The sequence below is a fragment of the Punica granatum genome, chromosome 1, assembly GCF_007655135.1.
Source record: "Punica granatum isolate Tunisia-2019 chromosome 1, ASM765513v2, whole genome shotgun sequence".
NCBI lineage: Eukaryota > Viridiplantae > Streptophyta > Magnoliopsida > Myrtales > Lythraceae > Punica > Punica granatum.
Window position 1 is genome coordinate 15,241,692 of NC_045127.1, and position 72,089 is coordinate 15,313,780.

At 37.8% G+C, this 72,089-nt stretch overlaps 3 protein-coding genes across 3 annotated transcripts; all 3 read right to left on the reverse strand.

The window, feature by feature from the left end:
* Window positions 1-24,223: 24,223 nt before the first annotated feature.
* Window positions 24,224-29,323, reverse strand: LOC116192601 (serine/threonine-protein kinase STY46-like). Its single transcript, XM_031521193.1, has 5 exons — window positions 29,018-29,323; window positions 28,366-28,680; window positions 27,099-27,621; window positions 24,597-24,739; window positions 24,224-24,492 (listed from the first exon to the last, which is right to left on the reverse strand). Exons 1-5 carry the CDS (start codon window positions 29,258-29,260, stop codon window positions 24,301-24,303), a joined length of 1,416 nt encoding a protein of 471 aa, XP_031377053.1. The 5' UTR covers window positions 29,261-29,323; the 3' UTR covers window positions 24,224-24,300.
* A 9,127-nt stretch (window positions 29,324-38,450) lies between these two features.
* LOC116203764 (protein BIG GRAIN 1-like A) lies at window positions 38,451-39,764 on the reverse strand. The gene has a single exon (XM_031535680.1). The coding sequence runs from the start codon at window positions 39,762-39,764 to the stop codon at window positions 38,451-38,453; it is 1,314 nt and encodes a 437-aa protein (XP_031391540.1).
* A 14,758-nt stretch (window positions 39,765-54,522) lies between these two features.
* On the reverse strand, window positions 54,523-61,088 carry LOC116192365 (omega-amidase, chloroplastic). Its single transcript, XM_031520901.1, has 10 exons — window positions 60,753-61,088; window positions 57,989-58,105; window positions 57,310-57,528; window positions 56,909-57,002; window positions 56,662-56,736; window positions 56,431-56,509; window positions 56,021-56,036; window positions 55,491-55,571; window positions 55,320-55,402; window positions 54,523-55,007 (listed from the first exon to the last, which is right to left on the reverse strand). Exons 1-10 carry the CDS (start codon window positions 61,047-61,049, stop codon window positions 54,929-54,931), a joined length of 1,140 nt encoding a protein of 379 aa, XP_031376761.1. The 5' UTR covers window positions 61,050-61,088; the 3' UTR covers window positions 54,523-54,928.
* Window positions 61,089-72,089: the final 11,001 nt, after the last annotated feature.

Consider the following 72,089-nt stretch of genomic DNA (forward strand, 5'->3'; position numbering starts at 1 on the left):
TAGTGGCGGAGCAAAACTTCATAGAAGATATTATTGACATATATATACAAATCATAAGTTAATTCCAACTCTTTTTTTCTAATTATTTACATTCTTCTAATTGGACTAGGCATTGCGACCTTAGGATTTTCCAATATTACTGAATGTATTTCAAACCGTACGTAAGAATCATTTCAAAAGGCTATATATATAAGATCGCCATTTCCCATTTTTTTTAAATATATTATATCCAAAGCAAGGGGAGAGAGAGGGTAGATGTGAGCAAGAAATGAGAAAATTAAATGGACTTTTTAAAGTCTAATTTTTCGGTTAGTGTCAATGCTATGGAATATCAATCTATACTATATATAAAGTTGAATACAACTACATTAAGTAGTGACCTAATTGTAAATATATACAATTAATTCACATTAAAAAAATATTCAAATAAATAAATAATAAAATAACTATATATGCTCTAGAAATATATACATACATATATATATTAATTTTCTCATACGGAAAGTTGTTTAATAATAATAGCTTTAAAGTTTTACTGATAAAGATTTTATTTTTATCGGATGAATTTTTAATTTGCTGATAACATTTAATTTTCTTATACGAATAAATTTCTATAATAATAGATTTAATGCTTGGATCGAGGACTGATTTTTTTAAGAAAAATTCTTTATATTGAGAGAGAATGATTTTTTGAAGTATACAAAATTCTTGAGAATTTCAAAAAAATGTGTAGCATAACTAGCATATTAACCTTCTTATGAGAATAGTTCTTTGTAATTATAGATTTAAGGGAAAACTATAGTTCTAGTCCTGTAAGTTTAAGCACTTTTCTATTTTTTATATTTTCCTTTTTTTTTTCAATTTTTGCCTTATACGTTTAGATGTTTTTCTGTTTGCATCCTTCATTTACTAACACCATTAACTATCGTTGAATTGGAGCCACAAGACCGCCACATAGGATGCCCATGCCACATCAATATTAGAAAAGGGCAAGTCAATGGGGAAACAATAAAATTAGTGGTAGAAAAAGAATTGGAGAAAAATCAATCAGCTATTGAAGATTTCATCTAGTAATGGCGAGTGAAGTGTTTAGAATGGACCTGGATGGGAGGCCGATCAAGTCGATGACAATTTTTATGATCAGCCCCAATGGGTGATTTGGCTCCAAGTCTTGCATTTTCTGGATCTTCTGATTCTAGCTTGATGATTTTGCATCTTTGTCTTCTCTTTTCTCTTTTCTTCAATTTGGAAATTCTATTTTTTCCATGTTGACCGTCCATTTTCTAATATTGACGTGGCATAGGCATCCTACGTAGCAGCTATGTGGCTCCAATTCAGGGATAGTTAATGGTGTTAGTAACGGAAAGACACAAATAGAAAAGCATCTAAACGTATAAGACGAAAACGGAAAAAAAATTAAGGAAAAGGACAAAAATAGAAAAGTTCACTAACCTATAGGACCAAAGCTGTAGTTTTCCCTAGATTTAATGAAAAGTAAGTTTTTTAGTTTTAATTTTCTCATTTTGAACTAAATATCTATTATTTTGTCAATAATAGATTTTTTTATATTTTTTATGAAATCCTATTTATGGGTGAAGCATGGGGCCAAAAACCTATTGTGAAATCCTTTTAATAAACAAAATATTTATCAAATAAATAAATAAATCATAAAATAAATATATATGTTCTAGAAATATATATATACATATATGAATATCTATTTTTATGAATATCTATTTTGGCAATTTTTAAAAATAATTATTGGTAAATAAGTGATCATATATTTGTTTAGACAAGTGAAGTAGCATACGTTAACCATATTTGTCCTATATTTAACCTATATTTAGGTGCATATATTTTGGATTTATTAACACTAGAAACAATTAAGTGATTACCGACAAGAAGGTGCAATAGATAATCGTTAATTACATTGGAAATCGAAACTTTTTCGTTGGAAAAATGTTGGTTTCAAAAGGCTTCCGACATTTTATTTATGAAATTGTTCATCAATAAAAATGTTGATAGTCTGATATAACCGAGGAAAGACTCCGTCAAACAATAAGAAGTTTGAAAATCCACCTTCAAAATGGAAACAACCACACGCTAACCGGACCATCCACACACAAGATTTAATACGTCCCTTGGGGTGGTTCAAACTCCTTACCTCCCCTTAAAATGTCCAGCACTTTTAAAATGCGTCAGAATTTTCTTTAATAAATAATTTCAACGAAATTAACTTTCAGACGGTAATTTCTAACAGAATATTTCGTCGACAATCAAATGGATATTTTTTTTAAAATACTAACGGAACTCCATGAATAAGTCCGCCAAAACTTACCGATGAAATTACTCAATAAACTCCATCGTTAAAATCGAAAATTTCTTTTAGTGTGTAATGCTTGTATGGAATAGATCTTTAATATATACAGAGCCAAATGATGCACATAATAACCTCAGCTGGAGATTACTTAGAACAACCTCTCTTTGAGACGACATCCCATTACTAAAATGTATTCTGTTATACTGACGTACTTATAAGCAGAGGTGCACACATCGGCCTAACTAAACTTGATGTTGTCTACTTATAAGCACCCCCAATAGTTTCAATAGGAGTGAAAAATGAAATATTTCAACAGCAGTGTAGTAACTTTGCAAGTGGAAAATTGCTTACATAGGTGCAAGTCCATGCAGCATTTGAAAACAGATAGAATGTTTATATTCCCAACGTGAATTCATCAAAGGGGAGGTAACTACTCACAATGCACTTGCATATTCATCATTGCAATGAATTTGGAAGAAACAACCAGCAAATCCCTGTCACGTTCGTTAGTAGATTCCTGGCAAGATTATGGAAAGCATAAGGCTTGAATATTCAGATAAAGTAACAAATAGAATATTAACCAATAAGCTTTTAAATTGCTATTCTAGCAAGGTTACCTCTTGGCAACTTATGAACATAACTAAATAACAAATACGCACCAAAATTCTACACTGCAATTTAACTAAGCTCCCCTCTCCGATACATTAACCAACAACAAAAGCCCCAAACAGTCAAACTTGTTTGCCTTCTTGTATTGCTATCAGTGTTTGAGTAATAATTGGCCAAAGAATATCAGGAATGAGGACGTAAATGTGAAAATCTATCCACATTATGAGCATAGGAGCATACATACACATATTACTAATCACTGCTTGCACCTTACGAGATGTTTTCACAAGTGGAAATTTCCAGCTTGGCTGATGCCTATAATAATCTTCTGAAGCAGTCTATAGAAAGGCTTAAACATGTATCACTAGGAAACCTTGTCCAAGAGATGTGTAAGTTCTTGCTCTGTAACTGAAATCTATGCCGTTTGGGACAATCCTATCAGAAACTACTGCAATTGAAGACCATGTCCTCACGAGAAAACTGCCATAGAAATATCTAATTGTTTCTAATGCAAGGGAGAGACTAACCTTGATCCCTTGATGTACGTGAAAGCAATTTCGGCCCACGCTGTTTGTTGGACGAAGAGGATCATTAATGTGAATAGGATCAATGCTGCAGAAAAGCATGAAGCAAGTTCATCATTGACTCCCAACGGCTAAATCAAACATTCATTTCACATATTGAACAAACAGAGCTGGTCTGATATTCCTTGAATAAGCAAAGATGCAGACAATAAACATTTCTCAAATCCAAAAGGAAACCAGCGAAAGCAGGAGGACAAGCAAACAGGAGGCAGAAGATTAGAAAACGTTCAATGCCGCCCACACCCCCCCCCCCCCCCCCCCCCCCCCCCCCCCCCCCCCAAAAAAAAAAAAGAAAGAGACAAACGCAGAGGGATGGGAGGGCTGGAACAGAGGAAAACGCAGAAAAGCTCTCCCCTCCCACGGGGAGCATCGGCAGTTTAAGCGGGCGGTTTGTAACGGTAAGGAAGAGTCACGTTGTTTGATTTTCCCGAAAAGTACATTCCTGTCTTTGGGCGGTAGGTAGTGTCCGAAGGGGGCGGAGTGGCATGGATGGACGGTTTACAGGCGGCGTCACAACGGAGCATAAGGCGTAGGGGGCAGGCGGGTCGGAGACGGAGGGCAGGGGTGATTGGTCTGAGCGCGGAAGGCCAGTGCTGTATCTAGGCGGGAGGTAACGGGTTGTGAGGAGAAAGGGAAGAAAGGGGGCCTGAGGGGCGCGAGCGATGTCAGACTCAGTGGGGTGGCAGACTAACGTTCTATTTCTTTTAATTGTATATACAGAGTGATATATAAAAATTTCTTTTTGTTATTTATTTGAATTATTGATATTATTATTGAAATATAATGCAATTTTTCGTTTTACATACTTCTACATATTTATGTAATTATAATTACTGAATAGATCCCCAGAAAAAAAAAGTTCACTCTTAGATTTAACTATATTCTCTTATTATAATATACTCAATATAGTAATCATAGGATTTAAAAGGATTCATATGGTCTATCTTTTAGAATAGAAATATCATCACATGTGTACAAAGTAAATATAATTTATTTGTACTACGTAAAAGTGAAAATAGTGAAGAATATGAATAAATTATGTATTTTCATTCTATATTAATTTATACAGTGTAAAACAAATTTTGTATGTTATATACATTTGTAACTATAAAATTCACATTAGCAAATATTATTGAATTCAATTCCTTATATTATAAATAAATTAAATTTTCTATTGCGAAATTCCGTTTATAGAGTGCGTGCAGTGTACAGGTCTAAAAACCTAATTATAATATATAAACTAAGATACGGAATGTGATTGCATCATGTAAGCCAAATCTAAAACTCTGAACTCCATGTTAGTTGACCTTTCAAATTCAATTATATTTTATTTGTGTCATATTCAATAAATTTTGAATACACATCCATTTTATTTGTATGAATTCATATATAATTATTTACCTTTCCAATTAAAGGAGAAGAATTGATATAACTAAAAAAGAAAAAAATTAAATGATAAGAAAACCTTCCAATTGTTTGGTTTTTTTGAGTTCAACTCAATTTATTCTACTCTACTTAACCTACTTGTCTTCAATTCAATAATACAATTATTATATTTCTCTTTTTCTTCAATTTTTTTTCTCGACTACCATTCGATTCAATTTTTAATATTAAATTCTCTCAACTATTCATTATTTTTTTCTTAATTCAACAACACAACCATTACTTTTTTTTTATTTTCTCCCTCTACCTTATTATTACATTCCAATTAAATATATATATATATATACATATCATTTCGACTAAGGGATAACCATAGAGTACTGAAAGAATAAGAATCTGATATAAAGGAATATCAACATAAATAGATGATCAACATGGAAGATTTATTTAGAAACTTAGCCCATGATGGGCTGAAGGGAGTACATGCGGATTATGAAAACAAAAGAAAACATGATAAAGAAAAGAAAAGGGAAGAGTCTAAAAGAACTCAACCCATGCTTCCACTGGAACTTACACACAGAATAGGAGGTAGAGGATCCGGGTTATGGGAGCCGGATGTTTGCATATGAGAGGAAGAAAGAAAGAGAGAAAGAGATTATTGTGGTGGATGAGTCCTTCCTCTGATGCTGGAGGAAGACGACTCTTATAGGCGATGGATGAATGCCTTGTAGCTGTGCAGCTTTGGACTGTGCACTCTCATGCGAGGTACTGTTGACTCCAGTGCGGAAGAACTGTAGCTACAGTGCCTTTTTTGTCGCAAATAGTGACAACTCGCTGCTTTATGTCGGTCACGCTCGCCGAAAGGTTTTTTGTCCATTATGGTACCACTTGGAGTAGTGGTGGGATGCTTCCGGAGATTGCGCTAAATGTGGGGCATAGCTTGTGAGCCGAAAGGTTTTTTGTCCGGTAATGATCCACGTGTTGAAACAGTGGGCAGACCCTCTCGGGTGCTGAGGCTAGCAAATCAATCTGAAGATATGTCGCTACCGTCATCTTCTCTGTGGGATTCTGATGCTGACGAGGCAGTGGTGTTCAGATCTTTGGGTTCCAGGAGAACCTGACTTAACCTTCCTATGTAATCCTCGTCAGTTTTTGCTGCTGAGAGGAAGGAGGAAGCCCTGGCCTTGACCTGGAGGAAACTTTGATGGTCCACTTTTGTTTTGTCTGAGACAATAGCATTTTTCCGGAACCAATCGAAAACAAATTGTGAGTCAAGATGGTCTACCTTCAGCTTAACCCACCATTTGCATTTGAAAATTCTGGTCAGTGTCTGCAGGCCTGTTTGTTGATCAGGCTTGCATCCGAAGGACCAATTATGAACCCATGATAATCCAAAAATTTGGTAGAATTGGAGAAGCACGGGGAAAATGGTTTGATTCCCCTGAGGCTTGAATCGAGAAGCAAACATGATGTACGCTTCATGAATTATGGGAGGTAGTATATCTGGAATTGGACCCCAGAGTGACCACCAATGGGCAAACCAATAAGGGAATATGGCTAGTGTTTTGGAATGGAAGAAGATCAGCCAGGTGTGTCTGAACTCATGGTTTTGGTACAAAAATGCATTGTACCATGCCTGTTGGTAATCCCAGTAGGAATACATGGCATTATGGGGGAGGTCGGAGGAGAATCTGGCTTGGAATTTATGGATTTGGTATGGTTTTCCCTCATTCCATTCTCTCGGGTGGATCACTCTCAGTATTTTAGCTGTAGAGTGGGATATGGTGTTTGAGGATCCAGGGACAAGGTGGTGTTTGAACTCAATTGAACCTGTATTACTCAAAATTTTCTCATAGTATTCCCGGGTTTTTGAAATGTCCATTGGCTGGAAATACTAGTTTTCAGGAAACAATTTTGATGCTGCGAAGAAGGGGTTTTTATGATAAAAACCTTCTTCCATAATCAAAACAGTTTAAAATAATGATTTTGGAAACCATGGTGCTGTTTTTGAAGAGCTGGTTTCCTTATCGGAAAATGTTGTGAGACTTTTTTCTGCTCTTTTGGCGATTTGCCTAGAGCTCTCTCCCTTGCTAGTCTCCAGCATAGGAGGAGATATCCCAGATAGCACTTGTGCTAATTCCGGTTTATCTTTTAATACAGTAATCCATTGTTGGACTACAGTATCATTTTCGAGATTTTGAGGAGATGCACTCTGTTTTTCAAGAGTTTGTTTCTCCTTTTTGGGTTTAGGAATTTTACCTGGCATTGCATGCAGCCCTGCTTATCGATCTCCTGTTAGAGAGTCTGTCGATAGGTTTTAATCTGGCTATCAACAGTGATCTGCCCAAAGGAGGGTTGGCTGGAAGCCACCTGTTTCGAGGATTTCTCCTCTTTTTTGGTCGACTGGCTGGGAGCCAGCTGTTTTGAGGCCGAGGCCTCTTTTTTGGAGGAACGAGTCCTCATACTCATGGTGGTACCTGCAGGAATTCTCTTGTCAAGAAGTTAGGGAGACTGTTAGCCTCACCTTTTATGAATTCGATGTCAAAATCAAATACACTCAAGATAGCTTGCCACCTGGCAAAAATCTGTTTTGATGCAATGTTTTGAACATCTTTTTGAAGAACCTCTTTTGCAGATTTACAATCAATCCGAAGTAAAAACCTTTGGTTTAAAAGATCAGATTGAAATTTCGAAATGCAAAGGACCACAGAAAGAATTTCTTTTTTAATGGTTGAGTAATTCTTCTGGGTTGGGTTCCAATGTTTTGAGGTGAACTGGACAATTTGTTCAGCTCCATTTTTGGATTGTTTCAAGATTCCTCTGTATCCTTCTTCAGAGGCATCCGTTTCAACAATCTTTTTTGCAGATGGGTCTGCCAAGTGTAAACAAGGCAGGTTTTTGATTTGAAGCTTGATTTGCTTCACAATGTTGGTTTGTTCATCCGTCCATGGTGGAGGAGAATTCTTTAACTTGTTATGGAGGGGTTTGCAGAGCCTACTTAGGCCAGGGAAGAAATCTACAACGTAGTTGAGACTTCCTAGGAACCTTTGTAGTTGCTTCTTATCAAGGATATGGTCAGGAAATTTATCAACAAACTGGATGGACCTGTTGATGGGGATTATGGTGCCCTTGCTGATGTTATGCCCTAAGAATCGAATTTTTGTTTGGAAGAGGCAGACTTTAGTCGGAGACACAGTCAAGCCATTTTTTGATGTGATTCTCATAAAATGTTTCACATGTTTAAAATGAGAATCAATGGTTTTGGAAAATATGAGGACATTATCGATGTATACAATTATGAAATCGGAGTATGCACCAAAGATGTCATTCATGATTTTCTGAAATTCTGATGGGGCATTTTTGAGCCCAAAAGGCATCACATTCCATTCGTACTGGCCAAACGAAACTGTGAATGCAATTTTGTATTTGTCCTTTTCGATGATTTGAATTTGCCAAAAACCTAACTTCATGTCGAATTTTGAAAATATTTTTGAATCATGAAGTTTTTGGAGCAAATCTTTTTTGTTAGGTATTGGGTACCTAATCCACCATAAGGCTTGGTTCAATGGTTTGTAATTGATTACTAACCTGGGGACCCCTCTCTCTAGTTCAGCGTTTTTGTTCACGTAGAAGGTTGAACAACTCCAGGGAGACTTGCTAGGTCTAATCAATTTTTTGTTCAAGAGTTCTTGAATTTCCACTTTACAGTGTTTTTCTAACTCTTGATTCATCTGAATGGGTCTGGCTTTTGTTGGGATATTTTTCTCATCGAAATCCTTTTCATAAGGTAAGTCAATGACATGTTGCTTCCTATCCCAGAAAGCATTTGGGGTTTCTCCGCAAACTGACTCCTGAATCAGTCTGGTGAGATTATCGATTTTTTGTTTCAAATCTGGTTTTTGGAGCAGATTTTCAACATTATGGTGTGAGATCTCATCTTTTATCTGGCCAATTTGCCTTTCAGTTGCCTGTATTATGTCCAGATTCCTGGTTACAGGTTTTGTGATGAAGGGAAAAATGGTTTTGCTTCCTAAATACACCGTCTTTATGCCAGAGTTGGTGAAGAGGAAGGGTTTGATGAGTTGGATAAATGGGGTTCCTAGTATGACTTCATTTTTTAAGTCTTTGACAACTAAGAATCCAGTTTTGTATGTGGAATCTTCATTTTTTACTTATGCTTCTGCAATTTTATGTGTGACTCGCAGTCTGTTATTGCTAGCAGATCGTAATGATTCCCGGGTTTTTTCACAGTATTTTAATGGGATTAATCCCTCCCTCACACAATTTGCGTCTACACCTGTGTCCAACAGAGCAGTTGCTTCCATTTGGAAGCTGTGCACACTTATTGTAGTTTTTAGGAGGTATTTCTGATGTGTGAATTCCTGGTTTTTACACTCAGGTTTGGGTTCAGCATTGTCCAAGGTCTGAACCAGCTTTTCATCGTTTTTTAGAGTTTTAACTTCTTTTTGCAACTCATGGAGTTTTTGGTAAGTTCTAACTCTATTAGTCTTCTTTCTCTTTCCCGGTTTTCATGCTCTAAGGCGCGGGTGTTTTTGATCATCATGTTGAGTAACTTAAGGTTTTTGGTCTGCTCAGGTTCTTTGGGCTCAACATATTTGGGAGGAGGTTTCGAGGAAACTATGGTTTTGTTGAATGGTAATTTCCAGGTTATGGTTTTCTCAGTGAATTTGATGGTCTTTTCTTCCATGTAGACTTGGTTGAACCAGTCCCAGAAAAGGATGTTTTTCTTGTTATTTTTCATGAATTTTATCCACTGATTTTGCATTATAGTCTCTACGTATTTCTTTGTAAAGACTTCATGCAACCAATTCCTCCTATTTTCATTTTCTTTGGAGCAGAAATCATTCCTAAGGATGGTGGATGCTAGTGTGAAAGGTTTCTCAATCACATAGATCTTAGGGTTAGGATTGATTCTGGTGGCATCAGTTATGGATGAAAATGTGGGTGAAGGGGGTGAAGACTCAATTTCATATGTGTTTGGGACAGAGTATACTGGCATAGGGATATCGGTGGCGACACTACTAATGCCTCTAGGTTGGCAGACCTAGGAGGGGTTTCAGTAGCTGTTTGGAAAGTGTTTGCCGATGGGGCAACACTAAATGATCTCCTTCTTCGCTCAGGGCTTCTAAAGGAAGAACTTATGGAAGGGTTCGAGGTCGTCTCTATGTCGACTAATCTCCTATGGCGAAAGCTTATGGAAACTCTCCCATCTTGGAACTGGCTCACTCGACTAGGTTCCTCATTTTGAATTTTTTCAGGGGCAACTGCGTCTTCTAAGACTCATTCGTCAGGAAGAGTTACCTCATTCCACCTAATTGGTATGGGGACAACAGTGTTTGACCTGGCAATGTCCGTTTGGAAAAGGAGGGTTTCTCCTTTGGGACTATGTTTGAAGGCTTTGGTTGCAAACGCTGAGACCATCATTTTGTAATGGACTCTGTATACAAGGGCTAAAGGGATGAAGCCTAAAGCTATCTTGTAATTGTGCGTTTTGATTTGCAATGTTAAGCCATGAGTTATGTCTTGGTCTTTGAGGGACATGGTGAAATTTGGGAAACAGTTGAAATGGACTGGTCCATCGCACAGACTAGTCTCGACTGTCCCAAAGATGGATTCATGGTATTTCAAAAGCCTAGCATCTCTAAGCACTAAGAGTACTGAGGTGTCTAAGCCTTCTCGGGTTAGGGGTTTTATGCCCACTTGGACAAGCCCTATATGGATGAAGTTATATTTTTCATTATGTTTTTTCAATGACTCTTGGTTCAAGAGTTTTATGGTTTGTGAAGAGTTTTTTAGGGGAATGTCCCGCTCTTCAGTGGTTATGGTGTAATCGGTTTTTGAAAATATTTGTTGGAATTTTGAGTTTTTATAAATTTGTTTTGAAGCGATTCTTGGGATCTCCCAATCATCGATAGATTTATCAAAACATTCCAAATTGACCTCTTCTCTGTTGAGAACAGAATCATTATCGAAAGAATTTTCAGAAGGACATGTACTCGAAGAGCTTGCTTTAAACCAATCCATATTCAAAAACAATATATTTATCAAGATATTCAAACAGCATATCAGTTCCTTACCTTTTCAGTACACTAATCTATACCTAGACAAAATTTCTAGAGATCTATAGACCAATAGCTAAGTGGTTTGAAGATGATAATCCGAACCTATTCTCTAACCCCAGCTTCTCTCAAGATCAAGATCTAAGACATACCTGGAAGATAGAAAAGAGGCCTCACACTGTGTTTCCCTGCATAATCTAGAACATACCTTACTCAACTGCTGTTCCTGGATTTAACAATAATAGTATACGGACAAACTCAGTATGACTCTCTTCGGATCTAAATCCTACCCCAACTGCTGTACCTAGACGAACGATAATGCACGAGGATAACTCTACTCTCGTCGATAACCTCCATCTACTTAGACAGTGTTCATAACACTACCGGGCCATTGTCCAATTTTCTCCCAAAAACTGCCCTAACCGTCGGGACTTACAAACGGGAATACCTTAGGACTCCCCCCGGGTTCCTATGAACGGTGAATGTGTAGGATCCATTAGAGCGACGAGATGGACATTAAAGCCTCTTACATTACTTCTTTACCTAGCGTCAGTTCATTGTGGTACTGGATCTAGACACTTAGATAGACCTACGCTATGATCGTGTATTACTACGTTTACCAGCTTCAGTTCATTGTATAGGTATCAACTAGACACTTAAGGAAAGAACACAAGATGAAGTTCTACCAGCCATGAAGGCAGTCCTAGATGACATGACATATACCGGCTCCCATAACCCGGATCCTCTACCCCCCCCATTCTGTGTGTAAGTTCCAGTGTAAGCATGGGTTGAGTTCTTTCAGACTCTTCCCCTTTTCTTTTCGTTTTCAATGTTTTCTTTCGTTTTTATAATCCGCATGTACTCCCTTCAGCCCATTATGGGCTAAGTTTCTGAATAAATCTTCATGTTGATCATCTATTTATATTGATATTCCCTTATATCAGATTCTTGTTCTTTCAGTACTCTATGGTTATCCCTCAGCCAATAGATCTTGGGTCGAAATGGTATCAGAGCCAAGTGGGGATAGGATGTATAGTTCGTTTAGATTCTCAGATCCAGTAGCTCGTATAGGTCATGTCATCTAGGACCGCCTTCATGGCTGGTAGAACTTCATCTTGTGCTCTTTCCTGTCTAGTTGATACCTATACAATGAACTGAAGCTGGTAAACGTAGTAATACACGGTCATAGCGTAGGTCTCTCTAAGTGTCTAGATCTAGTACCACAATGAACTGACGCTAGGTAAAGAAGTAACGTAAGAGGCTCTAATGTCCATCTCGTCGCTCTAATGGACCCTACACATTCACCGTTCATAGGAACCCGGGGGGAGTCCTAAGGTATTCCCGTTTGTAAGTCCCGATGGTTAGGGCAGTTTTCAGGGAGAAAATTGGACAATGGCCCGATAGTGTTATGAACACCGTCTAAGTAGATGGAGGTTATCGACGAGAGTAGAGTTATCCTCGTGCATTATTGTTCGTCTAAGTATAGCAGTTGGGGTAGGATTTAGATCCGAAGAGAGTCATACTAAGTTTATTCGTATACTATTATTGTTAAATCCGGGAACAACAGTTGGGCAAGGTATGTTCTAGATTCTGCAGGGAAACACAGTGTGAGGCCTCTTCCATCTTCCAGGTATGTCTTAGATCTTGATCTTGAGAGAAGCTGGGGTTAGAGAATAGGTTCGGATTATCATCTTCAAACCACTTAGCTATTGGTCTATAGATCTCTAAAAACTTCGTCTAGGTATAGATTAGTGTACTGAAAAGGTAAGGAACTGATATGCTGTTTGAATATCTTGATAAATATTTGAGAGACTGGAAGATTTATTGTTTTTGAAATATTGGTTTATTCAAATCTATTCCTCCATGCGATACAAAACCCTATTTTCAGCACATTAACTCCACTTTGAAAACCCGAGAGGATTATGAGTTGGTCATTGGGCACCTGACTTTACAAGCTCCTATGAGGGTAAATTTGAACATAAATCTGCATTAACATTTTCATGTTTACATATCAACATGAACTACATCTTGTAAAACCTCTCTGAAATCCTTAAAAGGCATGACAAAAGGCGAGCTCATAAAGCCTCGTTCGATGCCCAAAAGGAATTTGAGATTTTAAGGAATGAAGTTGATTGCCTCAAATTTGAGCAGCAGCAACATTCCTTGATAATCGGTCGATTAGAAATCCTATTTACTGAGGTTACAAAACCCTCAGCTAGCTCTGGTCCAAACCTCATGAACTAGGATAAAAACCCAGAGGACACTCTGGCTCTGAACCCAAAAGACAATGACCAGCATGAACCTTAACCATGATAGGAGAACCTTCTCCTAACAGATGGTTGATCAAAATCAGGCTAGTCATAAACCATAATCTGTTGTCGATGCAACTGCTCTGTTTGATACAGGTGCGGACGAAAACTGCATTAATGAACAATTCATTCCTGCCAGATTCTATGAAAAAACAAGTGAATCACTTTCTTCGGTTAGTGGTACCAAACTTGACATCAAATACAAGTTGAGTGAGGTTGAAGTTGAGCAAAATAGCGTCTGGTACAAAACATCATTCTTGCTAGTACGAAACCTTAGCCATAAGGTCATACTAGGAACCCCATTCATCCAGCTTTTAAAACCGTTTCTTGTCACCTCATCTAGCATAGAAACGCACAAGCATGGAAACAAAATAAAATTCCATTTCATCCCTGATAAATGTATTTACAAAACAGACTAATACATTTTGCGCAGGAAATGGCCGTGGAATATGCTCAAGAGTGGTTACACAATTGGCTATTAGAATTGTGGCAAGACGACAGTCTTGAGAAAATACAAAATGATATACAGGACGGAGAAACAGAAACAATGGATCGTATCTTCACTGCATACATCCACAATATCTGTGCCCTCATCGATCATCCTGTATCCAATGTGTTATGTGCTTTCTTCGACAGGCATTGCAAAGAGATCCCTCCATGCGATACAAAACCCTATTTTCAGCACATTAACTCCATTTTGAAAACCCGAGAGGACTATGAGTTGGTCATTGGACACCTGACTTTACAAGCTCCTGTGAGGGTAAATTTGAACATAAATCTGCATTAACATTTTCATGTATTGCAGGAAAATGGATTTCCCTTGGTTCGACCAGGATGCTAGCAACTCCTCTTTGGAGAAACAAAAAACAAGGAATCTGCCGCCAAAAAAGCGATTCCGGATAAATTCCAGTCTCACTGATTGGAAGCCTGATCACAAGCAACAACTCATCTTGGATAATTTATGGTCATCCATAAAAGATCCTCAAAAGGGCGAGGAAGCCATAAATGCATTAATCCTTCATTTGGAGGAATTATGCAACAGCAGAACATCCTTGCAGCAGGAATTCTGCCTCAAAATCGATTCGCTGCAACAAGAGCTATCCCTCCAAAAAGCTCAGACTCAAGCTTTCCTACAAAACAGGTTAGTTGAGTTCGATAAGTTCACGGAGCACTTTGCAGAAATGACGAGAGAAAACAATGCTCTAAGAAAGAAAATAAAAAAGAGTGAAAAAAGGAGAGATATTTTGAAAAATGAGAACGCAGGCTTCAAAAAAGATATCCAAAGCCTCGTTTCAGAAAGAATAGAAGTCTTAGAGTTTTCTGAATCCTGCCTCAGAGAAAAAGACGCTCTTGAAAAAGAAAATATAAAATTCAGACAAGAATCGGAGTCCTCATCAACTCCATCGATAATTCAGTCTGGGGATCTTTCAAAACCTATGACTGAAAAAATATTTTCAAAAAAACCCATTGAGGTCACTCTCAGTGGCATTTTTCCACAAGCAAGAGAAATCATGTTCTCGTCAAAACTCCCTGAAGACCTTGTCTCGAAAATCTCTGAGGTAAGTCTCCAGGATTTTTCTTCAAACATAATTTCCTTTTTCACCAGAATCCTCCAGTTCTGTGCAAGCACACCAAAAGGGACTGATGGATGGTACTGGTCATGGGAAAGAAAAAACTTTTTTCAAAATGATTTTCAAAAACCCCGCGATTTACATGGTGAAGATGAAAACTACGAAAAAGTTGCAGGCATAGTCTGGAGTTCTCCATACCCAGATTCAGTTTTTATGTTTTTCCTTTAAAAAACCGTTTTAATAAACACCATTTTGATTTCTGTGATCTTCTGAAATATGGGATTCTCAAATCAATAATCCTCAAACCAGAAGATGCACACCGCCCAGAACTCTAATCCCTTTTTGGGAACAATGCCTGGAGTCTGATCACCAAATCATTGAGGCGATCTGCCAGCCTCTCCATCCATATCGAATCCTCTCCACTAGAGTGGGTTTCCCAAATAAAGGTTCAACCTGCCATCCATTACATTTTCATCTCCCTAGTACACTCCGAGGACATCCTACCTCCGGAAGTAAGTTATTGTCCTGGTGAAAGTGAAATCATAACACAGATAAGCAAGTGGCGTGCTTAGGTTCAGGTAAATGAATGGCACTGGCTCAAATATCCAGGGCATGTTCTCCAGTTCTCAGGTAAATGCCAAAGGGTTTTTCTTCACATATCTCTAGTTGACAAGCCATTGCAACCAGGGATCAGCACCCGTCATGACCAGTGGCTCCAAAAGTTCACGGATGAGATCAAGATGAGACCCGACATTGCTTACGAGCAATCTGATTAATTGCTAGCCTCAACACCCGAGAGCGTCCGCCCACTGTTTCGACACGTGGATCATTACCGGACAAAAAACCTTTCGGCTCACAGGCTATGCCCCACATACAGCGCAATCTTCGGAAGCGTCCCACCACTACTCCAGTGGTATCATAACGGACAAAAAACCTTTTGACGAGCGTGCCCGACATAAAGCAGCAATCTGTCACTGTTTGCGACAAAAAAGGCACTGTAGCTACAGTTTTTCCGCACTGTAGTCAACAGTACCCCGCATGTGAGTGCACAGTTCAAAGCTGCACAGCGAAAAGGCATCTTCCACCGCCTATAAGAGTCGTCTTCCTCCAGCATCAGAGAGGACTCATCCACCACAATAATCTCTTTCTCTCTTTCTTTCTTCCTCTCATATGTAAACATCCGGCTCCCATGACCCGGATCCTCTACCTCCCATTCTGTGTGTAAGTTCCAGTGGAAGCATGGGTTGAGTTCTTTCAGACTCTTCCCTTTTCTTTTCTTTATCATGTTTTCTTTTGTTTTCATAATCCGCATGTACTCCCTTCAGCCCATCATGGGCTAAGTTTCTAAATAAATCTTCCATGTTGATCATCTATTTATGTTGATATTTCCTTATATCAGATTCTTGTTCTTTCAGTACTCTATGGTTATCCCTTAGTCGAGATCTTGGGTTGAAATGGTATCAGAGCCAAGTGGGGATAGGATGCATAGTCTATTTTGATTCTCAGATCCCGTAGCTCGTATAGGTCATGGCATCTAGGACCGCCTTCATGGCTGGTAGTATCTCATCTTCTAGTGTTCTTTCCTTAAGTGTCTAGTTGCATATCTATACAATGAACTGAAGCTGGTAAACATAGTAATATACGGTCATAGCGTAGGTCTCTTTAAGAGTCTAGATCCAGTACCACAATGAACTGATGCTAGGTAAATAAGTAATGTAAGTGGCTCTAATGTCCATCCAGTCGCTCTCATGGACCCTACACATTCACCGTTCATAGGAACCCGGGGGGAGTCCTAAGGTGTTCCTGTTTGTAAGTCCTGACGGTTAGGGCAGTTTTCAGGGAGAAAATTGGACAATGGCCCGGTAATGTTATGAACACCGTCTAAGTAGATGGAGGTTATCGACTGGAGTAGAGTTATCCTTGTATGTTGCTGTTCAAGCTAGGTACAGCAATTGTGGTAGGAGATAGATACCAGAGAGTCCTATTGTGGTAAATGTCTGTGTACTATTATTGTTAAATCCAAGAACAGCAGTTGGACAAGGTATGTTCTAGATTCTGCAGGGAAACACAGTGTGAGACTTCTTCCAGCGTCCAGGTATGTCTTAGATCTTGATCTTGAGAGAAGCTGGGGTTAGAGAATAGGTTCGGATTATCATCTTCAAACCACTTAGCTATTGGTCTATAGATCTCTAGAAACTTCGTCTAGGTATAGATTAGTGTACTGAAAAGGTAAGGAACTGATATGTTGTTTGAATATCTTGATAAATATTTGAGAGACTGGAAGATTTATTGTTTTTGAATATGGGATTGTTCAAATCGATTCCACCATATGCATGCATTAGTTCCAATCATAAAACCGATAAGAGATCCTTTCATCAAAGGATTTCAGAAAAAATATCTGAATTGAATTCCCAAAAAGTACTATCTGTGTTGGTTGTCCCCAGGGTAGACACAATAGTCAAGGAATTTAGGATAGATTCCGATAAACTTAGGAATGATTTCCTAGGACCCCATAATGAAGCCAAAAGGAGATGGCTCTACGAGTCATTCTCTGAAAAATATACCAAGTCTCACATACAGGATAGTTGGACAGCATTCATGCTAAAAAACTCCACAAATATCCTATTTTGGGATTGGTTTGAAAACCATTTCGTACCTCAAAGAATGGTTTGTGGAACTCAGAAAACCATAAAGTGGGATCTTGCTAATGCAGACCCGGTTGAGTCAACACATCCACCCTTAGGTACCCTCAAAATAATCCATCAAAAAGAGGAGATCAAAGCTTCTCCTTTCAAAAAGAAAGTGGACGATTCACTGACCCCCAAAGATATTAAAAACATCTTTGAATAAAATAACTTCACAAATCAGTGTCTCTCCACCATAGGTTCCCAATTGACTAGGATAGAACAAGAAGTCACCAAGCCTGTAGCCAACCAGGTAGGGACCTCTAGTCTTCCAAGCCAACCAAGACCTGTACCCATAGAGTCTCTCAGAAAACCTCCTTTTAGACCCCATGAGATCCCTATCTCTAGGAGAAAAGAGTTTAATCAGGAGCTCGAGAGAAAAATAAAAAGCATAAATCTCTAGGAAGAATCCACATCCATAAGTCTGCCAAAAATGATCGTCCCAGACACTCCCTTGTCAGGAATAGAGCCTGGAACCCCATTAAAAGCAGCAAAACAAAAGGCACAAGAGTCTCAGGACTCGAATGTCAACGCCATCGATAATACTGGAGAGCTGAACAAATTAGTGTAGCAGGAACCCCAAAAACCCTACTACACTAACATATATGCACCAGACCTAGTACTGGAAGAAAAACCCAACATTGTCCAGAATAAGTATAGTGCAAATGCCATATATGAGTGGAATATTGACGGGCAGTCTAAGTATAACATACTTAGCGTCTTGCAGCAAATGACGATGGTGTCAAATGCTTACAAAACCCAGACGCGACTGTCTGACCCAGCCATAGCACACATGCTCATAGCAGGGTTCACTGGTCAATTGAAAGGATGGTGGGATAACTACCTATCGCCCTTTCTCCAAAATGAAATCCTGACCAGCGTCAAAACTGATGAAACAGGTGAGATCATATGGGATGAAAACAATGACGATATCCCTGATGCCGTAGCAACCCTAGTCTTTGCCATCTCCCAACACTTCGTAGGAGATCCCTCTCACCTCAAAGACAAAAACCTAGAGTTGCTGTCAAACCTAAAATGCAAAAGACTGTCTGATTTCAGACAGTACAAAGATACCTTCCTCACTAGGGTCATGTCTAGGGAGGATTGTAACCAGCCATTTTGGAAAGAAAAATTCTTAGCAGGTCTACCAACCTTGTTAGGAGAACAAGTCCGAAACGAAATCAAATCCATAAATCATGGCCAGATACCTTACAAAGAACTGAGTTATGGAGAGCTCATCAGCTTCATCCATAAAGAAGGTATCCGAATGTGTACTCAGCACAAACTTCAAAAACAATTGAAAAAAGAAAAGGCCCAGACTAAGAAAGAGCTTGTCAATTTTTGCCAACAATTCGATCCCTCTTTCCAAGTCGACAAAAAGGTCGAAAAAACTAAAACCTGCAGTGGGGACTGCAGCAGAAAACATAAGCCCAAACATTTTCACCATAAGCCTAGATTTTCCTCAAAACCACAATCCACTGATAAGGGTGAGAAAAAATCCAGCTCTCCTTACAAGTGTTTCAAGTGCGGGAAAACTGGCCATACCCAAAGGTATTGCTACCTCAACAAAAAAATTCATCAACTAGAAATTGATGAAGAAACCAAAAACCAGGTCTGCAACCTGTTGATAGAGTCTTCTGACTCTGATACAAAATCCTCATCTGCAAGTGAGGAGGGCCTGCAAATGGATGAACTGGAATGGTCATCCGATGAAAAATCAATAAACGTCTTAACCAAAGATCAGGAGTTCCTGCTAGAAATAGCGGACCAAATCCCGAACCCTTTGTTAAGAAAACAATATCTTGAGAAGTTGAAACGGGGCAATCTCGCTTCAGAGACAAAAACCCCTAATTACAACTTCTCTGAATTCCTTAAAAGGCATTACAAAAAGCGAGCTCATAAAATCTCGTTTGATGCCCAAAAGGAAATTGAAATGTTAAGGAATGAAGTTGTGTGTCTCAAGTTTGAGCAGCAACAACACTCCTCGATAATTGATCAATTAAAGGAGCTACTCACTGAGGCTACAAAACCCTCAGATAGCTCTGATCAAAACCTCATGAACCAGGATAAAAACCCAAAAGAAACTCTGGCCTTGGACCAAGAAGAAAATGACCAGCATGAAACTCTAACCATGATAGGAGAAACTTCTCCTAACAGATGGTTGATCAAAATCACGCTAGTCATAAACCATAATTTGTTTGTTGATGCAACTGCTCTGTTTAATACAGGTGCGGACGAAAACTGCATTAATGAACAATTCATTCCTACCAGATTCTATGAAAAAACAACTGAATCACTCTCTTCGGTTAGTGGTACCAAACTTGACATCAAATACAAGTTGAGTAAGGTTGAAGTTGAACAGAATAGAGTCCGACACAAAACATCATTCTTGTTAGTACGAAACCTTAGTCATAAGGTCATACTAGGCACCCCATTCATCCAGCTTTTAAAACCGTTCCTTGTCACCGCATCTGGCATAGAAACGCACAAGCTTGGAAACAAAATAAAATTTCATTTTGTCTCTGATAAATGTATTTACAAAACAGACTAATACATTTTGCGCAGGAAATGGCCGTGGAATCTGCTCAAGAGTGGTTACACAATTGGCTATTTGAACTGTGGCAAGACGACAGTCTTGAGAAAATACAAAAAGATATACAGGACGGGGAAACAGATGCAATGGACCGTATCTTTACTGCATACATCCACAATATATGTGCCCTCATCGATCATCCTGTATCCAATGTGTTATGTGCTTTCTTCGACAGGCATTGCAAGGAGATCCCTCCATGCAATTCAAAACCCTGTTTTCAGCATATTAACTCCACTTTAAAAACCAGAGAGGACTATGAGTTGGTCATGGGACACCTGACTTTCCAAGCTCCTGTAAGGGTAAAATTGGATATAAATCTGCAATAACATCTTCATGTCTTGCAGGAATATGGATTTCCCCTGGTTTGACCAAGATGTTGGCAACTCCTCTTTGGAGAAACAAAAAACAAGGAATCTGCCACCAAAAAAGCGATTCCGGATACATTCCAGTCTCACTGATTGGAAGCCTGATCACAGGCAACAACTCATCTTGGATAATTTATGGTCATCCATAAAGGATCCTCAAAAGGGTGAGGAAGCCATAAATGCATTGATCCTTCATTTGGAGGAACTATGCAACAGCAGAACATCCTTGTAGCAGGAATTCTACCTCAAAATCGATTCGTTGCAACAAGAGCTATCCCTCCAAAAGCCTTAGACTCAGGCTTTCCTCCAAAACAGGTTAGTCGAGTTCGATAAGTTCACGAAGCACTTTGCAGAAATGCAAAGAGAAAACAATGCTCTGAGAAAGAAAATAAAAAAGACTGAAAAAAGGAGAGATATTCTGAAAAAAGAGAACGATGGCTTCAAAAAAGAAATCCAAAGCCTCGTTTCTGAAAGAATAGAAGTCTTAGAGTTTTCTGAGTCCTGCCTCAGAGAAAAAGACGCTCTTGAAAAAGAAAACATAAAATTCAGGCAGGAATCGAAGTCCTCATCAACTCCATCGATAATTCGGTCTAGGGATCTTTCAAAACCTGTGACTGAAAAAATATTTTCCAAAAAACCCATTGAGGTTACACTCAGTAGCATTTTTCCACAAGCAGGAGAAATCCTGTTCTTGTCAAAACTCCCTGAAGATCTTGTCTCAAAAATCTCTGAGATAAGTCTCCAGGAATTTTCTTCAAACATAATTTCCTTTTTTACCAGGATCCTCCAGTTCTGTGCTAGCACACCAAAAGGGACTGACGGATGGTACTGGTCATGGGAAAGAAAAAACTTTTTTGAAAATGATTTTCGAAAACCCTGCGACTTACATGGTGAAGATGAAAACTACAAAAGAGTTGACATCTTAATGATGGAAAGTTGCAGGCATAGTCTGGAGTTCTCCATACCCAGATTCAGTTTTTATGTTTTTCCTTTAAAAAACCGTTTTAATAAACACCATTTTGATTTCTGTGATCTTCTGAAATATGGGATTCTCAAATCAATAATCCTTAAACCAGAAGATGCACACCGCCCAAAACTCCAATCCCTTTTTGGGAACAATGCCTGGAGTCTGATCACCAAATCTTTGAGGCGATCTGCCAGCCTCTCCATCCATATCGAATCCTCTCCACCAGAGTGGGTTTCCCCCATAAAAGTTCAACCTGCCATCCATTACATTTTCATCTCCCCAGTACACTCCGAGGACATCCTACCCCCGAAAGTAAGTTATTGGCCTGGTGAAAGTCAAATCATAACACAGATAAGCAAATGGCGTGCTTGGGTTCAGGTAAATGAATGGCACTGGCTCAAATATCCAGGGCATGTTCTCCAGTTCTTAGGTAAATGCTAAAGGGTTTTCCTTCACATATCTCTAGTTGACAAGCCATTGCAACCAGGGTTCAGCACCCGTCATGACCAGTGGCTACAAAAGTTCACGGATGAGATCAAGATGAGACCCGACATTGCTTACGAGCAATCTGATTAATTGCTAGCCTCAGCACCCGAGAGCGTCCGCCCACTGTTTCAACACATGGATCATTACCGAACAAAAAACCTTTTGGCTCAAAGGCTATGCCCCACATTTAGCGCAATCTCCGGAAGCGTCCCACCACTACTCCAAGTGGTACCATAATGGACAAAAAACCTTTCGGCGAACTTGACCGACATAAAGTAGCAAGCTGTCACTATTTGCGACAAAAAAGGCACTGTAGCTACAGTTTTTCCGCACTGTAGTCAACAGTACCCCGCATGTGAGTGCACAGTTCAAAGCTGCACAGCGAAAAGGCATCTTCCACCGCCTATAAGAGTCGTCTTCCTCTAGCATCAGAGGTAGGACTCATCCACCACAATAATCTCTTTCTCTCTTTCTTTCTTCCTCTCATATGTAAACATCCGGCTCCCATAACTCGGATCCTCTACCTCCCATTCTGTGTGTAAGTTCCAGTGGAAGCATGGGTTGAGTTCTTTCAGACTCTTCCCTTTTCTTTTCTTTATCATGTTTTCTTTTGTTTTCATAATCCGCATGTACTCCCTTCAGCCCATCATGGGCTAAGTTTCTAAATAAATCTTCCATGTTGATCATCTATTTATGTTGATATTCCCTTATATCTTATTCTTGTTCTTTCAGTACTCTATGGTTATCCCTTAGTCGAGATCTTGGGTTGAAATGGTATCATAACCCGGATCATGTCATCTATATACATTGTTGGAATGGAGTTGAGTTTAACAAAACCTTCCCTAAATTGTTTTGAATCTGGGGAATTAGAAAAATCTCTTTTCTAAAAATTGTTTATTATTTTAGGTAGATAAACACATATTTCATGATTTTCCTTTTTATGAAAATTATCACAAAAGTTAGGAAATTTTCTCAAAGTAAAGAGAAAAAAAATGTTTTCAAAAAATACGAAGATTTTTGGAGAAATTAAACAATTGTTCAACACTTAGATAGAGGGGGCACGCAGTCGCCCGGGAAAAGTTATGAAATTTCTATTAAAATTTGTCGAGTTTATCATACTTTCAAAGGAATTATCCTATTTCCCCCCTCCCCTTAAATTTTATGATACAAAGTTTCTTCAAACTTCACATCCCTTGGACAAAATTCCTAGATCTATCGCTGCACACATATGCTAGTCAATTACACCAAGACGATATCATTTTCCTTCACTCTATGTCCTAAGGTGAATATTGTTGGTCGGAAGAAGAAGTCCTTTTTATCCCTTTTCCGGTTTCCTTGCCAATCCATGAGAACTATTAGGTAAAAGGTCTTGTTTATACTCCTTCAATCCAGATGCTTGGAAGAGGCTCAGCCCAAAATCACAGTATTAAGGTTTCGCAGTCCAAATTGATATCATTCTCAAAAAATATACTGCGCGCTTCCTTTGGGTTGGGTAGCCCTGTGGGACAGACTAGGTAGTAAGGAAAGATCGATTGATACGGCATTGGAAGTTAATGCTGCAGAAAGTGAATTCCATCGTCAAAACTGCAGAATCCAAGGGCCACTAATATGCTTTCAACTTGTGCTGTCGAGAGGGGTATATGGCTTAGTCTATTGAATCGAATGGGGATTCACAAATTGGTTTCTAACTGGTATATGAGGTTGATTGAGGTCCAAATAACAGAGCCAGAACTCTGGTTGCAATTATTCTCGAGCTTTTCTGGACTAGTTGTATTTATCAAGCGCAGATTGAGTCAAACAAAAGGGTCTTTCAAAAGGAGACATCTACCATGGCTGATGTTATTCGGAATATACTTGATGCGGTCAAGTTGAAAATTTAGATCTTTTGCTGAATGTTTCCCGAAAGATTGCACAGGCTTGGAGGCCTGCTGGCTTCCCTTATTGGTAGCAACTCCATCAAACTGCATTCGGAAAGTAAGCGAAAAATATTAGAAATAGTCGATCGCTAAATCACATGATTGATCATCAAATCAGAAAAAATTGATGCTTACTTATCAGAAACATCAAACTGTTGATAAGCTGCGTCCATCGGCCCCTTTTTCCCTTGTAATTTGAGTTCGTTTCAAAATGCATTATTTTCGAAATATAGTGGATCAGTTTTTTTCTTTTTCGTATTACTTAACATAACTGTGACATATCATAATCTCTTCTAAAATTCCAAAATTGATACGAACAGCTGCACAAATGAAGCTCATGAAAAGGATGTCCCTCCTGATCATCTCTTATGATCATCGGCAATTAAGTCCGAAATCATTATCTAATTTCTCTTTATATATAAAATCAATCAGATTATGATACATTAGTCTCCGCGAATTTCCTTTGGATCTCTTTGAGTTTTGGGGTTATTGAAGAGAAGGGCAGTCTCAAAGAGGGGTCCTGATTCCATGAAAGGCAGATCAGCTCTATAAGCTCTCCTAATTGGCCATCATTGTCCGCAGGAAGTGCAGGCCTTAGGATTCCTTCTGCCACCTCCATTGCTATCTGTTTCATCGCAACAGAAAAATAAAAATAAAAATCACATATAGGTTTTTTCAAGTTTCGAACAAGTAGGCCATTGTGTTGGTTTAGTAATTATAGCAACGTACCTTTGCTGGACCAGCATCGATATCGATATAGGGATGATCTCCGGTGACAAGCTCATTGACAATCACCCCGAAACTGTACACGTCACATTTCTCATCATATGGCTCACACTTGATCACTTCTGGTGCCATGTAAACATAAGTACCTGACAAACATTCATAAATAAATTCACTCTATTTATCTTATCCCCATTATTAGTTACATGCATATACACATTTACGAGACGTGGGAGTTCGGACTACTAGCTAAACTTTTCATTTAAATAATGTTATTTTGACAATAAAATGGGGATTATACGAGATACCACCATTAATCCTCAGAAATCTTTCAGTTCAAAAAAGTTAGAAATAGTAAATTAGAAAATTCGATTGATGAATTAATTTAAATCTGATACTTTGAAAAAGAGAAGGAAAAAATAAAGATAGAATGGGTGGTTTTAGAAGAACAAGAGACGTGAAAGAGAAATTATTTGTAAAAATACTTGTCATGCAAGAAATCTAAACATATGAAAATTAATTTACATTTAAAAAAAAAATTAGCTTCCTTTCCTAAGAATTAGATGAAAGATATATATTTTTGAAAATTGAGGTTTTAAGTTAAAGAGCCTGATTTTAATGGTTTTATAGTAATCATTATAGCATAGGTAAAAATAAAACTAGATTAAAAGAGTATCTGGATTTGATTCTCACTCCTCGTGTCTCTCTATTTTCTCTCTCTTATCTATTACTTTTTATAACACGAGTTTTTTTGTAAAAGAAAAATAAGGTAAATTGCGAAAAAAAGCTTATTATACTTTACTTTATTTCCTAAACATAGTAAAAAAAATTATAGTATATCCACTAAGTTTTCTTTTTTCGTTAATTTTTTCTGTTTCCCAATAATTTTTAAAATTTATAAATTAAATAAAGAAAATCATAAAAAGGAAAAAAAAACATAATAACGAAGGGAGCAAGCAGAGGCTAATGAGGACACAATGTTGAGGACGCTACAACTTTACTTAAGCAGTGGTGGTTGGCTTCGAACAGGAAATTATCAAAATTTTTAGGCTCTATTTACTTTGAGAAAATTTTCCAACTTTTTGGAAAATTTTCATAAAAAATGAAAAATCGTAAAATAAGTGTTAAAATGAAGAACAACTTTTTTAGGAAAATAGATTTTTCTAATTCTACAAATTCAAAGCAATTTAGAGAATTACTTTTAGGGAAAAAGACAAAAAAACTCCCTTGTGGTTTGGAGTCGGAACAAATCGCACCATGTTCTTTTGTTTGGGACAATTAGCCTCCATGTGGTTTGCTCCGTTAGACATAGGAGTTACGGCGTAATTTTTTTTTCTATTTTCAGTCCTCAATATTTAGTTTTTTAATCTTTTTTATCATAAATCTTTTTCTTTTATCATTATTATCCTCAACTTCCCCGACCCCCTCCCCCTTCAATTTTTCGTTATAGGACTAAAATGAAACAAAATGGAAAGTTGAGGATAATAATGATAAAAGAAAAAGATTTATGATCAAAATGATTAAAAAGCTAAATATTGAGGATTGAAAATGGAAAAAAAAATTAACGTCGTAACCCCCTATGTCTAACGGAGCAAACCACAGGGAAGCTAATTGTTCCAAACAAAAGAACAATGTGCGATTTGTCCCGATCCCAAACCATGAGCAAAATTTTTGGCTTTTTGCCTTACTTTTAATTAATAGCTTTCCAATTTTTTTCCTCTTTAATTGGAAGGTTCTTTATCAATCATTTTTTTTAATTATATCAATTATCATACTTTTAATTAAAAAGTCTTCAATGGTTATTAGATATTGAGTATAAGTTAAAATTCTAAATTTGAGTTTGTAAACACGATTTCTTAATTTTCTATACAAAAATAAATTTAGAAAATGAGAAGTAAAATTAGAATTACTTTTCTAAAAGTAAACGAGCCCTTATCCTCTTTCTGTCTTCTTGGAGCTAATCACCAAATCCCGATTTTGTGATGGCCGAGGCCCCTCCACCATCATCCTAACTCCGCTTCAAGCATCTTTATTTTCTTTATCTTTTCTTCTTAGTTTTCTCAATTTTGGGTTTTATTAAATTTTAAAAAAGACCTAGTGAACAAGTTAACGAAAATTAAAAGTGGTTGTAAATAAGATAATTTTGATTCAATCTAAAAAATAAGAAAAGATTGCGAGTTGCTTTAATTTTAATAATTTATTTCAATTGTAATATATTTGGAAAAAAGAGTAAAGTATATACTTTTTTAAATAAATCCAAAAATTTAATACATGATCATGCAAATAGATCAATAAAAATAAATTTTATTTTTTCGATTATAAGTGGTGTCTATTGGCTAATACAACAATAACCAAAGCTAAATAACAAGGCATGCAAATACTATTGATGAGGATTGAACCCGAAATCTCATGATTTTGGTGACTTGTACCACTGTATCGAACCCCTTCCTCAACAAAATAATTTTTTTTTTTGAAAAGATACAAAAGGAAAAAGAAAATAGTGTGAACCTGTTTCGGCAGTGAGCGCGTATTCCCCATCCCTCAGGAAGCGAGCATGCCCAAAATCTGCCACCCGCACATGCAGCGCATCGTCCAAGAACACGTTGCTCGGCTTTAGGTCACGGTGCACGACCCTCGGCCTTTGTTCGTGGAGATACTGCATTGCCTGGGCAATCTCCACCGCCCTCGCGAGCCGCTCCTCCATGGGGGGCAACGGTAGAGAGGAGGCTAAGTCCCGCGGCTGGCGAGCCTTGCCGGGCCCATGGAGCCACTCCTTGAGGGTGGTGCTTAGGAGCTCGGTGACGACCCATGCACGGTCGGGCGGTTGGAGGCAGGCACCCATGAGCTGGAGCACAAAGCGGTGGCGTTGCCGGGAGAGGGTGTGGAGCTCCTGGGCGAAGAAGGCGGCGCCGCTGGGGTTGGAGTGGAAGAACTCCGGAGACATGTACTTCACCGCCACATCGAGGCCCCTCCACGTGGCCCTGTAAATGTCGGCCGTGCTCCCTCGGCCTATTTGATCTTTCATTTCGATCTACGTCAACATGCATAGGTTAGCTTACCAAACAGTTTACTACATTGATCTTTGACAAGGTCAATATATAGCAAACGATTGTCTTTAAAAAAAGGAGGGGGAATATATATATATATATATACTCATCATATTAGTAAGGACTATTCTGTTTTGGATGTCAGCTTGTTCCCTAACTAGTTATGTACACGGTGTTTCCAATGTATTTCGAACCGCCTGCATTCACTATAGGAAAACACATTTTTACGAAGTTAATTTTGAATTTAAAGTATCACCTAAACTAATGCTTTTGTTGACACTTTTGAAAGCACCATCTAAAATATAATTGGCATAGGTACGCACCGACACTTTATCAAAAGCAGTGCAATAGATTGACATATTGCAAGTAAATTTCATTCATTAGAAACTCAATTTGTCGTTGAGTCACATTATTATAGTTAAGAATGCTCCTTTTATTTTCGCCTAGACTGTGCAAAAAGAATGATGGTCCAACAATTAATTTTTGAGATTGCTCCAATTATACGTATTATCTTTTGATTATTCCGGGAAGAATTTTCATGCAGTAAATGTCCACGAAGTCGGACACATTTAAATCTTAATGTGTGAAACAAAATCGTGCAGGTAGTTGGGGCTTCGGTCCTGTAATTCACCCAAAACAGTCGTGCGGGTAGTGATTTATAGGCCTAGCAATAGTCTCGGCCCATGATCAGGTCTAGTTTGAAGAGATATATATTGAGGGAGTCTCACCTCGAGCGGGTCAATAGACCACCCATTAGCCCGGGCTTGGTTGGAGATGAGATCGAGGTCCGACGGTTGGGAGGGTACCAGGGCCGGGAACTGAGCTGGGCTGCCGTTCAGCCATACGTTGTTGCCGATCATGAAATTGTGGGGGGAGAGGAGGCATTCTTGGGTGTCCTTCGGGTTCATGAGGAGGTGCAAGAAGCCATTCTCTTGGGCAACTTGGAGGCAGTACTTGAGGTAATCTTGAGTCCTCTCCATCCTCTTCCCGTACATGATCCTCAGCTCCTTCTGCTTCTGCACTTCTCTTTCCAGGTCTCTCACCTTGATTATTAGCGACCAAAGGAACAATCAACATATCCTATAATGGTCAGTCGGAACTGAAACCATCGGTTTTAACTCCAAGGACACGGTTGTATCATGCTAACTACATATTTATCGGAGCAGCATATATGGTCATAACTCACAGTTAAGTATGGTACACGATCTCACTTTTGCCAATGGAACGATGTCTTTGATTCTAGAAGTAATTATATGTAACGGTGCACAGCGTGACTTCCTTCATGTGGTCCGATAATCAGTTTTCACGCGAGAAGAGAAGAAACGTGAAGAGTGAAAAAATGAAGAGCACCAATACATACTATATATATGCACATTGTACCTGCTGCTCCAACTCAGAAATGGATTGTTCCAGTGACTGGTGGCCGCGATTCTGGAGAGGCTGCTGGTGGTGAGGGTGGCTATGGTTCGGGGAGGAGACAACGGCACCCATTGGCATTTCCAAGCAGCCGCTTAGGTTCCAGCAGCATGCTTGGGACCGCCGTGCATCTGCGGCGTTGCTCCTTCTTGGACTCCGTGGATCGGTATTGTTAGTGTTGTAGGTGCCGTTAAGGCTCATTATCATCAACTAATTAATGATATATAAGTCTCCGTTGTTAATGTGAGCAGAGATAGAGAGAGAGAGAGCTGGAAGAGGGAAATTAGAATAGACGACCTGTTGATTTTCATAGACATGTTATGCGGAGCTTGGAAAAAAGACAATTCTCTTTGACGGATATTGTGAGGAAGAGGCAGACGCAGAGACAACCTCTTCCTGTTGTTGTTTCCGTTTTCTCGACAAGGGGCTCCTTCATGTAACAAATCAACAAGCCCATGGCATGCCACTAGACGATCTGGACAAGAACACAAGTTCGGATTCCATCATATTGGAAGAATATACATGATCCATCCATCTGCTGTACCATACGACAGTATGATCGTAAATTGTCCGATGGGTGCTTGCTTACACGGTCAATAGTACTTACACTGTGTTACGCGTGCCATCAAATTGATTGTTTTTATTTTTGACTTGTACTCAGTGGATGCATAAGAAACTGAGTCCGTAATATGTCTAGGAATACTTAGGTCCACATTTACGAGCGACCAGATACCAATAGAAATGCTACATTCAATTGGTAATTATTGAACGGTTGATATAGTTAGATTTTTTTTCTTGTATAATCCTAGATATATAGTGGAGACAAAAAGTTGGAACGGGTCCAATCCGTATATAATGAAGGATTGGAGCATGACGATGTTTTTGATGTTTCGGATTTAGTGGAGGCGATTATTCCTAGGAATATGTCATTCCTGCACAAAATTGGGACTAGGATAGATACGGCTTCCATCCTTCTTTTTTATTTGATTTTTTATAAAGTCAAACAATTCCACCATTTCTTTTTTTTTTATTGCTCTGCATCTTGATATCTAGAATTTTTTATGGGTTGTTGACTAATTCAATTCAATTAGAGTTTGGGTCCCTGATATGAATTTTATCCATAATGATTTTATTTTTGGGTGAATAGTTTTTCTTTTATCTTTTGGGTGAATGAATTAGTTTTGTTTTTGCGTGAATAAATTTCTTTTGTTTTGAATTCTAATACATTTAAACTCTAAGATCAAATAATCAAGTTAAAGGCAATTAGTTACTTATATCATCGAATTTAATTAAATATGGAAAATAGTTCAAGCATTTTTTTTCCCTAATCATGTCCGATTATCTAAACTCGTTTTCTCAGCGGTTCCCACTCATGGAATAAGTTGTTATGTATCCTGCATTGCCGTCAATTATTGATATAATGAACCCTATATCAATCTCAATCTGACATCCCGGTATTTTTCGGATCGGAGTCCCATGATCATTTCCTCCTTCTGAGCGTAGAATAGTCACACACTTCCGGTTGATTGGACATCGAAGGCCCATGAAGTCTCTTCTTATATGCAATTGCCACTGGACCCAGCACTGATGCATGTCATAGTAAAAACACAAGGGTTGGGCCTATTAATTACATACTGCACCAGGAAGTGCCCCTTGTAGACGGCCTTTCCGATTTTTCCTCCAAAAGTGTTCCCAACTTCTCTCTTATTTTCGAGACGCACTTTAGTATCCTAAAGTCCAATAGATCTGGCTGATTAAATCAATTTGAGTCTAGTCAGTCCACTAAAAGCTAAATCTCTTCTAACATTAATTTTTTTATTCACAAAACTCGAACCTAAAACTTGTTTAACGAGAACAAACGCCGAATCACTTGAAGAAATCCCACCCATACCTCTCTTTCATTTCTCTCATCAAATGGCAAGCCTTGCCAACTCAGCATGCCCTTATATTAACTAAATATTTTATCTGTGTGTTTCTCGAAATTATTATTCGTGACATAAGCTAGTGTATTGTATTATATAACTTGTTCGTCAGACATAGTATATTAATTTATGATTGTACATTTTATTTTTTAGATAATACTTACATTGTTTATTAATAGAAAATATTAAATTCATAAGTTTTTTTTCCTACTAAAATACTTTATTTTCAAAAAATAATACTATATTAATACATTTTGCCGATAAGAATGGTAATCAAATAATAAAATTATTTTAATAAAAGTTAACGTAATTAATTAGATTTTTTTTAGTTTTAAGATCATGTACTTTAAACATCTTATAAATATAATAAAACCATCCTTCTATTCAAAAGTCTTAACTTATATTAATACTAGAGTTTGTACTTGCGCTGTGCGGATATGGTTTTTAATGTATCTAATTAAGTATAATCTATTTTCAAAATGTGACGATCCTATTTATTAATAATATCGTCATGTACAAATTTTATTTGATGAAATCAATGAAAAAGAAATTCAAAAAGAGTATTCGGTGTATTATTTAGGGGGAATGAGAGCGTAAAGAGAAGAAAAAGAGAGGGGACGTAATTTCAGAGAGGGAGGGGAGAGAGAAGGAATGGGAGAGAATTAAAGAGGAATTGGTAGTCAAAGACAAATTCAAACTTAATTTAATCATAATCAGTTTGTTTCTCATGAGAACATTCTTTGGGAGAAGGAAAGTTATAGCAACTAACTTAATCTATAATAAATTTATTTACACATTAATTTTTATTAAATTTACTTATTCTTTTATCTCATACATGCATTATGCAGTCTCTGTGTACTATTTTTTTTTAATTTCTCTGTGATGATGTATTTTTATTTCATTATTAATATTTTTTAATTTTCTACTTAGATCTTTTCATCAAATTGATATCTGCGATTCAATTAAAAAATGAAGTATTTTGACTATCAATGTATGGTAGTTAGTAAGGTTTCATGCATAATCTATCTGTGTGAATAGTATTGTCGTAGTCGAGTTTGATGACTTTAGAACCTCAAGAAGAAAATTGATAGCCGATCCAAACATTAGGGACGAAAGCAACAGTCATCTTTATGGCAGGCTAACTCCTAAGATCAAAGTGTAACTCCAATTAGAAGGGGGAGGAAAAAGAAGACGAAAAGAAGGGAAGGAGTGACAACAGGGGCGATATATCTCGGGATTGCCAATTGGAATTAGGTTGATTTGTCTTTATACTCGAAAAGTTAAAGCCCACTGGACCATTTCCATAATTGAGCCCACACGAGTGCTGTGTTGGCCTTCTCTTTCTCTGTATTTGCTCCTATTGGGGGTTTTGCCAAATATACATCCCATTATTATTTGATATTTGATAGGAGACGCATCATTTCAACATCACCGTCTTCTTTTCGTTCCCACCCCCTCCTTGTTTTATTCACTACGGACCACGATACTCGGTAGTTCAATAAGGCTCGACTAATCCAATTCGAATCGAATCGACCCACTAAAAAAGTAGAGCTCACAGCGTAAATTTTCTTTTTCCGCTATTTTTTTCTCCTCCCCTTGCAGCATAAGTCCAAGAATATTGTAATTTTTTTCCCTACACAAATATCACAGTATCTCATTTTTATGCAATTTCTCCTTGCAATTATACACTTAAATGATTATTATATGTAAAACACCGTAGACTAATATCTGCAATGTATGATTTTTTTTCCGGTTATAACAGAGGTCAATGAACTTGATAAAAAAATAGAAAATAAATCGAAGTTAAGTGACACATAAGTCTTCTTAGTGAGAATTGAACTCGGGATTTCTAAGTGACGTATATAAAATTTTATATTTAATTACTTGCCAATGGAGTTTTACACCAAAATATTCTCCATTTTAAAAATAATTCTCAAACTAGTCTTCTCCAGAAAATATTTCCCGATCTTGACTTCAATTTGCCACATGGCTGCCACCACCTTGCTATTCTCTCATGTGTCATCCATGTCGACAATTCACTTAAAATTTTAATTAGTAAAATTACCAAATCACCCCTGAGTGGAGGTCAGGAAGCTTTTACCCCATAAATTATTTTTTCGGGAACATTTACATTGCCCCTCAAAACTATCGCTCGGGAAAATTTTCCCCCTACCGTTAGTAGTTCTATTCAAACTAACTAACTAACATAATAATAATAATAATAATAATAATAATAATAATAACAATAACAACAACAATAATAATAATAAAGAAAAAGCAAAAACGAAAGAAATTAATGAAAAAAAAATTTAAAAAGGGAAACACGCCAAGACATTGTCGTGGCCTAGGAGCCCATGCTTTCTAATCATCACTGGCTATCACCCCTACGACATCGCCGATAGATTCTGACACCACTGGTGACCTCGTCTTTAGTGGTATCAACTGGGTTGAGCCAAGCAGGTGCAAAGGGGCAAAAGTTGCTTGGTTTCATATTTTTGGGAGCAAAAAGTTGCTCGGTCTCATAGTATAGGGAAAGATATGATAATATTTATGATTGAAATTTTAAGTAGATTGTTGAGGTGGATGACACATAAGATAATGGTAAAGCAGGTGACAACTATGTGTCAACTTTAAGTTTAGATGGAGAAATATTTTATGGGGAAGATTAGTTTGAGAATGATATTCAAAATGAAAATTTTTTTTGGTGAAAAGCTCCTTGCGAATATCATAAATTTTTTAATGGAGTTTTGCCTTTAGACTCGGACTTTTGCCTCTACGACAAAGTCTTTTTTTTTTTTGGTGAAATCCTCTACGACACTGTGTCATGTTTTCTGTTCATCCCAAAGGATAAAAGGAACTAGAACATATATATATATATATACAAGAAACCCCATTTTGCCGAAATTGGCCAAGCAGCAACTGCTGATCCTGCCTTAAATATCGTAAACAACCACATTGATGCCCCACATTGAGTGATCTGGTCTTAATCATGAAGTAGCACATGGTCTCAAGTTTGGAAAGTTCCCCTCTGCCCATTATAAATATTATAATATATATACAAAAACTCATTATATTTATATACAGAATATTTACACATTTCTCAATGAATTTAGAAGGAAGAGTTTCTAAACTCATAATTAATTAGATACAGTATTTCATTATCAATTAAGTGAGGGTAATTAGAAGCTTTTAATTTTTTAGGTTAATAATAAGAATTTGGGGGCAAAATAAAGTTGTACAATGTTTTAGGAGGGTATTTGCACTTTTTATGTGGCACAAATTCTAACTTTAGAATTGGTGTACACTCAACTAATGAAATTTCACAAATTCAAGGGGCGATTATTGACCCTCATAAATTGCATTTGGCTCCACCACTCCCACAACATGAGGTTGAGGTTGATCGCGAACCAAGCCGAGGCAGTCTCTCATTGTCTGTGGCTATATATATGTGTGGCTGGCAGTCCTGTCGCTAGGTCGTTGGCTAGCCAGAAGGCTCATATTTGTTTTTCCAAATTTCATAGTTGAATTACTTTTGAAGAGCCTCTAAGCACTTGAAAATTTTGGTCTTTTAATAAAGCAAAGAGCATATTTTTGGGGGGAAATTTCCTGATACTTTGATCCCAGAGGAGTAAACTTTGCATGTTTTAAGCCAAGAAAAAGAAAAGAAAAGAAAAGAAAAAGAAAAAAAGAAAACCTTTGCGTGTTGATAATTTTGGGACCGGCATTGTCATGTTAAGTCTTGCCAATAAGTTTTGTTCTTTTTTTTAAAAATTTTATTTTTGATAAAGGAAAGCGCGATTGAAAGTAGATGTTCTATGATGACATAGTTCACAACGACTTAACTTCTAAAATCATTGAATCTCATAATCATATATATATAAGCGTACAGTAGCTGCATAAGATGATCAATCATACGAATCTCACGTAACCACAAAAAAATAAAGAGAGGGATTTGCTATCTCGGCATGAGGTCACCATGACCCGACTTTAATTTAGAACTATGTTGGATCTCAAATAAATGAATCTCGTAGTGGGATCAGTGATACAGAGTGGGTCACGGTAGCCTCTTCTCACCTCACCATATAGGAAATAAAAAGAGACCCCAAATTTTGAAATGGGATGATGGATCAAGGAAGGCGTTTTTGGAGGGAATATTGTAACTCAAAAGAAGAGGCAAAAAGAAGAAAGAACATTGGCTTCTTTACTATCAAGGTTGGTTGAAGCAATATTCCAAAATTTATTCCAAAGAAAAGCAAAAGTATTTCTTCTTCATCAACTTTCTCATCTTCCCATGGCCTCAAACATCTTTTAATTGCTCCCCCTTTAACTCATATCTTTGTTTTCTTTTACTTCTTGTGATTATCATTATGATCTCTTCCCTTCTGCTGGGAATCTCTCTTGTACTTTTACCCCTCCTTCTTTCCTCTTTTTCTTTCTCAGATGATGATCAGATCTCTTTATCTCGGTGAAAAAGAAAAGAAATTAGGAAGATCTTCATGATCAAAGAATTAACACATCCCCATATATTCTCCCCTTTCACAAGAAAATAAAAATATATTATAATATATAAATAAAATATATAAAAAGATAAAGGGATCGATCGATCTCCATGTTCACTTTTCTCCATGTATCTTGCTTCCCAAACTCAGTCTCAGGATGCAAAAAGGAATTGAATGCACCCATGATACGGCAGAAGACCCGACAAGTTGATATCTGGAGAAAAATAGGTTCTGACGATCCTATTTCGAAGGAAACGGCCTCAGGAGCAAAACTCACGGTCTTTGGCCTAGAAATTTTGATATTTTAGGCGAATTCCATCGTTTAGGACCTCAAATAGGCAATTTTATGTTAATTATGGTGTTTTTTACAATTTTAGAAAATTTTATTTCTTTTTATGCAATTTAGTTTTTTTTTAAACCCTATTTTAAGCTTTGTGTAAGTCCTAAGGCTGGAGGAGTAGTTGTTTTTGGATTATCAATAAAAATTGGAGCTTTCGTGCTCTTTGCCCAATTCTCGGATTTGTTCGAGTTGGATGCCAATTACCTAGGTATTCGAAGAATCAATAGGGAGTTGAAGGTCGTAGTTCCGATATTCGTGCGCGAATCAACGGGTCTGTGACAGGTTACTCACGTGTACGCTGTGTCAGTTGGTATCAGAGCTGCGTTCGTTCTTGGATCAACGATGTCGCCCAGGAGGAGGGATCGTGTAGAAGATGTTCATGACCGTGAAAATCTGCGACATCTGGAGCAGAGGCTGGATCAGATGGATCAGAGGATGGATCGTATGTTGGGGCAGCTAACACAGCAGATGGCTGCACTTATGGAGAATCAGAATCGGAGAAACCCTAATCCGAATTCTGACCCTGATCGAGAGGAAATCGAGTATGATTCCAATTCTGAAGGGAACGCGACTTTGTTTTCCGAAGAGGATGCATCTGATGATGCATTTTTCGTGGCGGGAGGCGATGGAGAGCCCGATTTCGACGAGGATGATGAGGGAGATGACAAGGGTTATGACGAAAACTGAAAATTCGATGAATTTGAGGGGAATGATGTGGGTCTTTTTGCTTCTGCGGAGTATGATGAGAACGACAAGGAGGATGATGCGGTCTAGGAGGTCATCAATAAGAGAATGGACTCGTGAAGAAAAGATAGGAGGGAGGCGAGGCTGGAGCAGGAAATTGAGAAGTACCGTGCCTCAATTCAACATGTGAGGACGAGGATGTTAGATGTCTCTATCGAACCAATCACTACGGCAGAGTATTTTGAGTCGGGATTTTTTCCAATCATCCGTTCTGAAGCATGGGCTGACATCGGTTTCCGGTCAAGTATGGAAGATGTGTATGTTTGTGTGGATAATTTTATCTCTGGACTCTTAGGGCGAATTCGATAGCGAATTTTCTCCACCCATGGGAGAATGATGCGGCAGAAGACCCGGCAAGTTGGTACCTTGAGAAAAATAGGTTCTGACGACCCTATTTCGAAGGAAACGGCCTTAGGAGCAAAACTCACGTTTGGTAGTGAAATTTCGATATTTTAGGCGAATTCCATCGTTTAGGGCCTCAAACAGGCAATTTTATGTTAATTAGGGTGTTTTTTACAATTTTAGGAAAGTTTATTTCTTTTTATGCAATTTAATTTATTTTAAACCCTATTTAAGTTTTGTGTAAGCCCCAGGGCTGGAGGAGTAGTTGTTTTTGGATTATCAATAAAAATTGGAGCTTTCGTGCTCTTTGCCCAATTCTCGGATTTGTTCGAGTTGGATGCTAATTACCTAAGTATTCGAAGAATCAATAGGGAGTTGAAGGTCGTAGTTCCGGTATTCGTGCGTGAATCAACGGGTCTATGATAGGTTACTCACGTGTACACTGCGTCAACCCGTATATTTTTTACTAACAATTTTTCAGAATAACTGTACGTGCAATAACATTCGTCTTCGTCTAATAATCTAGAAACTTCATATTCAATTCTTATGATAGGACTATTTGTATCCATTTATTAAATTTTCTCATCTTTTATGGTTTGACGATTTCTCGTAGAGTGAGTGTTGATTAAAATTTCTGTAAATGGTAACGTATGGGTCTGTTGCGTGCCCAATTTATCACTCACATACATTCTGATTGGAGTTCATCGAAGAGTTTCTCATTATTTAGGGCTTAACAAATTCTCATAGAGCGAGTGTTGGATGAGTAACCAACCAAAATGTCTATAGTGATGAAGAGGTCTCGGTGCTGTGACAGAAGAAGCCGATTTGGAATCAAGAGGTTTCTTGTAGTCGAATTTATGTGCCTTTTTATTTCATTTTATTTACTATATTTATATTAGGCCCACGTCTTTCTTATGACCAGAAAAAAAAAATTATAAGTGGAGAGATCTGAGAACATTGTATGTCAAATTTACTACTTACATGTATTCTGATCGGCAGTGAAGTGTAACCCCTTGAATGAATATTTGCTTGTTCTCATATTCTTGGTGAAATTCCACCAACAATTACTCTAAGGCAAGAACATTTACGGGTTTGGATGAATCAGAAGTTGTGCACATAAACAAAGACAACGCGCCAGATTTAGCAGAACAAGGGGAGTCTGGGAAAGATGACAAAACTAATCAAAAGGACCCAGAGAACAGAGAAGGGGAACAGAATCTGGAATTTCTGTTCTTATGGACCACAAGAAGGCTCGTCCCTTCCCTCCCACAAATTGTCAGAATCCAAACACAAATACATGACATCACCATTGTCATCATAGCCTAATAATCTTTGAGAGACAAAGCTAACAACGACAAACAATCTAATGGAGGAAGGAAGCCGAAGGGTTCTGTTCTGACTCTCTGTTCATTTGCTTCATTATCCACTCCCCTTTCACTTTACAAATGAAACTGAAAAAATGAAAAATTACCATAACAATAGTATAAACACGGTAATGTGGTTCCTCTTATTGATCATAGACGGCATGAAACCATAGTTTGGATAACATTTCAACGGATGGTGCGATTCGAATCGATCCTGGTGGTTTCATACACGGGGAGCTCAAAAAGATCCAAACTCGAACAACTGAACACATCGTCATCGTTGTCGTCGCAGTACTCTTCATGTTTGCTTAGACGGGTACTGCCTCGATGTAATTTTGTCTCAAGGCCGGTTGGCTGAGGTTGTAACCTCAAAAGCCCCTTCTCGGGTTCTTCAACCCGATGGCCACGACAGTTACTCTCCCTTAGGGGCCAGCTTGTGGGGTGGTCTTGATCAGCTCTTCTTGACTGCGTCCTCCTGATCATCCATGCCTTCGGAACCAAAACCGGCAGTAGTCCCGAACTGTCTCCTCCTCCTCCTCCTCCTCCTCTGCCTCCTCCTTCTGGATACAGGCATTTGTGCTCGCAGGGTCTGCAATCTCCATCGATGATCACACTGACTGGATGAAACCGGACACTCCTCTGAGCCCCATTTCCGATCTGTTCCCTCTTTTGGGGAGAGTGCCTGCTGAGACAGGACCGCGAGAACGTCGAGGAAGCGGAGGAGCATGTCGATGACTGAGACGAATGCATCTCCCTCTCCCGATTCACCTCGCCATCGTGAGAACGAATATCACCGGTCTTCTTTCTTATGGTCCTGTCACTTTTAGTAGTGCTCGCGGAAGATGAAAAGAGTGAATTGATGAAATTTATGAGCCTGCCGCCCGGGGAGATCGGCTGCTTCGACTTCCTCAACTGGTCAAACAAGTTCAGCACCTTGGACCTCAGAACGCCATTCCCGCCGCTTTCGTTGCTTAGCTTCGGACTGCTCTTTTCCTGAAACAGAGCCCTCTCTGTTTTCTTCGATTGCTCTGGCGCTTTAGTCCTCACCGGCTTAAGCCTCAGTGGTACGAAACAGGAGGCCCTCGTCTTGTCTCCGATAACAGACTCGCTCTCCGATGAAGAAAACTGCCCCGAGCTCGACTCCGACGAGCAGGAACTCGTACTGAAACACGGCGCGTCATGGTCGAAATCGTGATGGTGATCTTCGTAAATCTGAGTCCTTTGCAGATTAGAGGCCGTCTTCTCCATCGAGTTCCTTTCAAGATGAAGGGCTTCTTGAAGGGTCTTCTTCCTGCTAGCCTCCGCCGTATCTCTGTAAAATGTGGACGCTTCAGGCTCCGTAGTCCGATCACATCCTTCGTCGATTGAATTGAAGATCCTCTCGAGGACGGAAGACGAGAAAGATGGGTACTGCTGCTGCCGGTCGGAGAACATCTTCCTCCTGTACCGGAGATTGTCTTCCGGCTTCTTCATTGTTATCGACGAGGGTGGAGCCGCCATGGGAGCCCCGTATGTTGAAAGCTCTGTAAATGGGAGTATTGCCTTGAAGAGAAGGAAGAGATGAGGAGAGTGAGGGGGGCTTCATATATAAAGGGGACGAGTTGATTCCATGCAATTTAATGCATTGCGCCCATGGTCGCATCCTTAATTTCTGCCAATCACAGGTCGGGCAAATGATGACGTGGCATCAGACATTGTCTTTTACTGTCTCGGCTAACCTAATCACAGCCTTGATTGAGGCAGAGAAATTATCCTTTTTCCTTTGTAGAACAAGTTATTACTTGATCTCTCACCTAAAAAAGGAATGAATTATTACGACCACCAAAGGAAGTTAATTACTTCATAAATTTCTCATGTTATAAGCTGAAATGTGAGAACCAATGAGCTGTAGCTAGTTGATAACGCGTTAGTGTTTCAAACTCTAGGTTAGGGATTTAAGTCTTGGGAGCAAATAAGGGGAGAGAAAGGTCCCCATATATGTTGTTAAATTCACTCGTGGTAGTAGTACTCCGACTATAGATTTGTGGATGGATGATGTTCCTCTGATACCTCATCGGGATCGAGCTGACAAACCCATGCCCTCTGGTTATGGTGCAACTATGGCTCAAATCGGACATTTCACAGCGGGATTTAGGCCCATACGGTTACCTCTGTGGGGTTGATACACCGGTTGCCCCCGAACCCTTTTTACCTATAAAAAAAGAAAAAGCTGAAATGTTGAGCAATTATGGATGATTAATTAAATTATACGTGACAAAATAAATTCTTAAATGGTCATTTCTTATGATAATATGGTAAGGATTAAGGAATAACTAATAAGATTTTTGGAGTATACATACTACTTACATCCTAATAAAGCTTATTAATCTATTTACTGCAATTTTCGGGGTGCACCATTTGATATTGAGAAGCTCAATGGACCCTGACTAATTCAGGATCGAGTCAGGTCAGCGCATCTAGGATAAAACTCTACAAGCTTCATTCACAATACTTGAACCGGAGATCTTGCTTTAGTGAAATACGCTCCGAATCACTTGAAACAACGTACATTAACTTACTGCAATTCTATTTGTGTTATTCATGTCATATGAGAAGTATCAAAGAATTTATCTCATCTGAATGACTATAATTTACGAGGAATTTTTCGATAATCCTATTCTAAACACCAGTCAAGTTATAATAAATAGGGGAGTAGATATTAATCACTCATAATTGTTTTAACTTGCAACAATATTATTAGCTTTTCCTCACCATACATTTTGACGTTGAACTATCTAAGAATTTTTTCATGATTCACATATAACGCTTGGTTTGAGAGTGCTATTCTTTAAACAAAAGTGGTGAAATATAATTGTTAAAAAATAAGTGTTGATTTCATAATAAGTAAATGTATTTGAGAGGTAACAATTTGAAATTATTAAAATTAAAAATAATACTTAAAATAGAGAATAAGCATAAGTTATTCTTATAACACCTAGTAATCCAATGGAGAAAATCACATTTCAAACCGCCAAAATCGACCAAAAGATGGTTTTGAAATAGTTTACCGGAAACTGTTTCTGCTTAAAAATTAGCAAACAAACACTTCTGCAACTGCAAACCGAACTCCCAACTGAAGCCTAAGAAGAATTAAGAAATCCCTACACGATTATAAATGAAAAGATGCAATTTTTTTTTATAAATAAGATGCAAAATTGTATGGATGTTATATTTACTTCCAAATATGTATCTGCCACATTTTTTGCACGAGAAAGTTTATTTTATTATTTTCCTTTAATCTATATATAATATATAAAAACAGTAGAGTGGAATCATGAGACCTCTATTTGAAAACTCTCAGCTTCTGGTAAAATAACCTCGATTACTCGAATCACTCCATTTGATAGCTCTCAGCTTCACGTGAATTAACATTTTTTTTTAGTTAAATGAACTTTTACTATATTTTATTGGTGTTATATTCAACGAATTATAAAAATTTGTCTCGATTATTTGCATGTAATAATATATAGTAAATTATTTTTGAAAAATTAAAAGTATTCTCGATTATTGAAAAGAACTCATCAAAATATGTGATATGCTTCAAGTTCAACGCGCTATATTTTTTAGAAATATCCTACAAAATTCATTTATTACACTATTATGGTCTCTTTATAAGCATACCGTTCGTTTTATATGTCTAGACTATAAGTTTATTTATTATGATCATGATTTTACTTATGTGACTACCTTTTTTACATATTTTATCGATATTCATTTGTAAATCGTATGTATTGATTATCTATTTTGTAAAAAAATAAAAATTACGGTGCACCGCTCAAAAATCAACTAGTTTAAGATTGTACAAGAAAGGAAAGAATTAAATAGGGGAGGGAGAAAAATTATAGTAGAATGTTGAGCTATCTTTTTTCTTTCTCTTTTTATTGGTGATAAATCGGGGCCGATTGATTGATTGAATAATGATCTTCGATGGTTCTTTTGTTAGATATGTCGCCAAAAGTCAATTTTGTGTATGCAGGAACGAAATTTCATAGTAGTGTGTATATGTATATATTTCCTTTTTGACTTTTCTCTTTCGCCGCTAGATGGCCTTTTTTTAATGCAGTGAACAAAATTTCTAACCTTGAGAAGATCACCTTTTTTTTTTTTAGACATATTCCCATGTCACCAAAAAACTAAAATTATACATTTACGACCTTTAATTTGTTGTCAGAAAAAGGTAGGGACCATATTTGCTATTGAGCTTATAACCATAATTAGGTATGAGATGGTTCTGTCTATAACATCAAGAAAAGAGAAACGACAAATCATATGATCATGACTCGATAATTCCATGGTTATATTATTTATTTTTTGGGTAAATGGTTTTATTATTTATTTAATATTTCTTCTCATGCGTGGCCTAGGATATATATGAGTCTCTCACTCAATGGGACAGTTTTGGGTCACTTTGCCACACATTCGAACTTTTTTCTTCCTTAGAAAGTGGAATTTTCCTACATTTTGATGAAATTTGATCGAATTATATCAACTTATTTAAGAAAGGTCTCAAAAATCAATATCCATTTGTAATTTCACCTTATAATGAAAATAATAAAATTTTAGATGTATGTTTTTTTAATATACGATTAATTATCGGATTAGGTATGCCTAGTAACTTAACGAGAAAAACACTATGTTAGTTGCGTCCTCTAACTCGAACAACTTGTTTGGATTAAAGGTAATGGAGGGGTGGGTTATTGAGAGTAATCATATAACTAGTCCTTCAACCCGCATGTTGCACGAGTACTTATATTTTTAGAGATGCATAAGTATGTTGTACATTTATTGGATAAAAATTTTGAGAAATCCAAAATTCAAGTGTGCCTTTATGAAAGTAAGAAATTATGGTGAAAATTACAAAAGTCAAAGCATCTTTGTTGCTTTAATGTAGGGAACATGAAGAGACTTTTCACCAGGAGCTGAGGGTTTTTGTAAAAGCTAATATAGATTTCGATAGAAGTTGATGTGGCATGTCCTTATACATCCAACGTGAGACCCTGGTAGGTTTTCATGGGAATACTTTGAATTACATAATAACTTTCATAACTTTCCATGATCTACAATCCAAACAATCTAGAAGTGTATGAGACAATGAGAGTCAATGTGGCATTCTCTTCTGTTATTAGTCAATATGGCATTTGAAATATATTCTTTGGCTTAATTTAGGCTTTTGATAGGGTTTAATTAGTGTGTTTTTGTTTCAACTTTTAAGTGCTGAATTTTTAAGTGCTAAATGAAATAAGTCTCTATGTAATTAAGTTAATCTTGTTCGGCTTGATAAATGTTGAAAATTTTATATTATTTGAGATCCTAATTATGTAATGGTCACAAAACTTTTTTTTCTTTCAACTTTGTCCCAATATTTTATATTATTTATTAAAAATAAAAAATAGAGTCAGATCGAGATCTGACTTTGAGAAGGGGAAAGAGACAATGGTTGCCCTAACTCCGGCCACTGCCATCTTAGGCGAGGTTGCCAGCGACCACAACATGGGTAGTGGTGATCGGCACCAAAGTCCCACCGTCTTCTTGTGAAGTCGGGTGTCCCGTTTAACCTAAACATTTCTGTAATTTTTTTACCGTATTGACTAAGCAATAAAATAAATAAATAAGTCTTGAATTACTTAATCTTTGAGTGGTTTTTTGACTTAAGTCTATTATGTTAGGCAAATTCTACAATGAAACATCAAATTATGTTACATGGTGGAGAGCTAGTTTTTTTTTTTTTCTAGTCCTTTTAATATTAAAGACAATGTTTTGGCCCTTAGATCTTTCAATGGTGTCGCAAATTTATCGGGACTACTTGTAAAGTACAATATAATTGGAAAGTCACTTATGCGTCATTGCGTGTCGTTAACATGTCGTTGACATGTATATAAATTAAAACCCACTTATGTGTCGATGACGTCTCCCTAACTTGTTCGGCTTATATTAGACCAGTTTTCTTTAAAAATCGATTTTTATGGTCCAGTTCGGTGATCTGGCAATGATTGGTGATGTGTCAGAATGTGATTTGTACATGTGACGAGAAAATTCAAGAACAATGATACAGTATTGTAGGCAAAAATTGTGAAATAATATAAAAGACTAGAAATACTAGGGTAGAATATGTAAATAATGGAGCATGAAACACTTTTAGTAGTGGCTAAAATCAATGTTCCATCATGAAACACAAGTTGGGGTTCTATTGTAAAATCTACCATGATGTTAAGTCATTTTTGTGTTTTTATAGAACAAGCTTATCAAACGAAGTATTGAAAATTTAATTTCAAGACTTGATTTGAGTAATCACACACTCTTAACCTCACTAGTCAGTACAAAGAAATTCATCTATATCCATATATTGTAATATGAACTATACTATATAACATCCCGTACGTCGGTGTGGATCAAAAAATTTTCTCCTTATAGGAAAATTATAAGTACATATTAATTTATATAAATTCAAATTCTTTTATAAAAGTAATTTTCGTAAAAATCATGAATTCTCAATTCTCAATTCTCAATAGGTTGTTCATCTTCCCATAAAATATATCAGGATATGAGTCAAATTTCTTCCCACAATTTATAATTGTTTATATTTATATTATAAGTCCATTGATTAGATAATATTGATTCTATCCCATTTCCATCATTTCTTTTACTTATGGTTATATCTCCATACATCTAATGATGTATAGTAGAAAATTTGCTCTATTGAAATATATATGGCTTGTTTGGTTTCAAAGTGTGATTTTAAAACAATATTTCAACTTAATTCTATTCACAATAAAACAAAATAACTCATACAAAGTCAAATGGTGGGCCTCATTTATACCACTCTTTTTTTTCCACAATAAAACATAATTACTCATGCAAAGTCAAAGGATGGACCCCATACATAACCATTTATACCACTCTTTTTCAAAATCAAAATCTGATTTTCAAATCTTACTTTGAAATCAAACGCGGCAATAATTTCCAGGTGCTATGCACACACACACACATATATATATATACACACACCATCATTTCAAACAATTCAAATTACTTCAAATCATAATAGAACGCATTTGAATACATGCGGGAAGTTGTCTAGATATCGAATATTAGGTGTATTTATTAATTCAAAATGTTTGCTTAAAATTAATATAATAAATGTTTGCTTAAAATTAATATATGAGTATAATAAATTAGAAAGAATATAACATCATACTGCTAAGAGAATACAATAAATTCAAATCTATGTACCTGTTTCTCTTATTTACAAAAGAAATAGGACATAGTATTCTTTTAAAGAAAATTGTTTTTCATCAAATTGTTTGAACGTAATGAAGATTAAGGAGAAGAAGAATAAAGAGTATAATTGAAATGATGGTCGATTATAAAATCTAGGAATGAAGAGAGTTGAAAATTTATAGCAAATTTTTAGAATGAAGAGGAAATGGAGAACAATAATAAACAATTGAAAAGATGCTAAACTTGGAACATCCATGGGCACACAGCTCATATTTGGTGTGTAGTAATTTAACTAATTTCATAATAGAAATTTAATTAATTTATCAAATAAAACTAATTAAAACTTGTAGTATGGATAAGCAAAAGAAAAAATACAAAGAAAAGAAATGAAAAAGAGTTAAAAAGTGAAGAGTTGACATGTGGCAATGATGTGCAAGAGTTTGAAAATATACGAAGAAAAGAAATGAAAAGAAGTTAGGAAAATGAAAATTTGAAATGTGAGAATGACGTGCAAGATTTTTAGTTTATAAATGATTTTACGTTGAAAAGGGTTATATTACATGGGTCAGAATAGTCCATATATATATATATATAGTTTGATTAACGGCACTTGATAATAAATGTTATGAATACATGTATTTCTAAAAACTATATCATAAATTATGTAGTCATTTTGATACAATAAATGAATATGAGAATGGAAATTAGAATAATTTCTATTTGAAAATTTTAACTGAGCAAATATTTTATTATAAGAAGCAACATCTGAAATGAATTATTTCGAATAACACTATCTCAAACTGTATGAAACTAAATTCATTGGCATGAACGAAATTTATCTGTTATATATAAATGTATGACGTTGGAGATTAAATATATATGCATATGCATATGTAAGTAATACATATAAAATAATATATACAATTTTATTGCGGAATTGTTACTAAAAAACATAATTTCTATTAGAAAAAAAGAGAATATACGTAGAAATTTTGCAAAATACATATCACAAAGTACTGATCAATAAATTATTATTGTATAAAAATAAATATTTAATATTTGAAAGTAAGGATATCACAAAATATATGATTAACAAATTAAAAATGAAGTTTGTTTGTTTTAGCATAATTTATTTTAGGAATCACTGTAGTGTAGCCAAATAAATAAACATGCAACGTAACCAAATAAGACAATAAGCCATTTAAAATTACTCTAAATAGCAAATATTATTTTTAAAACTTTGAAACTAAATACAACTAAAACTGTTGTATATAGTAGGACATGTGTCAATCATACATTTGTTTATTTTAATTGTTCATTTCTAACCTCTTTTCCCTCAATTGTAGATTCTCCTCCAAACTTTGATTTTCTTTCATATTTGCCCTTATTTTGATTTCTTTTGACATTTTTAAAAAGAATTTCAAAATTATCATGTCTTAAGTATCTAGGCAATTAACCAAAACATATGCATCATGTAAGAGTGGGAGAGTATCATTTTGATATTCATGCACATTTATTTTGAAAATTATGCTATGCTCAACATTTGTTTATGCTAATTTAGTGGAGAATGAAATAATAAAGTGAATGTTATTAGAGTCAAATATTTATCCATTATTGTAATATCTCGAGTTCTAGCTAATCTTACTATACTTTCTTCCATCAAATGACCTACCCATAACTTTTGTTTAGATTAAATTAGTAGAGGATAGAAGTAAAACTATGTAGTGACTTCTATTGGAGCGTCATAATACATTTTCCTTGCGATATCTTGAATTATAATTGATCCCACAATCCTTTCTTCTACCTTTACTTTTTTAGCAACAAGTTATTATTATTTAATCATCATTTGCATTATTATTTTAAATATCGTCACATAGCTAATAAAATTATAAAATCAAAGATGATGTAACGTAGTGGCGCATATGCCCTCGCTTGGTGACCAAGAGGTCCCAAGTTCGATACTTAGGTGGGACTACCACGTCCATCCATTAGATATATTTAGAATTTTCATTTTGTTATACTAGATCCATAACCTTCATTGTAATTGAAAAAATAAAAAGATATCAACTAATTGATCCTATAAAATTCAAACATGTATTTATATATATATATTAATTAAAATTGGTCATGGAAATGAGAGGAAGCCATGTGCCCCTCATCTCTTAATTAACCTACAAATTTTAATTATTTTTTTGTTATTGCCCCTTCCTTGATTTCAGCTTACATCCTCTACAAGGATTGTCATATTAGCATCTTTTAGCTATCTAGAAATTAACTAACTCTTCACTGAAATATAGGTCACTAATTGCAAAAGTGGAGAGGAGTATCATGTCATACTCATATATATTTTCTTCTCAAAATGACACTACACGTAACTTTTATTTATATATAATTAGTTGAGCAATAACAAGTGAGTACTATTGAAGTGTCAAAATATTTCTTCATTGTGATATCTTGATTTCTAATTAATTAATCAATTTTCTTATATTTTATATTTTCTTTTTTTTTAGTTTTTAGCAAAAAAATCATTGTTATTGAATCTTTCTCTAAATTTCATATTTCATCTCGAAGAATTAGAGATTCTTTTTTTCTAGCAAATACATGTTTGTATTTCATGTCAAAGAACTCTTGTTTGGGAGGCTTTATACTATACGTTAATATATATATATATACACATATATATAAACTAATTACAGATATAATTAATGCTCTAAAAAATATTATAATTATTTTTAAAATAATCTATGTGTCTATATCTTTATATATTATTATACTACTAATAAATATATAATTGGATATAAATATAATTTTTAACATAAGATTAAATTCATTATGATTTATGAAATTATGGAAAGATAAAATACAAAAATTATATATTTAAATGGAGATGTCATAAACTTCATATTAGAAAAATGTGCAATCAAGTGCTGTTTTAAAATTCAAATATCCATCTAATATGCCCAATAATTGAGATTGTTATTTGTAAAATAATTATTGAACTCTTGAAATTAGTCTAACTTTATTTATTGATTATTGTATAAATCTAAATTATTCATTACAATATATTATTGTGTTTGGATGCATATATATCTTCCAAAATCGTTTAATTCTTATAAGAAATGATGTATATATAGATGAGTTAAAATGAACATATTCTCAAAGGATAAAAACACTATAAATAATTGATTGATGATTTATAAAATTTACTAAAATGATATTAAAGGCAACTAACTGCACCGGCATTATGGTCCTAGAAGAAAATTTGTAACAAAACTACGAACTTGTGATCACTAAGAAAATAAATATAAAAATTTAAAATAAGGATGTCATAAACACCAATTTTAAAAATGAGCAACACGAGTTATAATTTTAAACTAAATAGATCTGTTAAAAATTATATTAAAAATTAAATTAAATATATAATACACATACATTAAGATGGATAGTTGCAAATTATTATTGAACTATTTAATGTCATGTAATTTTCGACAGAAAAATCATTGAAGATTATTATTTGAAATGTAAAATTAATTTTTTGAAAATATTATTATTTTTATAAGAAAATTAGTGTTTTAAAATGTAAATAATTACATCTTATGGTTTGATACTTTACTCTTTGATATAGGCTCCATTTGTATTTCGATTATAAGAGAGGCCCAGATGTTTAGTACAATAAAATATAAATCATAAATATCTAATAAATGTACATGAGTAGTCCATCTAAATATCGAACATGTAACCTCTCTGTCATTCTCAATAACAATTTTCCCTTTTTTGTTGTACAATATTAGTAAGTCTATCTTTTTAGTCTTTTATGTATGTTTTATTTCCTATTTTAGAATTTACCTATCAATTTTTTCTTGTGCAATGGAGGCTTATAAGTTTAATATAATGAAAACGAAATCATAATAGTTAATAAATGGACACAGATAATCTCACATCGAATATCAAATTTGGACGGTGTCCCCCAATACCTTATCACCATCACCTAGTGAAGATCGTCAGCAGCTTCGAGGTTGCCAACAACCTCAAGCGGCTGTGGTGGCCAATTTTAGCCCTACACCATCCATGTCGGTGCTCCCTCCTCCACTTGATAGTAAATCCGTACGTAAATAGAATATTGATAGAGCAGGGTTGTTTGTACTTTGTATCATTACATGAAAATAATATTCTAATGCTCCCTAAACTCCTTAACAGACGTAGCAATATATAAATTTTCAAATTTTATCCGCCCACAAATCTGATTTATCAAACGTAGCATAAAAGAATAAATTTATTTACACATACAATATTAATTTTTCTCCAAAGTATTTTACATGAAATTACTGAAAAATGTGTTTACATGCACTTCGAGAACGAGAATGATTTATGCATGAATAAGTCAATAGTAAATTTCGTCGATTTTAACTACAACTGAAAAGTACAGAGATAAACTCATGAAAGATTCAAAGCAAAGAAATTATAACATGCATAAGTATGATATTCTCTACATCGTGAATCTGGATCTCCTTATTCTTGTTATTTATTTTATTATTGTTATTATTTCATTTTTTTTATGAAAATATTGATTCATTTGGATACGAGAAAAATGAAAGGAAAATGAGAAAATGATAGAGAAAGTTGTATGAAATTTTCAAAAACTCTCCATAAAAGTTCCTTCTCCACCCCTCGATTGTTTTTTTTCTCTGTTTTGCTCAATCCAAATGGAGGAAAAAAATTCGATATCCATGTGAAGGCCAAGCTGACGACCCTGTTCAGTTCATCAATTTGTCTTGCGCATTTCAAGTATTAAAAAAAAAAAAAAAGAAGGTAAGGTTTCCAACGCGTACCTAGAACCTATGTAAGTAATGGAATATGGAATCTCGGGCATTACAGTTGCACTCGAACCCGTGCCCGTCCTAAATTTGTAGTATTCGAAGTGGACCCAAATTTTGGGCTGCCTCGACCAAGAAAATTAATTGAACATCGTCTTTTTCCCTGTGCAAACTGGGACAAGCCAAGTACTTTAGCCGGACATATATATATATATATATATATATATATATATATTATTTCTCCATGCAAGTACACGAGTTGTTCTCAATTTTAGTGGTTGAGACTAATTTTTATGTTGGGAAATCAATTTCTCCAAATTGCAAAGTGTTCTCAATGCATTTTCCACAACATGTATAATAGGTAAGGGTAATTCCAATGACACCCGTTAAATGAACACCAACATTCCCCTTTTGCAAAGGGAGCTTATACGGTTTAGAGACGGAACATCTTTAGGATAAAATAGTCGACTACAAAATAAATATAGTTCGACTATATTATATTTTTAGTCGACTATATTGTCTTGAACTGATACCGTCGCGGGGATTAGATAAATTTTTTTTTTCAGAATAAGACATTCACCACTCCTATATTCACTGATGTGATAGTTGATTCCTTATTTAGCGTGCAATATCCGACATGGCTTAGATACAATTTTTAATTTAAAAAATTAACTAAATATTAATAAAAACTAAAAATGAAAAAATGGGGAGACGATAGGGGAGACTAGCAGGGAGCTCTCTCACTGGCAACCCATCTCCTAAGCGAGGCAATTGGAGGCATTGGAGACCTCCTACGACCTCACTAGGGGAGCAGGCCGTCTTCCGTTGGATCAATGCTCTCTCTCCTCGATAATTTTCGAGGAGAAAGTGAGAGAGAGAGAGAGAGAGAGGTTGGATCCAGCGCTGAGAGCTCTCCCGTCGGTGACCAACCCTGGAGTGAGGTCAATGGAGGTATTGGAGATCTCCTGCATCCTAAAGTCATTAACAGGGGAGCCCCCATTGCTGAATGTTTTTTAAATTAAAGTAATATTTTAGAGGTGTCGCGTCATAGTACACATATGCAATCGGTTGCCAAATCAACAGAAATAGAGGCATCATGAGTCCTATTTTAAAAAGAATTGAGTCTTCATTTTATATACGAAACTGCAAAAGGTGTTGTGGGAATTTACCCAGTAGATAATTTTGGTCCCTTGTTAGGCGGTGAGGTATATCTATGTATATGATAATTGTGGTGGGATCCCAACCGGCCGTCAGCTGGGAGCAACTGCTTTGTTCGGTAAAAAAATCTAACTTACATTACTTTCGATAACGAAATTAAGTTTGATTTAATTTGATTTAAAAAGATAAAAACAAAAAAAGTTGAGAAAAGTATGTGAAAAAATTTGAAGAAGAAGATAAAAATGTTGAATGGTTGAGAGAATTTAATATTAAAAAATTATTGTATAATAGATAATAAAAATATGTGAGAAAATTTGAAAAAAAGATAGAAAAATAATAATTATGTTGTTGAATTAAAGAAAAAATAAAATAAAATTAACTTAAATTAAATTTGATTTTGTAAACAAATAGATTGTTAATTTAACTAAACTTAACTTAATTTTTTTTCCAATTCAACAATCAATCATTACGTTTTAAATTTTCTTTCATACTTTTTCTAATCTATTATTTAAATTAATTCTTAAATTCTAAATTCTTTCAACTATTTAATATATTTTATTCAATTTTAATATTTTTTTCTCAATTTATGAATACAGTTATTACTTTTTTATTTTTTTCTTCAAATCTCTCACATATTTTTCTCAATTATTTTTATTTTTATCTCTTTATAATATATTAAATAAAATTAAATTTAATTTAACCTCCTTACAACACACGATGTAATTGGCTGTGTAGGATGATAGATAGAACGGGGGGCATCTCAGTAATTGACGGCTGGATCTAATCTTCGGGCTTCACGTGCACTCCCTGATCTCAGCGGGACCCACGACTCTGCCACGTGAACCTTTTTAATTGCCGTGTTTAACCCTGTCCCTCTAGCCCGTTAAAGATCGAAGCCATCTGATCTCTCAAACGTGCGACCCCCACCTCCTCCTCCTCGCTTTCCATCTTTCCCCTTCTCCAAATTGTAATTGTTTTGGTTGGGCCATTATAATCATTTCTCCTTTTTAACTGAAAATTATCAACATTAGTTATATGTTTTAAGTATTAGAGACGACTTGGTGAAATATTATAATCTTAATTACCTTACTAGTGAAGTGTAATTCAATTAATAACTTGCTAGTGTTTCAAGTACTAAATCAGGGTTCAAATCTTCTTGGAAGCAACTAAGGGGAATGTCCCTCTAATTATTGTCGAACTCGCTTACTATATCTATAGACTTGCGATGGGTGATGTTCCTCTAAAATATCATTGGACTTACGGTGAAAATCCCAAATTCTTAAATTCCGGTATAGTTATGGTTCAAATCAAATATTATACGATAAAGTTCGAGCTCATATGATTACGCTCAATAGGAATTGCTACGCTAGTCGCCCCTCCGATCACTTTTACTCATATAAAAAAGGAAAGAATCTTGATAACCTCAGCTAAGTTCCCAAAAAAAACAAAAAAAAAATTATGCACATAGATATTGACCGTCACAGACGCGGTGTCACTCGCGGTCGTCAAAATGCATGGTAACTTGATTTTTCCTAGCGGTGATTATTATAAGCCCTAAGCCAAGTTGGTTGAAGGTGGACCAATATGCCCTAGACCATAGCAGAGTTCAAGATCATTCATTTATATTGAATCGATGCTAGTCGAATAACTCTACCAAATTGTATGGTTTTAAAATTAAGTAGAGTTGAGTTTTGATTTTAATTGAGTTATAATGATTGTATTGTTGAATTATGAGAAAAAATGTGAAAAAGTAATGAATAGTTGAGAGAAAATAATGTTTGTGTTATTGAATTGTGAAAAAAGTAATTGATAATTGAGAGAATTTAATATTAAAAATTGAATTAAATTATTAAAAAAAATTAAAAAAGGGAAAAAGTAATAATTATATTGTTAATTTTTGTTATGTAATGAATAGAGATAAAATTTTAAAAATTTGATTACAAAATCAAATGGAGCAGTAATTTTTTGAACAAAGATCTTATGCTTTTACAGTGAGAGACAATCGAAGGGTTAACTTCTTTCGCCATGATTAAGGGGTCGGGCTGTATAGTAAACTTTAATTTTAAAATTTTTTGAGCATTGAAAGGTAGAGAAAGGTTGAGATTTACTCTTCGAAACAAACAAGGATTGTGATCCCAACTACCAAAAGAATATATCATTGACAATGATATTGTGAAAGCACAAAATTTACAGTGTGAGAACTTTACATTGAGTCAACCCGACTCAATTGAATTAATAAAAATTCAATTGAAATTTCGATTATCGTGATTTTAAAAAAAAAACTCATAAAGAGTGGGAGGGTCGGTGAGAAGAGTAAAGCGACACAAGCACTTTCACAATAAAAGCAACAATTGGGGTTAAAGAAAGAAAGAATCTTCTCTTCACTAATTACCGTCAGACATCAAACCTTCTCTCTTTCCTTTAAAGGACTGACAGGCGCAGGTTCCATCTTATGTTCCTGTCTCCCCCTTGGCCTTAAGTCTTATGGCAACGCTGCAACCTGCCCCACGTGCCCTTCGTGACTTTGGTTTGCCCTTTCCTTCGAGACAATTATGTAACCCATTGATTCGGATTCGGTCTTGAACGATTCGTGAAAATTATCATCCTTAACGGGCAATTGAAAACCCGAAACCGATTCTATCTTATAATTCGCATCAATTTAATTTGAATTCATTTCGCGTTTTCGTAAGACTGTTCTGTTTTGTTTCAAATCTTACTTTCATGATATCACATGGCATCCTATACACAAATTTTCAAAGACAAACGTTACTTAGGATAGATCATTTATCGTATATATGGAACCGTAAATCTTTGAACATATGTTGATATCAACCAGCAGTCGATGCCAGTTGCTGGACAAACCCTGTGCAGAGGTGCTTACAATGTTGTATCCTCTCACGTGCAATACATGCCTGCCTGCTTTCAGATGTAACTTGATGAACACGTGGGAGTTTCGAAATTTCAAATTAGCATCCAATGAATTCGAGCGGACGTCATATGTCAGGAGGTTTGTCAAGAAAACGGTCGGACACATTTCATCATTGTTTAAATATTAAATAAAAAAAGCCGACAACTGGCAATGTTTCTGTCTTCCTGCCCATACCCTTCTATAGAGTATCAGCTAAAACAACAGAGCTACGAATTTGAATTCGAATTTCCAGGAAGAATTCGCATATTCCGAATTTATTGAGCGAAATTCGCACCCAGAAGCCACGCATTCAGAAGCTACAAATACAATCAGCAACACTTAGCCATGCCTAGGAGTTGAAAAATAGCATCCAATACACATAGGCTCGAAGTCTCGCAGCGAAAAGTTCGTGCCATGGCAACGTCAGCTGAAACATATCGTATTGTTCAACCACTGCTCAATAGCATCTCCATCTCTTGGACATGTTGCATAAAGTCTCATTTACTGCGCATTTATTTGCATGTTGCTCACTCTGAATTCAATCTCTGTATATCCACCAACTGGTACAGATCACCTCTCCGCTGCTTCGCCAGAGGCAAGTTCGTCCTACATATTTTGATTGTAAAATGGGATTAATAGAAAAATCCAAGAAAAATTTCATCCTTCTGAGAGTTGGATATGCTTCAAGCAGTCTCAATGCATCATATAAGCTTGAGATTGTCTCTGTTGAGAAAGGGGATTCAATGCCTTAATCTGGAACCAAGAGCTTCTGTCGATTCTCATTACTGTGACTTACATGTCTCCTCAATTTCCATTTTCTCTATCCCATAATATGCCTATGTGGAACCCTTGCCCAGAAAAAAGATTGTCTTGATTACTCCCTTGTGTCACTTCAGTAAATTGAAATTAGTCGCTCACCTTCGCATTTCCATTATCGAATAATCAATTTCAGCGATGATAATTGCTTCCTCGTGCTCAGTGATTGCGAGAACCTCTCCAAACTGCAAAATATTCGTTGAAAAGTACTTATACCTGATACGTGAATCGAGGATAAGTAATGAAAATGAGTATGCATCTGATGCAACTTACTGGCCCAATGAGAGTGGAGTGGCCCCAGGCAACATAACCAGCCCCAGCATCCCGAGCAGGCGAACAAGTCGCAACGTATAACTGTAAATTCATAGACAAAAGTATCTTAGAAATGCTCATGGGAAGAAGTTGTGGGACAAACCCCCGGATGGGTGGAAGCATACTTATATTTCCTTTATCCTCTACCAGCGTTCCATAAAAATTGCCAGAGATTACACAGAGAAAAAAAAAACTAAAAAAACAAATATTGTCAGAGATTATATGCATTAAAGTAATAGTTTATTCCAACGAGAGGCTCATGAACAAGCTACAGGAAATGAAATACGATCGATAGTGTGATTTTCCCCCAAAAACTTGTATATTCAGAAGCTTGATCCTGCAAATTCCTTACTCAAAAGTCAAACCACATCATGGAAACTTGGAACTTTTGTTTTCACATCTTTTATGGACTTCTGAAAAACTTGTAAAATCACATGTAGGCTATAAAACCCGGTAAGGACAATAGAAAGATGAAGATCCCTTTATGCTACCTGATTGTCAACAGCCCTGCACATTAAAAATAAAATGCAGTCAGTAAAACAAGCAAAACAGAGTCCAGAATACAAGCCAAATGAAAAGGAGTCATAAGATACAGGCACTTCAGAACAAACTTAGAATGTGCACGGGAACTTCAGAGTGACGGATAAATTACAAATAAGTTCCAACTTGATGACCATCATGAAGCATAAAACTTATCATCTATATTAAAAGATGAGAAATCCAGAAGAAACTAAAAGACCAGGTGGTCTTTTTTCCTATCTTGCTTGCTGCATAAGTTCCTTCTCTGGTGTCAACATATGTTCAAGTTCGTAATAGTATAAAATTTCGAAATCTAATCATAACTTATAGACTCACAATTGCAACTAGTAAAACAAGTGAAATTAACTATGGGAATGATCACCTTGCTCGCTGCAACAATTCCCAGTGAAGTGGTCCAGTAGTCATGTTAAATGCCCCAGGATAGCACAGCAAGTGAGCACCTGATAATAATAAACCAAAATCTCATCCATTATATAAAACAAAAAATATGGATATGAAATTCAGTAGCAGAAAATTAGTTGACAGGTTAATCAGTATTGGACATGACTAAGGACGTAATCCGCAGTATTGTAAAAAGAATAGGTAAATATACCTCTCGCAGCATAAATCATAGCCAACTCCTGAAAACGGATGTCATAGCAGATGCCGATACCAATACGCCCAACCTCTGCACAAACCAATCAGTGGCTAGTTGTTAGCCTAAACCGCTAAAACCCTAATATGGCACAACAAGAGATTATTTAAGGAGATTGTTTGAAACAACGTCAAATATGTAGAAATTTTGTCTGGTACAGAGGGAAACTAGTTCAAGTTGATTCAGAGGACGGTGGAAGCCGCACCTGTGTCAACAATGGTCGGTGTCTCCCCAGCTGTAAGTGTTTTTGATTCCATAAAAGTGATCTTCCCAGGAATATCAATATCAAAGAGATGTATCTGTCATTCCCAAATGTAATTAGAAGCTTCCTCTATTAGTGAACCAGGGAAAGAAAGCTAGGGTTCAAGACAGACTTGGCATACAATGGTCCATCAGAATCAATGTTTATGCTTGATTGGCACGAAGCAATGTAATCAATACACAAAACCAGACAATTCTCTATGGCGATTTCAGTTTGCGCCTTTTTCATTCCTTTGTACAAATGTGGCCTTAAAGAATAGAGCAGCCACATGATGGATTACGTTTTCAAGCATGTCAACAAGCTTCTAGAAACTATTTTACAGGCTTTAGGCTAGGAAACACTACCTTCCGATGCTTGGCTTTCAACTTTCCATCAGAATCGAAGACACAACAAGTGTTGTATAAGCGATCACCGGATCTTTCAGGTATGGAGCCGCCAACGATGGTGATTTTCAGAAGACGTGCAATTTCTGATAACATGTCTACTGAAGGAGAAGCCCCAGCATCGATATCCTCAGCATAAACTGGGAAGCTATCGTTTGAATATGGGCTGTTCCATATTTCCTTAAAAAAAGAGAGGTATAACAATGATGAATTCACGAAAAGCCTCTCACTGTAAGTGCATCATCCGTATGCCAAAAGCATAGAATTAGGAAAATGCACCCCGAGAGAATAGAGCATACATAAATAATGCATAGAAGTAAGGAAGGGAGTGTGGCCAAGAAATAAAGAATCAAATTTTAAGCCACTGTGGTCACATTGAATCAGATGCCTATCTAGGTAAATGGAAAGTAAGTGTTTAAGCCCTTTAATATGTGATTTTTTTCAAAGCTGCCCTAAATGCAAACAATGGCCATTTCAGTACACTGGAATTCATAGCTTCCACATCATCATAAATTTGCATGCTAATCTCTTGCATTTCCTTGTCATTCCATTGCAGCAAATGAGCCAGTCCCATTAAGCTTATGGAGTTTATATTAAGCTAATAGTAAAATACCAAAAAGAAGTAAATTTAGAATCTCACAGGCAAGACAACAAGCTTAGCACCCTTCTCAGCAGCCTCTTGAATTGCCTTTTGAGCATGAGCAATATTCCTCTCTTTATCTGCTGTCACAGACAGTTGGCACAACCCAATCTTGAACTGAACTGACAACAAAAGCACAAAAAGTGCACGTACATTAATAAAGCTCAAATTATTTGTTGGAGAAAGAAGCAAACAGGTAAATACGTAGCCACATAGATGAATATGATAATTCACCCTATAGGTTCTAGAGTTCACCGACTCAAGAAATATATTTTACAATATATAATATGTCAAGACAGCATCCCAAGCCCTTCCCTTGAGGGCATAGTATCTAAGGCTTCTTGCGCATGCAGAGCAAACTCAGGGTGGTACCTCAAACTAAAAGAACGCATAAAATCGGAAGTCTATAAAGAAAACAACTCTTGCTGTAATAACACACTATGCAAACCAATTATCACATGTTTATGCCTGGTCCCCAGCACTGTATCTTAGCAGATTAAATACACCCACACACTACCCCTGTCATGTATGCAAGGCCTGTGATTTAAGTTTTAGAAGTACCATCATCTAAGCTATAGTTCCATAATCAGTATAATTTATCCAAAAAATTTGACACATATCTGCCTTGACAATGTCTGCTAAATGCTCAAAAACCTGAGACCAAGCAACGCAAAGAGCAGAACAAACAAGATATATACAGTAAAAAATCTGTAGCTACCAAATCCGTGAGTGCTCTTATAGCAAAAAGACTGAACATAAGACATAAATCTATATGGTCCTTTAAGATTTGCATTGGATACTAACAGAGCTGGTAGAATTTATATAATTAAATGAGGTTGCTAGGCCTTTTATCTCATTAGATTGGGAGATGGCCCTAATATTTTCTTCTGATAAGACAACTGAACTTCCCTTGGACCTGTTGCCGAACTTTGTAATAGAGGTCAGCAATATTTTCCATCTATTGGACCGGATGAGAAGGTCTACGGCAGTATTTTAGATGGTTTTCATACTGGCTGAGAAGCGCTGATAGCAAACACCTGAAATATGGCAAGCAACTGAAATCTGCAGGATAGTGGAAAGCTCTATGGAAATTAGAGGTCCTGATTCAGTTTTATGTAATGGCAAAGCTAAGTTTGTGGTTTCAGAAATCTAAAACTGTTGGATAATTTTAATATAAAATGGGCTTAATTTGGATTTGACCCTATCTGCAATACAAAAGCTTAAGCCTATGGGTTGCTGGACCTTTGTCTGTTATAAACTTCCCCATTTTTCCTCTTTCAACCGGTGTGAGTTTCTTTTGTCCCTACACCTTCGATTTTCTCCAATATCCCGCCTTCACGTGGTATCATGTCGTCTTACATGTTCCACATGACCTAAACCAATTGGCGGGACCACTTGTGTACAAACACAACTTAATCACACACCCGCCCTGATACAACGCCCTCACACCTGCCCTGACACAACGGGTGCCTGCTCGAGGCGCGCGCTACACTTATACTCGAGCTTATGAGTTATACGGACCCGTGTATACAAGCACGATACCCACGCTACACGCCTAGGATTGTAACCTTCGGCTTTGATACCAGTTGGATAATTTAAATATAAAATGGACTTAATTCAGATTTGAGCCTATTTGCAACACAAAACCTTAAGCTTGTGGGTTGCTGGACCTTCGTCTCTTATAAACTTCCCCATTTTTCCTCTTTCAACTGTTATGGGATTTCTTTTGTCCCTACACCTCCAATTTTCTCCAACAAAAACAATATAAGGCCTGGGCATCCTAAGTTTCCAAGTCATATGCCTAGAATATCATTTATCTCCTCGTTGGCAATTAAAAATAGACTTAATATCGGAACTAGGCTTAGCAAATGGGGCTTATTGAATGGTATTACTGTAAGCTAGTTCTCCAATTAGTAGGATGAGTCCTGAGATCATCTCTTTTTTGCTCGTTCATTTACTAAATACATATGGAGCAATGTTGTGCAGAAGTTTCAGATCTGTAAGACTCTGGGAAAATGGCATTATGAGCTAGATTACGCTCTCTCATTGCAGAATAAGAAAACTTGTGGCTGTCCTCCTAAACCCCTCCAGAATGTACCTTTTATACTTCATTCGGAAGTGAGAGAAATGCTATAGCCTTCAAGAGCACAAGAGAAGATCCTGAGTTCCTGCCAATGCAGATTGCTCATTGCTCACCTCATGGCTTCTACTCCCAACTTTCAGCATAAAGTGGAAAAGTGCAGATTAACTACTCGGCTACAGCTTAGGGAACTGATTATTTAGGCTTTATTTTGATGTCTCACATTCATTATTCAGCCTTTGCTGCTGTATATGAGATTTTGTACGGATTTCTTTTACATGATATAGCGACTATCGGACTTTATAGTCCAAACATAGTTCTTCATAAAATAAATTCCAATTCACATACAGAAAATGCAAGATGTACAACTGAACAATCCAGAGCTCCCAAAAGACGCTGCTTTACTAGCACAACAACTGAACACAAGTCCGCTTTTTTTTCCCTCTTGGCAGCCCAAAAAAATCTCATTGGAGCATAATCTCTCACAAATTGAAAACATAATTACATACAAGACATAGAGGATATATATAGACCAAAACATCTAGAGCTACAAAAGCCTCCTCCTCAGTAACATGACATTTGAACATCAATCCGATGACTTTGAACTTCATACTCCAAAAACATAAACCTACGGCATAATTATTCTTCATAAATACAAAATTATAAATTGAGGAACCAACTTGCCTTGGTTAGCGAGGGAGTGGGGAAGGGCACGGCGGGGGGAGACCTCGCCTGCTCGGGCTTGAAGGAGGAAGCCATTACAGTCGAGAAACTGGAGGGTTTCGTCTGAAAATTCCGGGGAAGATTCAGGGGACTGGAGAAGAAGATTCTTGCTCTCGGGGCGTCGATTCGATTCGAAGACGGAGACAGGGGCTTGGAGAAGACACTAACGGAGCGTGAAAGATGCGAGCTTGGACTGAGACTGAGATGGGTCTTGGGGCTGTGGAGGATCGATGACAGTGCTGAAGAAGAAGACTTCATTCTCTGCCGTCTCTCACAGTCACGGCCCCGCAGGACAGTGATTGCAAGAAGAAGAAGGTCGAGCCGACGTCGTTTTGAAGCCCGTTGACTTTTACGGACAAAGCAGAAATATAAATATAAATAAAATAAATAAAAAACTATTCGCGGCCTCCCTAACGGTAATTAACTGCCTATTCGCGTCTCCTCCTTCAAAACACTGACTTCCGCTTCACTAACAAAGACACAACAGAAATTAGCCTTCCTTCTCCTTTTCGAAAAAAAAAATAAAAAAACCAGTAAACTCCCGGCCTTCGTGCTTTGGGAGACTCGGATTTTTGCGTTCCCTGAGTTGTTCTGGTCCGACCAGGGCTGCTTGGGTCGGGCCTCGAATGGGGGACCCATGGGTTGTGGTCCCTTACCACGACCCACACGACGTCTCCCCCTTGTACTCCATCCAGCAGCACCTCCTCGAGGATCAGAACCCGACCCTCTCGGACCTTTACTACCCCGTTCCCTCCAACCCCAATCCCAACTCCAGCCCCTGTCCCTCCTCTGACTACTCCGGTCGGATTCCTCCATTGGGTAAGGGAACCAGGTCCAGGGACCCTGCCAGTAACTCGTTGCACGACACACTTGGCCCGAGCACGGGTTCTGGCAGTTCCAGTTACACTTATGCCCAATGTGATCCTACCGGTCCCGGCGGAAGCAATGGAGAGGCGGGACCAAGTTCGTATGCTGAGAACCTGATAGTTAAGAATGCCAAGCCACTTTCCATATGGCCGGAGCCGCCATCCCCATACAGTTGCAGTTGTTGTCACCTGCTTCGGGAGATGGTCCACTCCAATGGTAAACTTCGGACAGATGAATTCATCTGAGTCGGTATTCGTTTTCAGATTAGTTGCAATGGCTTGTTACGCTGTGCTGAACGGGCCATTAGTGAATTAATGCAAGTATTGATTTTTGTGAATTCGTCTTCAAAGGCACACACACGACAAGGCTGGAACTTCATGGGCGAGTTGGGATGATCTGCCATGCTATTCTTGAGAACCGGTATTATGATGGCCACTTTAACCTTTCAGGGAATCGATATCAAATGTTTGAGTACGTATCAGTGTTTTGCATATTTTGCCCAATCAATGATTGTGTTACGCTGATTGTCATCAACTATTGTATCAGATATCATCATTGCTGCATCTGATGTTTTTTAACTTCTTTTCTTATGTCTGTCATCTGTCCTACTTTCAAATTGGATCGGCACAGTTTTTGCAAGAGGGGCATTGAGGATGTGAAGCAATTTCTGAAGCAGTATTGCGAAGAGAGGAGCCAAGCAGGGTACGTGTTGCTGCCAGATCCACTCTCCAAATATTATGAAGCCGTCTGCATTGGTCTGGTTTGGGACGATAGCATCTTCGCTGATGCAAATGACTACTTTGAATATTCTGCGGGAATTTCAGGTATTTAACGAAAGAAAGCTGTCTTTGGCTTCCACTAGAACTTTGGAACATACATATTGCGTCTCATTGAGCTTCGGAACTTGATTATCAATTGGCTGAACTCGCAGAGGAGGCACCCAATGAACAACCGGAAGATGCTCCCCCAGCCAACCAACAAACAGAGCCCATGCAGAACAACCAGGCACCCAATGAGCCACCTGAAGATGCTCCCCCAACTGACCAACAAATGGAGCCTGAGCAGAACAGCCAGGATGGAACAAATTCTCGGACCTTCCTGGCTATACAGGTTGTGCTGTTTCACTCCCTTTAGATATCAACTCTGAATGTTTTAAAAAAATGGGAGATATTTTCTGATTTTCCGAATGTTTGAATAGACGATGTCCCGAGAAATGCGATCTTACACACCATTAATTATTACGCTCCTCATACTTCAATTTTTTTAATCTTTCAGAAAAGAACAGAACACTGGAACTACTCTATCCCGAAACTTGTCATGAAAAATCAAAATATGAGAAGATCTCAAAAGTCGAATTCTAACATAGATGGCCTTCTAGTTTCGAACTTGATTGCTTCGCTGTATTTTTACTGATGTTTTCACATATTTTTTCTGCTGTGGTCGAGGATTAGAGCAGAGGGAGAGGACTGGAAGGTTGACACTGAGGGACCTTGCAGGTTACTTTCACCTTCCTGTTGAAGCCGCTGCTCGGAAACTAAACCTGTGCCCGACTGTAGTTAAGAGAATTTGCCGTCGGGGTGGACTTAAAAGGTGGCCTCATAGAAAGGTATGCCTCTGCCATCCTCTTCCCTTTTTCCATTTTCTTTCGTGGATGATGAATATATCAGTTCATGATCCCACTCTGGATTTAACAGATCAAGAGCATTGAAAGGCAGATCTCGAAACTCCAGCTGATGCTAGCTTCAAAGAATCGGGAGGATAAGCTGTTTGCTCAGAATGAAGTTGAGAGGCTGCAGAATCAGATTGCCATAATCCGCTATGGAGTCCCGGAAGCTCCCTAGTCGATCAAAACAATCGTTGTAGTATGTTTAGTAGTTTTTGTTCTAGATGTAGGAGAGGAAATTCTTTTATTCTTTTAGGACCAAAGTGAATTAACTGTCTGCAGAAGTCACATCTGAATAAAGACAGACATTATCTTAACTTTCATGTGGTTGAAGTATATTCTGTTTTCAATGAGACCGAAGCTGTACCTACTTAATTTCAATTGGCCGGCTTAATTGGCATTACCTTAATAAAGACATAACCTTAAACAGACAAATCTCAACCAAATGTCAAAGAACCTATATTATGATCTAGCAACAGGACGTCAAGACCTAAAGAGAAAAATTGACCTGCCTTGTAGTTGACGAAGATAGTTATTCTTCTTGAATTGCTAGGACTTTCCTAGAATTCTGTTGCGTCGAAGTATAAGCCCCAGCAAAGTGGTATATTGGGGATTCCATGGACAAATACCGGTCTGTGTTCAGGGGAAAGAGACCAAGAGAAAAAGATGGGTGGTGGGAAGACAGTGCTGTTCATGAAGCGGTTGAAGCAGGGGCTGCCTGAGGAATGGGATGACTCCATGCCCCTGCCTGGGGACATCATAGAGGGGCTCGCCTGTGAGGAGGATGATGATTTGGGGGGGAGTCTTTCATTCCTGAGCAGGGCTGCTCTGAGTTCAACTCTCAGCTCGGGAAGTTTGCCAGTCAGCGGAAATTGGAGGTTATTTTGGTTAAGGTGATGAGAGGGGAGAACGTGGTGAAGATCAAAGCAAGGGTTGTGCCCAAGAAGGGCGGGATGCTTCATTGGAAGTTCACGATTCAGGCTGCATCTGATGATAGGCACGTTGCCATTGTGAAGGACTTGAACTTGGAGGAACGCACTGAACTGCAAGGCAAGAGTTCTCAATCCTCCCTCAAAGATTAAATGACTAAATTTTCAACTTCTTTTTTTGGCATCAAATACCAGAATCTGAATTAAAATCAAGGGTTGAAATAGGTTTGATACCGAACTTCTGGGTGTAAAACGTAATTATGGAGCTTTTCTTTATTACTGCTTGCTTGATGAATTGTGATGCTCTGCAGAAATGAGCAGGAAGGTGGTGAATGTGGATGGAGGAGGATTCAACAAGAGAGGGATGAAATACAACTGGAAAATGAAGCTCGGGACCTAATTGCCTGACCCACAATCTCCAATCATCAGCTCGATCCTCTTAATGCCTTTAGCAGCAGAACACACGATCGAGGCCACTACAGTATAGCCCAGTCCATGGCTTGTTTCTCTGCCGTGGTCTCCTCGGGAGCTCCTCTCGTCTTTGTTAATATCCAGACAGAGCAGATATCGACTCTGGTAAATTAATCAACTTGAAATTGCGGAACATTTCAACTCAATGTCAACTTTTCCTGATTTTGCTCTTATCTATGTTTTTCTTCTGAAGGATAAAGCTAATCCCATAGCAAAGGAAATCAGTAGGGGTAGACAACAAACCCACCCAATGAACTTCCACCTAGTGCAAGGAATAAGGCAATGGTTCTTGCCAGGGATTGCAGAAGTCTCAATCGACATCGAGTCCGGGCCGGAAGCAACTCGTTTCGGGATGGACATCAAACGAACCGAAGAGGTTGGGGAGAAGAAAGAATATAGCCAAAGGCACTATTATTCATCAATTTAAGCTTCTGGATCTGCTGACTGCTTAATTACAGGGATTCATATGCATCTACTCAGTGGCATCGGGCGCTGCTGCAGAGTGTGCCGGGTTAGGATACCTGCACGAAGAAGCGAACGCGAAGGGCCATCTGCGGGTGATCTCTAGGCTTGAGGGCAAGAGCGCGATGCCTTCGAGTGTGGGCTCTTCGCGGCTCATCAACTGTCATGATCATAATGAAATAAGAGATGTCTTGACAAAGGCAATTGAGAGAATGGAAGGGATTCGGATCCACGTCATGGCTTGGCTGAATCACACCCGCTCGGCTAGTCCTCGAGTGATGGTTTCAACACTCTGGCCGCCCAGTGGCGTTGCTCCTACTCTTCCATTGTGAAGAGATTGTAAAGTTGAAATTGATTCACTTATTATTATTTTTTCTTTATAATAGATTCACTAGCTAAAAGAACACTTGCTTTCAATGGGTTTCGTATCATTTGATACCTAAATTTCCATACACAACATAAACCCTCAAAATTTACATTGTTGATGCTATAAAACAATGTGATTTGAACCGAAAATAAAGAGCAAATTGCGTCCAAGTTCCAACATTACAGAGGAACAAGTAAATTCCTCTCATAATTGGAATGTGCTTCGGTGGTGGGTTGAAACTGACACACACGAACAAGAGGCACAAGTAAATCATATTTCCTAGTACTGTACTCAAAATGGATAGTGGCATCAGGATGACTGCAACTAGAAGCGTAGCCTGAAATCGAGCACATACTCAGATTCGAGAAGTTTATTACAAACTTACAAGCGAACTTGATATGTCAAAATCGTGACCAAGATTCCGTAAATTGCCCATAGACAGGCATGTCCACTACCTTACAAATTTCTAAAGCCAATAAATCTTACCGCATTTTTTACACGACTTGGCAGCAGCGAACAGAAGTTTGCAATTAGCGGCTTTACAAGGGCAAATCTGAGACAGGTTGCAAACCAGAGGGGTTGACCTGAGAATGTATAAGAAATTGAAACGGGCAGCAACCGCCAGGGGCATAACTGGAATTTAACCCCCAAAATCTTTCCCTCCTTTTCTTTCTCTCCCTCTCTCCCTATGTTCAAAGAAAAGCTCTGCGCGATGATCCCCAAAAGGAGGAGGAGTGCCAGGCTTTCTAAGGTGACGAGAGTCTTCAAAGATTTCGAGGGCTGCCGCGCCGCCTTGATCAAAGCCCTCACAACCGGTACATACTGTTTCTTGAGGCCCCATTTTCTTGTTCTTTCAACAATCTGTTATCGACCCATAGCCGAAAAAGAAAACAGAAAATGAAAAGAAGATTAACAAAGTTCCCTTATGGGAGTGTTTTTGTGTTGGGTAGACTTGGATCAAATGGATTCAGTGTTGGCAAGGTTTGGAACCGAAGAATGCGTGATGACCCCCGACCATGTTATTTCAAGAATGTAGAACCAAGAAAAATGGACTAGCTGTCAAGGCTATCATTTACTTCAGAGTTGGCTGTTATGATCTGGTGGCCAAGACAATGAATTATATGGCGCACTAAGATAGGAGTTAGTTACTGAAATCCGTAGCTGTTTGCAAGATTTTTTGTTTAAGTGCAGACATCACCATGAATTTGCCCAGATAGATGCACGAGCAACTGTGTATTTGTCTTATCAAACCTGTGTAGAAATTATTCTGATCTCTGCTGTGAACATTTTACTTTTTCCGGTTGCAAATTCAGCAGAGTTTTACATGCAGTGTGATCCTGGTTGGTTTTGAAGCTCTTTCATGTTCAATTCAATGTGTCTATTTAATGCCATGTCATGATCCTGCTCAGTATGTTACTACGAGAACTGATTTTGCAGATCGTGAGGGAGATCGAGCTCTTTACGGGTTTCCTGATGGACACTGGGAAGTCAAAGTTCCTGAAGAAGAAATGCCATCCAAATTTCCGGAACCCACGATCATCATGAACGTTCCCAAAGATGATAAGTCGTTTGAAGAATGGCTATCCAACGTTGCTGCCTTCAGTGATGCATGGTTGCTTTCTGTGATGACCCACTACGCTAAAAGTCTCAAGTTTAGCAAGGCTGATAGGTAATAGTTCTCCTATATGTTTGGTTCCCATCTCATCATGTTTGTTGGAGTCAAATCTCCAAGAGAAGACTCAGGTTCATACATTGATCCCATTTCCAAACACTTCTCTTCTTTTGTATAGCTTGTGACGGTGGGCATTCCATGACATGTAAGAAATGAATGTGATTTGGATTGTACTCCTGTTAAGAGTTGGTATTGTTCAGTAATGCAGGTCTGTTTGGTGGAAGAGTCAAGAGCCCGAGCACTCTTCTAAATTGACTTTCTTGTATATGCTGGACTTCTTAAGTTTTATTTTCTCTTTTCTATGCCATATGCTATGGTCGAAATTTATGGTGCAGGGGATGGCTTTTCAGTATGATAAGCAAGCTTCCAACAGTACTTGAGGTTGTGAAGGAGGTGAAGCCAGCACCAGCAGTCCTCAATAATAGCAGCTGCCATACTGGCCCTAACTCCGAGGTAGGATGAACCTCATGTTCATACGATATGTTTAAAACTTCATTCTCAGAGTAGTTTATTGGAATTAATATCTTCACAAAATTCTAGCAGTTTGAAGCACAAGATATATGTTGTAGACACTCGTTTTCATTTTCTGAAGCCAATGTCTTCAAATCGATATGAGAACAATGTCCAAACAATGCGATGGGAATGAATGACTGGTTCCTGTTTCTTATTGTTCATCTATATAATGATACACTCTCCTAATGATTTGATTGCAGAATCAGAGAGATTCAGAACCGCACAGCGAGAGCCATCTGGTAGCTGTTCATCCGAAGCCTGAGGATCAGGATAAGTCGGCATTGTAAGAAGAGCACAAAGATGAACCTGGAGGAGACAGATGTGCAATCCCTGGCGGGAATTATATTTGGAGCGTGTCCTGGATCATCTGTAAAGTTTGCAAGAAGTGGGTGAGAATGCAAAAAAATTGAAGATTCATGAGTGCCGAGAGAAGAAAACTCCACCTTGAGATATTATGAGATGATTCTTTTCCTCGCGTTGGTAGGAGTCTGAATCGTGAAGCGAATGACATTGTCAATCCTCTGATGATGAGAATTAAATTCTCATTGATGTTTAGCAGTCTCTCCTTTTTTCCTAGTGCGGTTCCAGTAAATTCTTTTGACAACTGAAAGGGAGTTATTTTCATTTCATATTTCTCACAATCAATGATCAATTTACCGAGATGCATAGCACAAAAATTTCTGCATGAGATTAGCTCTTCGACATGACAATGTTCAGATGAAGCCACACGAGAGGTGTTTTCCCTTGAAAAGACTTCAAGTTCAACAGTTTTCACAACCTGGACTGGAGCGGATGATTGAACTTGTCAGAAGTACAATTCGTTTCTTCTCAGTAAATCTCAGTAAATTATCAGGGGAAACAATTGATGCTTATTCCCCTGGTCGTAAAATTTAACTGACTTTTCATTGGGTACAAAAACTTGGAGAACATTTGAGAGTCTGGGACACACAAATTGCTAAACATATCGCATGGATCGATATCAATATATCATATACAAAGTACTAACCCGCGTGATACCGTCGGTCAAAAATAATGTTCGCTATTATCTTGAAAAATATGAAGCCAAAAGAATTCACTATTTATTAGACAAAATTGACAATTTGGTCCTTGAAATATACAACTCCCGGCAAGTTTGTCCCGGAAATATATTCTGTGTACTAATTGATCCGGACGTTGTAAATGTTAGGACGAATTGGTCCTTCCGTTCGAAAAAATGAGAGGTCCCTGACGGAACGTGCCCCTGGACGCCGTTAATTGCACTGTTGGTCATCCCCCAAAGTGAAAGGCTTCCCGCCCCCAAATTGCCCCAAATTGTTGGTCGTTTGGGCAGTTTTGGGTTGTTTTCGGCAACAAAACTGACTTGAAGCACCTCCGTGCAGTTGCCACCGAAGATGCTCAGAGCTACGCTGAGAAAGAAAGCATGTCCTTCATCGAGACCTCTGCTCTTGAGGCGATCAACATGGAGAAGGCCTTCCAGACGATACTATCAGAGATATATCGCATAATTAGCAAGAAGCCCCTCTCTTCTAACGAGCCCGACCCTGTTAATATCAAAGAAGGGAAAACAATCGTCGTCGGCGAATCGGAAGCTGCCACAAAGAAGCCTTGCTGCTCTTCTGCATAGATATGTTTTCATCGGTTATACATTATCATATTCAACAATTTTTCCTCCGATTTCCTTTCCCTCTCTTTTTCTAAATATATCAATCATGGTTTATTTTTGGGGCATGTATTTTTCTTTTTCGTTTCGTAGTTGTGAACAATGTTTTGGTCATGCTTTCTCATATTTGTCTAGTTCTTTGATGATATAGTTCGATTGTTGTTTCTCATGTTGTTGTCTTTCTGATGATCTTCATTGAAAACCTTCTGGTGGTGAAAACAGAATGGATGCTATGAGGACCTTCAAACAGCCGAACTCTCCAACAGAAGACTTCCGATCAAAGCTCAGGTCGCTATTCACGATCGAGAAACTGGAGGCGAACGTGCTGGCATGAAATCGTGAATTATAGGAGAGAAGCAGGGTCCACTAGGAAAGCACAGGAGGGCAATCGGAAGAGTAAACAGACGACGAGCCCCGAAGCAACAGGAGCTAGCACTGTGACACTATTCATCACCGGATCACCGAAGCGTCGGAAGGTGTCCAATATGGGACTCTAAAAATCCCTCTTGGTGCCGAAGTGACCAATGGCACATCCGGGCGCATTTCAAAAGCATCCTGCTTAAGCCGGGGCACCCCCGAACTCTCACAGACACCTTTCTTGACAAGACTCCCGGGACGCCCGATCCACGAACGAGCAAACGATGGCCGGAAATAGGCCTACACGTGCCCCAAGACCACCAAGGCCATGGAACAAGTTTTAGATTGCCTTTCGGAATTCGACTTGGTCTCCCGAGTAGACCCGACTTGGAAAGAGGGCCCCTTTTGAACGGAATCTAACGCCCCAAACTCATTTGGTGGAAGGCCGACGTTCGAGCTCCATCCCACTCACTCCCTACAACTCCTAGGACTAGGGAAATCATTTCGCCTCGGGCCAAGCAAGTCAGTTAGGTCTCCCGAGTGACATTTCAGTGGACGCGAACGTCTCTCGACAAGCCTTCGAGTAACGTTCCTGACAAACTGAAGCCAGAACGGTCTCCAAACACCTCAAGACATTCAGAAAGCCCTGAGAAAACACCGGTCACGGATCCCTAGGTCAGCTCCGGCTATTGGTCTTCAAACGAGGATGACGGGGTCAACGGTTCCACACGGGACAAAAAAAGCACACCGAGACGAACAATACAGTGCACAGAAAAGTAATTGGAGAACGGGGACGGTCAACTCCACTTAGAATGCCTGAACGAGGCAAAACCGGCTTTGGAGCTCTAGGATACCCGAATAATCCCGCATGGGAGGCGTGCCAATATTGGGCTCATTTGAATCGTAATCGTGTGTGCATCAATAATTCAAGGCTCAAACAAACCACAGAAGGCACACGCGTAACCAATCGAGCCTCAAGCTTCTCCCGGCTTTTCTCCTAGTCGAATGGGACCCACAGCTCAGCCAAGCCGAGCCTCCAAGCCATGGCTCAACCCCAAGCCCCGGCTCAGCCGCACCTAGCCACGGCTAGATCCCATGGCCGGCGGCTCTAACCCCCAAGAGCTTCCCTCCACCACACAATTTGGAATATCTTCTTACACACACTCACATCCATCACCTCCCATCACTTCCCATCACTTCTCCTCTTGCTTCCCCCACACTCTAAGTGACCATTTCCCCTCCCTAATCCTTTTTTGAAAATTCGGCAGCTCCCTAAGCATGCCTTAATCACCCTTTGCCTCACTTAATCAAGCCATTAAGCTCCCCTTTATAAGCCCTTGCACCATTAAGCTTAATCACTTCTTCATTCTCATTCTCTCTCAAGCCAACTTCTCTCTAAAACCCTCTCAAACCCCAGCCCCCTTTCTCATTTCGTCCGACCCATCCCCAAGGCCGAAACCGGCCAAAACCGACTGAAAACCACCCGGTATTTCGAACACCGCCCGACCCGACTTAAGCCAAACATAACCAAACTTCATATCCTACATATTTCCCACCCTCTAAGTGCATTCCCGAGCTCAGATTTTCCATTGGAAGTCCCCAACACCACGTTCCAGCCGCTAAAACTATCGGGTCCCGAGACCGTCATCGGGTGCATCCGGACTTCTACAACGTGCCATTTCTTCCCACGACTTCGGCGAGTCGTGCCATCACGTTCGAAGGGTCCCTCAAGACCCTCACTCTTCTCCGTGCAGAGGTGGTCACAGTCCAAGAGCTATACAACCGTGCACAACCTCCGTTTCACTCCTTTCCCCTTACCGGGTTCCGTTATATTTTACTGAGCTTTCTCTCACCGTTTCGGGATTGTCTAGGCCTTGGCACGTTCGGGACTATCCACGAACGTCTAGGTCCATCCCTTAGGAGTCCAAGGAGCCCGATCTTGCACCGTGCCGCGGTCGGAGTCGTCGTGCCGACCTCATTTTCTCCAAGCTGATGCTGCCGCTGCTCTCGGGTGTCAGCTGCCCATCACATCCAGCTGGGTCACTCGACCCTCTTGCCACTTCCCCGACTCTTTCCCTTGTACATCGAGGCTAGGTAACATCTCTCTACGACTTAAAGGGGTCTAGGTCTCCGATCTTCGCTTGTTGTGGGGTGATAAGGCGTTAATACATATGTTGTACGTGAGCTAGGGTCTTTATGCGAGTCCATGCATCTCCATGCAATTTCATGCACGTTCACTTTCCATATTGTATCTGTATGACGCATAAACTCATGTATCATGATGGGAAACGGCTCGGATCGAGATAGGAGAGACCCCCTTGGCCACGGTTGAGCCAC

What these genes read in the sequence shown, in the direction of transcription:
- LOC116192601 (XM_031521193.1), bottom strand. Translation starts at nt 29,260, where the DNA reads ATGATAATGAGCCTTAACGGCACCTACAACACTAACAATACCGATCCA. An exon ending in TTTCTGAGTTGGAGCAGCAG is followed by an intron (nt 28,681 to 29,017) that starts GTACAATGTGCA and finishes CTAATAATCAAG; the next exon opens with GTGAGAGACCTGGAAAGAGA. An exon ending in TCGATGCTGGTCCAGCAAAG is followed by an intron (nt 24,493 to 24,596) that starts GTACGTTGCTAT and finishes GCGATGAAACAG; the next exon opens with ATAGCAATGGAGGTGGCAGA.
- LOC116203764 (XM_031535680.1), bottom strand. Translation starts at nt 39,764, where the DNA reads ATGGCGGCTCCACCCTCGTCGATAACAATGAAGAAGCCGGAAGACAAT.
- LOC116192365 (XM_031520901.1), bottom strand. Translation starts at nt 61,049, where the DNA reads ATGAAGTCTTCTTCTTCAGCACTGTCATCGATCCTCCACAGCCCCAAG. An exon ending in TATGATTTATGCTGCGAGAG is followed by an intron (nt 56,510 to 56,661) that starts GTATATTTACCT and finishes TATTATTATCAG; the next exon opens with GTGCTCACTTGCTGTGCTAT. An exon ending in ACTCCACTCTCATTGGGCCA is followed by an intron (nt 55,403 to 55,490) that starts GTAAGTTGCATC and finishes AATATTTTGCAG; the next exon opens with TTTGGAGAGGTTCTCGCAAT.